The 72,089-nt window shown below is 38.0% G+C and overlaps 3 protein-coding genes and 1 long non-coding RNA gene across 6 annotated transcripts; 2 read left to right on the plus strand and 2 right to left on the minus strand.

Annotated features, from left to right (window-relative positions):
- Window positions 1-7,777: 7,777 nt before the first annotated feature.
- On the minus strand, window positions 7,778-8,215 carry LOC126410367 (uncharacterized). Its single transcript, XR_007574224.1, has 2 exons — window positions 8,143-8,215; window positions 7,778-8,066 (listed from the first exon to the last, which is right to left on the minus strand). It is a non-coding gene; the product is annotated as an uncharacterized LOC126410367 (long non-coding RNA).
- On the plus strand, window positions 8,060-13,971 carry LOC116259831 (myb-related protein 2). The gene is made up of 7 exons (XM_031637772.2): window positions 8,060-11,427; window positions 11,508-11,709; window positions 11,949-12,025; window positions 12,114-12,168; window positions 12,252-12,348; window positions 12,432-12,501; window positions 13,200-13,971. Exons 2-7 carry the CDS (start codon window positions 11,511-11,513, stop codon window positions 13,941-13,943), a joined length of 1,242 nt encoding a protein of 413 aa, XP_031493632.1. The 5' UTR covers window positions 8,060-11,427; window positions 11,508-11,510; the 3' UTR covers window positions 13,944-13,971.
- A 4,193-nt stretch (window positions 13,972-18,164) lies between these two features.
- Window positions 18,165-20,212, minus strand: LOC116259832 (uncharacterized protein At5g19025-like). 3 transcript variants are annotated; one of them, XM_031637774.2, is made up of 2 exons: window positions 19,992-20,212; window positions 18,165-19,410 (listed from the first exon to the last, which is right to left on the minus strand). In XM_031637774.2, exon 2 carries the CDS (start codon window positions 19,213-19,215, stop codon window positions 18,538-18,540), a length of 678 nt encoding a protein of 225 aa, XP_031493634.1. In that variant the 5' UTR covers window positions 19,216-19,410; window positions 19,992-20,212; the 3' UTR covers window positions 18,165-18,537. The 3 variants fall into 3 exon arrangements, with proteins under 3 accessions (XP_031493634.1, XP_031493635.1, XP_049935444.1); XM_031637775.2 differs by having other exon boundaries at window positions 18,165-19,678; XM_050079487.1 differs by having other exon boundaries at window positions 18,165-19,715.
- On the plus strand, window positions 19,386-24,925 carry LOC116260569 (uncharacterized). The gene is made up of 4 exons (XM_050079490.1): window positions 19,386-19,515; window positions 20,420-20,858; window positions 20,986-21,073; window positions 24,671-24,925. Exons 1-4 carry the CDS (start codon window positions 19,386-19,388, stop codon window positions 24,707-24,709), a joined length of 696 nt encoding a protein of 231 aa, XP_049935447.1. The 3' UTR covers window positions 24,710-24,925.
- Window positions 24,926-72,089: the final 47,164 nt, after the last annotated feature.

The raw sequence follows: 72,089 nt of genomic DNA on the forward strand, positions 1-72,089 counted from the left end.
CATTCTGCGATGGCATCCAGCACCGTAGGGAGATGAAGAGATGACAGAAAGAGCCCTCCGAGAGAGACAGAAAGAGAGAGAGAGAGAAGTCGACTTTCAATGAGCTACTGTAGATTCATCGTATTTTAGCTAGGCACGATTATGCAAATTGTCGTGTACTGATCAATATTACTTTCACAAGGTACTTAGCTTATGGTTGTCAAAAATTCAAAATTTTTGTGCAAGAAAGATGATGCCCAACAATGCATTGGTAGTTACATGTAACCCAGCTTCATGTAAGCTCTTGGTTTCTGTCGTTTGCAGTACAAACAAGGGTCGTGTGAAAAAGATATTCAGATATTCAACAATGGACATACTTTCCCTAATTGCTTTCAATTGAAATATACTTTACATTCATTAAGTAGAAAAATGCATGTAATTTGTGGGTATTTATTATGCAAACATGCAACAAAGGCTCCATTTGAGTTCTTGATTTTACCTTCATAAGCATTTTTTCTAGACATTATGAATTGTAGCCATCATGCTAAAAAATTCAAGTAGACTCAAAATTCAAGATTGTTCTACAACATGAACTTGTTCCTACACTGTTTTTGAATAATAAACAATAAGGAATATGTCGCATCTAACAACTTTAGAACAAAACTGTCGACCACATTATTTATTCTTCGTGCATGTTCTAAGGAGGAACAACCTCCCTTTAATAACCAACCATTCTTCAGGCACCACGGATATTACCCTAATTGACAAAATCTGCATATTATTTTCAAGTTTCATGTTGAGGAGTGCCAACCCTAAACGCTGGTGGTACCTCCACAAAACATACAAGTGCCTTTAATAGTATCAAGGAAAGTTTTTTTTTTACTGTTTTGAAATCTAAAATTCATTTAAGTCTCTTCATTTTTTGTCACAGAAAGTTATAAGTTTGTCCCCCTAATAGATGAACGTGTGTTTGGGGTTTCTCATGCATAATATGTGTACTGCATCGCTTCCCTCCTAAATCTGTCTTCATTTGAACCAGTGCACCCATTAGTACCAAGATGCAGATGCCCTTCATTAATAAAATATTCATATCATTAGTAAAATATTCATATCATCCCTCCTCATCGGAACTACAAAGACCCTTCATGAAATCCTCACAACCGGACCCCTGGAAAAAGCCTACAATAGTAGACCCCTCAAGTTTCAAGTTGAAATTAAAGGATAGTCAGCAAAGACTGTCTCAAACAATTATATACATTACCACTACAACAAATAACATAATTGGCTAGAACCAGTGCCGTAGCCAATAAGCAAGCTGTTGTTGCCAAAAAATACTTTTGGCAACAGTTCACACCTTAGCAATTGCTAAGGGTGCCATAAGCCTTGTGCCCAAAAAATAATTGGGTAAGTCCAGAGCGATCGCCAAAAAGTTTTTGGCCATGACTCACCTTCTTATTAGCCAGAATAGAAGCTGTTGCCGTAAAGCTTTTGGCACAACTCAATTTTTTTACAAGTCGTACTTCCTGTTGCACACACACATATTCAATTTTAAATAAAACTAAAAGAAATCTGTCACAAATTCAGATTTCATTACAAAAAAAAAAAAAAAAAAAAAAAAAACAAGATTGTGCCCACTTACATACAAAATTTATACATAACCATAAATTTACACACAAATTTATCTGGTGTCTAGTTTTCAAACCATTTCAAATTCAAATTTGGGGTGTTCTCAATATCTTATATCAAAATGACTAGGTATGGAAAGCAAACGAAATACATAAAAACAAATTAAGCATTGAACAATTTAGAAAATCCTTCCTGCCGAGTGAATGATGATGTGAAGTTCTCTCCCTCCCTACAAATACTTTTGGCATCTCTAATCTGTTCAGAATCCTCTCGATCTCTTTTATTTCTCTCCGACGCTCTCAAACTCAAGCAAATGTTGTGAAGATCCTGATCTCTCTCAAATGATCTTTGGGAACTCTCTCTCTCTCTCTCTCTCTCACGCACACACACACACACACACGCATAGTGGAATGCTCTATATTAACGATGCAATGAAGGCATTCTTTGCATGCAAATATAAGGTTGTGCAAAGATGAGATAAGGGAACCTAATTGCCACAACTACACTCTAAGCCAAGGTCAAAGTGAATAAGACAGATTGTGGTATTTTATATTGTTTGATGTTCGTTGTTGTATGCTATCATTGACTACCATGGCCACTTTGGGTGTGCCTCGTCCATTTCCTGAGCTTCTTTTTCACTCATCTAGTTTTCCAGTTTTAATAATTTTTATTATGGTTTTGTTTGTCATGTTTCGTTTTGCTGTAAGAGTATTTTATATTTTTTCTCTGTGAACTTGGAAGCATGACATTGTCAAGTTTGTTATGTTATCATGTGAAAAGGTAAATTAGAAAAAACCTTTTAGTGTTTCACCTATGTGATAGAGTATCAAATCCTTGAGTGCATTCCCATGTCCAATAATATAGACTTAAGCTGCCATGCATTCTTACATTATAAAACTAAATCAGTGCAACTACTCAGTTTTACTGTAGGAACTCTCTAAGGAACTTCAAGTTTAAACTTGCTTTTGATATGCATAGAAATAAATCATTAATCAATATGTAAATTTCCCACAAAAATAAATCACATGTACATTGTAGCAAGTGCATGACTATCGTTTGATGTTGTTATTGACACATACACCCAACACTTAAATCACAACATTAGATAGCACAACTCTAGTCAAGAGGTCCCGAACTGCTAAGCCCACGGTTCTAGGCTTCTAGCAGAGATGGTTTCAAGGCCGCTTGTACCTTATTGTGACATGTTAAAGAAAGAGATTTAGTGAGCTTTTCAAGAATGAAGGAATTGAGAGTACAAGCTGGGAAAAAGAGAATAATGAATAAGAAAGGTTTGCAGAAGAGAGATTGGAGAAGAAGGGTTGAAGTTGTTAAGGTTGAAGAAGTGAGGGTGGTTAACAAGTCTGTAGAGGGGCGCCTCCCAACTCAGGATCGCAGTCAAAGAAGAGGAATCTGTTTGGCCAATCAATGCTATCTGTACAAAGCAGATGAGGAAAACACAAGCCACATTTTCTTCACCTGCAAAATAGGCAAGCGGGTTTGGTCGGTGACTATGACCAAATTCAGAAGGGCTAATCTCCCAAATGGGAACATGGTGGAAGAAAGTGGTTTGCTAATAGATTTTTAAGCGAGGGTGGTTAACAAGATGGTGGAGAATCTTTTTGGAACCATCATTTGGGGTTTATTGACCGCAAGGAATAGACATATGATGGGCACTGCAGATGGAAGTGTTGAGACTTGAGAGGGAGGTGCAGAAGGGTCGTTAAAATATTTAAGGACGCCTGCGTTGCTGCCAGTAGGAATAAGAAAGAAATCACGCCCATCAAAATTTGGATGCTCACCGGATGCACAGCAGATGAATGGCCACCTCTTCAGCCGGGCCATGTCTGTCTCCCGATTTTCTCCACTATCAGGGGAGGGAGAAAATTTATCTCCTACGGCGCTAGATGTCAGGACGATGAGGTCTGGTGCACAGGTACTTAGGAGACTCTATTTTTCCTGAAACCAACATCCTACTAAATCTGATGATCTATGTCTATGCTGAAAAATGGTCTGGTTGTTTCCAACCAAAAACTGTGGTTAAGGTGGTGGATTAAAAGCTGTTGTGAATGGAGAAGGAATTTCGCTCGGGGGGCGTACCAAGATTGCTGAATCGGCTCGGAGACTGTTTTGCTGCAAAAATGAGCCCATGGTGGGGATTATCTCTTTACTGCTTGGTGCTTGCTTGGAACTAAGTGGCTTTCTTTTGTCCTGACACGGGTTTCTTTCCCCGTCTCAACAGAGTCGCATGGATGTAATTTTGGGGTTCTGCAGAGCTTGTGTCTAATCTCTTTGGATGTACTACTCCATTTTTTTATTTAATTTACTCAGGAAGAAGAACCTCCAGCAGGGTCATTTCGGCAATGTACATGACAGCCTACGTACGTTTTGCAGTTCTACTCTTTCCCCTGTGAGATCTTTTGCCACCCAAGGTTCTCAAAATGCACCACCAACTATGATCAAACTGGTGCATTATGTATATTCATCTTACCGCACGCTAAGAATTACGATGTTTTCGTCCTCCGGTGAAAATTAAACATCTTGAATGTTCCTCCTTGCTTATCAAGCATGTCTTCCTACTAATTCACCTGTTGTAGGGAATGACCGTTTGGCAATTGTAGTAGTTGTTATTCGATATATAATCCCCTCGCTACTCCTTTATTATTGTTGACAAAGAAAGTGTTTGTCGTTGCTAAACCTAAGCGTCGGGTCTGTCTGGGTATCTGATAGGCTCGGACTAGGAAGTTGGATTTTTAGGTGTCGGACCAATCCGAGCCCAACTCTCTAGTTGCCATACGAAGGCTCATTGCCTTGCTCTTATGTCTAAGCATAGGGGTTCGGCCCGACCCGACACTAGAATTTTAGGCTTGGGCCAGCCCGACACTTAAAACTGGAACTTGAGCTTGGCCAAATTAAATTAAAAAACATATATTTTTAATATATAATTAATTATAATAAAATATTATAATTATATATAAAATATATATTAAAAGATTTTTTTCATCTTGTCGAATCGAGCCCACTCAAACCCGCTCGATAACTTATTGGGTTAACCCAATTCTTTTTTTTGGGACTCCAAGGCCTCCCTCAATCAGACCTGGGTACTCCCAAGTACTCATCCTGTACCGGACCCTTACTTACTTATGTTGAAAAGAGCGGCCAACCTTTAAGAGGAGGCTTGAGGCAACTGACCTGCAATCATTGCTCGAGGGATAAAAGATGCCCTGCGTGTTTATGTTTTTTCAAAGGAAGAGGAAATCTCTTTCCTGCAATTTTCAATGAAATGATCGACTTTGGCAAAATAAAAAAAAGAAAAAGAAAAGCTGTTGTTCACTTTTAAGAGGGAGGCAAGTGTGGACGACCTGTCGGCAATTACTACCACACGGAGAGTAATAAAAAATAATAATAATTATTTTATATTTAATATTTTAAGGTAATTATTTTTATTTACATGTTGCCTCTTAAAAATTTAAATTTTATCACTGGTGCTCCTGTTTGCAACAGTGAATTCTACAGAGATAAATTAACACTTGTCACTAGGATACTGGGACAAATTTACCAACAGCTGCCCGCCCCAGAAAGTAGATGAAAAAGAAAGAGCAGTCAGTCCCCAGCGGAGCTCCTGAGAAAGAAGCCATAGATATCAATCATTGGTTAATGTACTTGCTCTGTTGTACTTGCTTCACAGGAACAAAAAAGGGTTTCACGTACAAAAACTATTAGACAATGGGGCCCGTGTATTTCAGAGATGCAATGGTTTCTGTTTATTTTGCCAATAATGTGGTCTTTCGTCCTTGATGCCTTCAGTTTTTTCTGAGCAATCTTTTACAAGTTCAGTCGCTGCAACATTATAGGATGGAGAATAATTTATATCTAGCTAAAGGGTAGCTGGAAGAACCCCGCAGTCCAACGAGCTGGTTTTCAATTGACACAGTACCACATTCCAACCATATGTAAAGAGAAAAGTAGATGGGAATATGACACTTTCCCTCTCCCCACTTTGTAAAAGGATTCTTATCAAATTCAATCCCAACTTATAAGGCAATTGACGCACAAAAATCATGCCTTTCTGTAAATGACAAATATATCTTTTTCTTTAGCATTTTTAAGACGAATCGATCAGTTCATTGCTTTAATTATAACTGGCATCTTTCTATATTCGTACTAAATAGCAAAATACGTGAACATCATTTCCTAGAAAATAACTGTACGTTATTCTACTCGGTGTTGTTATAGGAGCATGTGTTTGGTTGCAGGAAGTGTATGGTTCGAAGAATCAGACTTTTACTTGATGCTATCAAGCCGCGCCTCGTGTGTAAGTGCCTCATGAATCGCTGCCAAATGATTTTTTATATTTTCATGTAAACTGTAATAGTTGAAAATAAAAAAACTACTGTGTCTCGTGAACTAGCCTAGAAGGATGCCTCCCTGCCCTGTGTCGACCCAAATGAACATGGGCGCTCATGGGAGACACAGCAAAATGATTTTTTATATTTTCATAGTCTTTTTTAATACTTTCTGTTTATTAATTCAAAATTTTATAAGTGCATACAATGAATATATGTTGTTTGTTCAAAATCTAAAACTGGTTATATATATATATATATATATATATATATATATAGAGAGAGAGAGAGAGAGAGAGAGAGAGAGAGAGAGAGAGAGAGAATAATGATTCAATCGCGCCAAGATGTTAGGCAGATTGCTAACATTGTCACTAAAAAACAGTCATTACATTAACATTAGCAAACAAGATATTTCGGTGGCTTTAGCAATGAAGCATGGTCCTTTTACATTCAGCAGCACTATGTCATTTATTTGACAAAATGACAGTTGATGTGAATCGTGCCATCTTTAAATTGGATGGCTCAATACGACCTATCGAGTTATTATTTTATTATTTTTCTCCACTTTCTCTTTCCCCGACCTTTTCTCTTTCCCAATTTCTCAAGTCCCTCACCCTCCCTTCCTCCCTCATCAACCAGCACCAGTGGCTGACGGCACGGGCCTCTGACAGGATGGGGGAAACGCACAGGCAGCCGCCTCTCTCTCCTCCCAAAATCTCTTTTTCCTTTTTTGTTTTAGGGAGAAGATGGGTGGATTGGATTGTTCCACCCATCTTCTCCATCCCTCCCACCTGTGGTAGACGAGGGACGCTGCCGGTGAGGCGCCGGGCAGTGGCGGCGGAGATGGGTGAATTACCATCTCCTCCCTCCCTCCCTTCCTCTTCCTCCATCCCACCTGTGGTAAACCAGGGACGCCGCCGGGGGACGCTGCCGGTGAGGCGCCGGGCAGTGGCGGCGGAGATGGGTGAATTACCATCTCCTCCCTCCCTCCCTTCCTCTTCCTCCATCCCACCTGTGGTAAACCAGGGACGCCGCCGGGGGACGCTGCCGGTGAGGCGCCGGGCAGTGGCGGCGGAGATGGGTGAATTACCATGGGATGGAGGAAGAGGGAGGGAGGGAGTCGATGGACCGTGGGAAGCCAAAATCAGGGAGAGAGGCCATTCCGCATTCAGTTCTAGCCATTTTTGCCCCTTTTGAAGTAAACAGCTTTTTATCCCAAGTCACCACATTCTGCGGTTTTTCAAGATAAATAAATTAATTTGAAAAATTATTAATCGTTTAAAAATTAAATCAAAGGACATCGAAGTCAAATATGAAAAATGTGACGGGACTTTAAGAAGATGGACAAATGAGTGAAGGCTCACTAGTTTTAGCATATTTGTTTGTTTGATTAGCCTGTCATTCTTCTCATTTTTTGAGTAAATTAATTCACTTTTATTTTTCTGCCACCACCAATGTCCTTTAACTTTTCGATGGTCTTTTTTGCTTGTTATTTTTCTTAGAAACCAATTTAGAAGCTTTTGAACTGATTAAGGTACAAACTTTTGAAGATTTTAGTCTTTAATTTTTCAATGGCATTTTTTGGTTCTCATTTTTCCTAGCAACCAATTAAGACGCTTTTGAACTAATCAAGCTACAAACTGTCGAACATTTTTAGATATTCTTTTCCAACATTAGCATGAGCCCACTTAATTGCTTTACATCAACGCCTCTAACAATATCGACTCTGCTAAACATTTATTTCTTTTCTAAGGCCACTTGTGTTAATTCATTGAGAGGAGGACAATTCTATTTCACACGTTCAACCTTAATAATTAAATGACAACAAATCAGGCAAATATGAAATTTTCAATTGCCATAAGGCAGGAATGGACTTGTCAATTGTTTACAAATCGAATAAAGTATGTAAAAAGGAACAAGAAACCTTTTGAAAATATATGCATTTCATCGATGCAATTCTTGTTGATTTGCGACGCTCGTGCATGAGCACATTCGCTGCAGCAACAGCTTCAGCACTACCAATAAAGTAGAAGATTCTTGCATAGTTACTCCAAGATATGATTGGCCTCGTTTTTCTGTTCATACAATACCTCGATGCCTCCAACTAACGCACATGAACTGTGGTAGAAAAAGTGGGAAGCTACTTTATGCTGGGACGAAGGAACAACTACATTGTTGACTCGAGAATAAGTACCATTTTAGAGCTTCAAGATTTATTCCCCCGAGTCTTATCCAGCACCACAGGAATCATCTTGCTTTCACAATACATAAACTGCACAGCATGGCAGACAGCAGCCTGTGGAAGATGAATAGTACACAATAACAAGAGCAACGAAAAAAATCACAGTTCCTTTGAAACTGTTTTACTTCTTTTGGAATTATAGGTGGACGGTTATATGACAGTAATACACCAAGGGACTTGATTTCCACACCAACTTTGTTTCATAGCCAACAAGCATTTGAACCATTTGAATGCAGCATCTAGTATAATGTTTTACAATTACCTCCTTCCTGCTTTTCTTTGTTCCCGTAGAAAGATTTGTCATCTTCTTTCAATTTGACAATAACAAACCAAATCAGAGACCTCAGCACGAACCTACTAATTATTGAAAGGCCAGATAACTCCCCCATCCCCACCCAACACACACACAGATTAATTATCGTCGACAATGCTACAAAACAGTGAACGAACAGTCTTCATTTTCATGTGAATATACCAAAAGCAAATAGAGATGGACAAAAGCTGTCAACTTGATGAACAAGAAGAATATATGATTGGATACATGAAACATGAACTTTTCCAACAAAAGCCATAGTTCCCACTTCTATAAAAAAGTACCATGATATTTCACCACCCCAATAGTACTTTTGGCCATCCTCATTATGTATGCAGATATTTAAAGGGACAAAGTTGAAGGTAGATTTTGAGATGTAGTAACCAGCCTACAAGCACACCAAGTCTCTTGGTCTCGTTCCAGTATTCTCTGGAGGAGTGAGGGTGGCCCTGCTTGTGGCCTAACCATGGCAAGACTAGAATAAGTATCCAACTGAACTTCATCGTACCATATAGAGATTGTTTGGCGTCTAAACATTGAGCTGGAGTAATGTAGATGCAACAAAAAGTTGACGAAGGATATCAACAATTTTGATCCTGAAAGATTGACTAAAGACAACAGTCTAGATAATAGATTTCAGTCACCAGCCAAAAAACAAAAATCTAGGCATGTGAAAAAAGCTGAATCAAATGGAACAACTAATTCTCCTAGCCAATCTTTAGTCACCTCTTAAAAAAGAAATTGTGTGCATGTGTGTTAATATATACAGTACTATGTCATCCATGCGTATTTCTATGTCACATGGGTATGGGGTGCGGGTGCCGGTGTGAGATGTGGCAAGTTCCAAAAAGATTGGATGCGGGTGCAGCGAGAGCATATAAATATATATATATATGTTATTTGTTATATAAGTAATTTTATTTGTCCATATTTTTAAACCTTTTCTCATCGAGGTTTCCTTAATCTCATACAAAATTCAAAGTTTTATTAAATAAAATAAGGGGGAGAGAGAGAAGAGGGAGAAAAGAAGAGGGAAAGATTGAAGGAAAAAAAAAAGAGAAAAGAAGAATGGGTGCGTCAGCAGCACCCGATTTGGTTAGACTGAGTCGGGTGCTGTGTCGGGCCGCACCTGCACCTACACCTGCACCCACACCGCATCGGTGTGGGTGCACCACCATAGTTGGCACACCCGTGTGACTTAGGCGCACATAGTATCAGTACATTTATTTTCATATATCAGGTGTCTGTATATTTTTTAATTTTATATTGTTCTTTCATTTGGGTATTTTGTTTTCCGTCCTGTATTTTATTTTCTGTTCTTTTTTTGTGGTCAAGAGTGGGCTTTGACCAGCTGGAGTGGCAAGTAACTAGCCCAACAGTTGGTTTTCTAGCCATTCCTGTTGGTCCATCGGCTGGCCCAGCCTTGGCGTTCTTTTTTTGTGGTCAAGAGTGGGCATTGAGCAGCTGGACTGGCAACTAACTAGCCCAACAGTTGGTTTTCTAGCCATTCTTGTTGGTCCATCGGCTGGCCCAGCCTTGGCTTGTTGTATGTAAGGAGGATTACTCCCACTTTGAGTTGAATGCTTTTTCATGATAAATCCTTCACATGTTTAAAGTCTTTGTACACTTGTTTGTCTGTGCCCTTTGTTTTGTATGGCTTCTTCATTCATTAAAGTTCATTATCAAGCCTTGTTCTATGACTTGATCAAGTATCTGTTGAGGAGATATTTACATGGTGATTACTAATACAAGTAGACCGGGATGCATAAAGGCAGTGATTTTTTCAGAAGTGTGGAAAAAGCTTGCACCTTCATGTCCTCTGTATGATTGAACAAGTAATGACCATAGTAATAGCATATAAAACAGCACAACAAACAAGTATATGCTTATTCCTTTCCCTTTCTGAAAAAGTGTGTGGGCATCTTTCTTTCTAATGAATTAATCCCATTTTTCTTCTTCTCATGTCCAGTCAACCAAATTCTCTCTTTCCTTCCCCTTGTTAGCTATAAAAAGTAATTGTATTCTTCAAGCTCTCGGTTGCAACCAAATCCAGCCGAATTCTGGAGATCTTCAACTTTTGAACTTGAATTTGTGCCTTTCATCACTTTTTAGACATCTATAAAGAACCTAATAGAGAACAATGCTATTCCAAATTTCCAACCATCAAAACCATACCTTGCATTAGTTCATTATTAGTCATTAGATGGTGGGGCAGAGGAATCATCGTAGTGATCAGTTTGACATCTCCAGATGTGTCGAACTCAAGAATTCTGATGCTAAGAAGTTAAGCTGCTTTTCTGAGATGCCCCATGATCTGCTTCCTATGAAAAGTAAGCACACGAGTTCATGTAGTTGAGAAGATTCTAGCCAACAAATTGATGCATTCTCTGTGTCTAAAAATTCCTGCTTTAGTATTGGATTCCTGCTTTATGCCCTGGGACCAAGCAAAACTTTGCTACTTTTCTTCTAGATCAATTAGTGTACCTATTATGGGTATAAGTTGTCATGATGTTATGGTGATCATATTTCAAAAAATATATAGAAAGGTAGGAGCACAAAGACTTCATCTGATAATCATTCAAGGATGTTAAGAGGTGCTCTGTAGATACTAGAAGGCGTGCTCACTTTTTGCAACACTCTGAAGATCGTATTCGGTCTGGGCATTTTGTTTCTTCAGCATGAGATTCTATTCTCTGGGTTTTCCTTAAAATGAAAGTCACGGCCACAATTCAGCACCAAGAAACACAGGAGGGTTCAGAAACAATATGAAGGTTTACCAGAGGAGATTGGAAGACTGAGCTTTCAGAAGCAACAGTTCTGAATTTGAAGGAAGAAATCCACATACTCAAGATAGAAATTGATCTACTTAAGGTAAACCGGTAGCACCTCATAAGTTGTACCGGCCAAAGAAACAAAGAACACAGGTACATGTTTCTGAAGCTTTTTGTTTCCTATTAAAAGCCCTTCTTGCAGCAAGTAAACTCAATATATTCATGACTGACAGGAAATGTACCAACAAAGCAAGAATAGCCTCACTTCCTTCAGAATGTCTGTTCCCCAAGAAGCGCCACTGTTTGTTCAAGGTACCAAATTTCAAGGTGACTCGGGACTCGTCCTTTCAACTGATGCAAAACCAAGATTGAAATGGTCACCAGAACTACATGAGCGTTTTGTTGAGGCAGTAACTCAACTTGGAGGAGCAGACAGTAAGTATACCAGTTCTAACAACAAATAAAACAAGATTGAGGTTGAGCAGGTTTCAGGAAGAAATAGAAAAACTTGCAAGTTGCATCCCACTAGTCAAACTCATGCAACCATTAATTGAAAATGCTGAACGCATATAAATGAAAAAGGCATGTCTTCATCAACACAAGTTAGTGTAGTAACCAAAAAGGAGTACCTTAATAGTTGATTGTTTATTTGACAGTATGAGGGTTTATTGCAGAGGCTACTCCAAAAGCCATAATGAGAGTTATGGGCATCCCAGGCCTTACCTTGTATCACCTCAAGAGCCATCTGCAAGTAAGAACAAAACACCCTGCACTTTGGTGTAATACCACAAATTTTAACCCTCGTAGCACTGGTCAACAACAGTTTCTTTTTGTTGCAGAAATACAGGCTCAGTAAGCATTTACCAGCACCTGCTAACATTATCAACAAGAATGGTAACCAAAAGCCCTGTGAAATCTGAGCAGCAGGACCAAATAACCCAAGTTTATTTCTCATTGTGCAGACACTTTCTGTGCAGGTGTATCAACAACTTATACCATGCCATTGGACAAGACACCTGAGGCTCTTGTGCCATATACCACCAACTTCTGTCCTGGAGTATCACATACAAACAAGTAGGAAACTATGAAGATGAACTGCTTTACTTATAGAAAATTGGGATCAAGGTAAGCAATTGACCAAAGTTTTTGGGTCTCAGGAACATGCACATTGGTGAGGCACTTCAGATGCAAATTGAGGTGCAGCAAAGGCTACATGAGCAATTGGAGGTAAATAGACAAACAACTTTCTATGCAGTCCATTTTTCATTTATTTTAATATATGAAAACCATGAACTCTCAAATACTAAAACAGCAGAAAACAAGCTAGACTAGGTTACATAGGCACACCAAAACAGTCCACCGCACGAGTCAACATGACTCAGGCAGGTGCAGGCGTTTGTGTGGTTCTGATGAGATTAGTCAACTTTTTTTTTTTTTGGTTAAACCATGGTAATTGGTAATCGTTAAATTTGTCGTTGTTGACAATTTATATATACCACTGCAGCTGCACTTGGCATCTATGCGACATAAGCTAGAATATTTACAAGGAGAAGGATGAAAGCATGAAGACTTAGAATTGTATCCATGCACAGGAAAAACTGGGACATGTGACTCATCAAGCTAACCAAGTAAACAAGGGATATAACTTGATGATGATGGCCTCTGAGAGCCTTTTCAAATAAAACTTGTTGAAGCAACCAAAATGTACAACTTATATTTTTAGGTTTGTGAAAGTTGAAGAGGAGCTTCTACAAAGGAAATGTGTTCATTTCCCCTTACTCAAATACAAGTTTAAATTTCTCTCCATGACACTTTTAAGATTAGAAATGTTTTATATGATATGATGATATGAAATGATCCAGAAAATTCGTTGGCGTAGCTAGAGAATGTTTATAGTTTGTCTTATTTTCTTTTATATGAATCAGGTTCAAAGACACCTGCAACTAAGGATAGAAGCCCAAGGAAAATACTTGCAAACTGTCCTTCAGAAAGCTCAAGAAACTCTAGCACAACAGAATCTAGGATCTGCCGGATTGGAAGCAGCCAGGGCCCAACTCTCAGAGTTGGTTTTCCAAGTGTCCAATGAATGTCTGAACCCTGAATTCTCTGGGTCAAAAGAAGCAGCAATTTTTAACATGGAACACATTCAAGTAAACCAGTTAACAGATGGCTCAGTAGATAGCTGCTTAACGTCATGTGAAGGATCACAGAAGGAACATGAGATGCAAACAGTTAGTGTGAATATAAAAGGCTTAAGTAGAAACATACCATCTGAACAAGCAGAAAATAAAGAGGACTTACGTCTCCAACAGGGTGACAGTTTGGGGGGCAAGTGCCTCAACAAGAAAAGGTCTTTAACAGATCAGGTGGCTAGATGCATGTTATTCCCAATACAGAGAAACCCAAGTGAATTATCCATGAATCTGAGAGTCAAAGGAGCAAAAGAAAGTGGAAGCACCTATATCGAGGCAAGGAGTGAAGGGGAAGATATAACCTTCAGCAGAAACCCACTCTGTAAAAAACAGGCTCTTCAAGAGGAGAAAGAAGGACAAAGCTGTGGTTTTGCAGCCTTGCAGAAGGCTTCTCAATTGGATCTAAATGCCAGTGTTGAGACATCTGCTGCATCAAGCTGCAGAAAGTTTGATCTGAATGGTTTCACATGGAACTAACAGAATGTGAAGAGATGTTATTATCCAAGATAGATTTTGTTATCATTCTTAGTCAGATTTTGTTAACTATATCATTTCTCAGTATTCTCTAGGTCACTCCTGTCCTTGAAGTTGTCCTCACTAATCACCGCCTTCACCGCAAGTAAAAATTAAATAGAAAAAAGAAAGAAAGACTTCATAATCACATTCATCTAAACAGATAAAAGCAGGGCTCTGTAAAATGGAAAATGAGAAGAAAAAAGAACAGCTTCACGAACTTTACAAACAGCATCAATTATATGAACACCAGATTTTTGCCTGCAAGTTAAAGTCCTTTTATCTGGTCAAGAAGCCTTCACCTTCATAACATTGCATTATCAGTTGTGGACATAAATAATGAAAGTTGAGGAATAAAGGCCAACAAAATGAAGGAACTCTTCAATAACAATTAGCCGTGGAATGTGCACAGGTTAAACGAACTTGTAATTTATTTGGTCACTATATTATTGCCGACACTATTTTTTCCAAAAGAGAAACCCAGTCCAGAACCATCTAGGACCCTTGCATGAACCTCATCTACCCGGGTTGTACATCTATATCATAAGCTTGGTAAAAAAAAATGACAGTCATGGGATTGGGGATTTGAATTACGATTTCCCACAGGGACATAAATGGATCAAATATAACCAACAATCAGTCCAATTTCAATTCCATCTAGTTGGATTTGTAAAGATATTCAGATCCAATTACTAATTGCATTTGAATGTGCAATACAGTTCCACAACCAAACCTGGATACATGTGCAATAAACAACTCTGATCCAATAAAGATCCCATACCGTTATGTGTAAAATTGGATCTTAAGTTAGTCACAGCCAGTTAGACTTTGAAAAATTAAGGTCTGAACCCGTGTCTGTATCTAATATGATTACATAAAATCCAATTAATTTGAACTCTCTAAGGGCTGGATCCAATCCCATCCCAAATCATTTACATCCTCAACTGCCCTCAAGACAAATAAGGCCAAAACTAGTATGCCAACTGCTCTGGATCTTGATGTGGATATAATAAGGTAGTAATGGAGACAAAGCTTATCAAACACGCTCAAATTTTTTAATCACAACTGTAAGAAGTGAAATAATAAAAGCACTGATTAATAGTCAACGATAGTGCAGAATGAGGAAAGACAAACATAGGATACTGAGGACTCATGTCAATTAAATGGAAATGCCCTTTACCTGGCTGAGTTTACTTTGGTCAGGTGAAAATTACTGTATTGAACTTGGCAGTTAATAAAGTAAAGTGTACATGGCATGGGCAAGATCCATCATGCCGTCGTGACCCAACACAACAGTTAGCTGGCGAGGCTTGTGACCAAGGCCAGTGACTCGTGAGGAAAGTAACACATGCCCTGCTTCTGTCAAACTAGCCATGATATTGACTTGCAGGGTCCTAATAACATTGACAAACAACATAATCAGATTACATTTTTAGTGAAATATATATATATATATATATATATATATATATTTAATTATGTGCATCTCAAAGGATCCGAATATTTGAAGCTACATATGAAGACAATTTAGCCAGTACCTAGCTCATAATGCCTCTCAATTAGTTAGTAGCTTTGCACTTTTATACACTAAGAATAAAAAAATCCTTTGATCAAAAATTGTGTATATGAAAAATATATTCGATCCAAGAACTCCCTTGATCATGTTGTTGCAAAATTGTATATATGAACAATATATTCGATCCATTGGGAACCATTCAACTGTTAGTTCATGTTATCCATCATATACATATGCGAGGATCAGTCTTTTTGGCTGGACAACAACCTGACATATTTATCTATATTTGCACCAACATTCAAGATAATACGTGTAACTTTCATCAAAACTATGGAAAGGATGGAAACACAAAGTTTGCATAAATTATGACACCTAAATTCCTAATGGATACCACATACATGTTGCCTACACGCAGGGGAATGCATAAGAAGTTAAGAACAGATTGAACTAGTAATTTCTCAGCAGAGTTGTGTTTCATAAAAACAAACTTATAGTTACTAGAAAAGAGATACCAAATTAAAAGGTTTTACTACATATGTTGTTGGAAAAAGTAAGAAACAGGTAGACATTTAAAAAACAAAATAATCAATAGAAAAGAAGAGATACTTAACAAAGTAGAGAAAATTTAGGGATTAAATCAGGACAATTTTGCAATAATTGAGTTGTAGAAAACCTAATAATATTTTCTAATATTGGAGAAACTGTTGATTATATACATATTTGTCTGTATGCATGAATGTGTTGATATGTTATGCATGTCTTTAATTAGATATGTTATGCATGTCTTTAATTTCTTTAAAAGCATTGACGGATCTCACAAATGATTGATTTCTTTACAAGCATTGAAGGATCTTGCACATGACCTGCATAAGTTTGAATTGTTATAGAAAGGAAACTGAACCACAAATTCAATAATGTATTATCTCTCAGCCTTTGACATTTTGTGACAGCTGCTGAATGCAAACAAGATAAGCTCTGACTGCCATGGAAAAACTAGGTTGAGTGACATCACAGACTCATACTGGTCTCGTGGTTTGAACTGGTTTCCATAAAACAGTGGTTTATGCTGGGGCAAGGGGGTGGGCACATAGTGGGAGGTTTCCAAGATTTTAATGCTGAGAGACTTGAGAATCAACTCGGAGTGAATTGACTACGTGACCTGATCAGGTCAACTAGGTGACTCGGCCTGGATTTGACAATTTCAATTTTGGCAAAAAATATGTTTACATATGCATAAGTTTTTTCTTTCACTATAAATTTATAATACTGATGTATTACCCGAAACATAATAATGTATATGTATATATAAAGCACCAATTTTAGCAATACATTGACTACAATTACACAATTAACTACATAATTAGTGTGTATTGTGTGTACACACACACACACACACACACACACACACACACACACACACACATATATATATATATATCACACTGAAATTTTTTATAGAATATTTGTATGTGTGTCTATACAGGTTTTTGTACACCCACCTTTGACTCAGTTGACTCGGCCTGGTCATCCAATAACTTGGTTAAGTCTTGACAATTCCTGGTTTTTTTTGCTTTTTGACCAGGATGAGGACATTCGGAAATACTGGAGAGCTCATTCGAGAGAGTCAAACAGGATTCAATCCTGAGAAGTAAGATTGATTTGAGAAATATTTCATATTGGTGGTGAAATTGACAAACAGAAGAATACTTAGAAAAGAAAAAGAAAGTGAACTAATATGTATATAAGAAAAAGACAGTAGAAACCATTCATTCTGTGACTATGAGATGTCAGCCAGTCCTCTCTCTTTCATATACATAAACATATATATGTATGTGTGTATTAATATAGCAATAGGAGATAGAACTTTTAATGACCTCACAAACTTGGGTATCAAGGCCATGCACGTCAAATCACAAGCTAATGTGTTTTGAAGTATGTTGACAACACAACCTAATTATGTTTTTTTAACAAGATAAAACGATATTCATTGTCTAACTTATAGAGATTTCTAATATTCAAACACGATAAAAACACCAAAATATCATTTTGCTGACCTGCCTGAACTATTATGTGCAGAAACCCGATGCTGAATAATCACACACAATATCATGAAAGGAATATATGAAAAGCTGAAGGAGAACACCAGCAGATCTTCTGGTTAATAAAGTGGTGCTAATGATTGTGGATGTCATGCTAAGTATTCAAAGAGAAAATCAAATTTATACTCAACTTATGCAGCAAGTTTGGGTTCTGCAAAGTCATCCAGTACAAGCATACAACAGATTGAAACACCAACCAATGAAGTCTTACTAAAGATTTTTGATCCACGATGACCACAAAAGAACAGCTTTTCCTAGTACAGATATAAAAAAAAAGAAAAAATTTAGTACTTTTATTAATGCTGATTGAACATAACGGAAGTTACCGCCTCGGCATGAAGAAGCTATTGCAGTCAAGAGTGGCTCCGATGCCAGAACTTACAATCTAGAAATGGGACAGTACCTTAGGTAGAAGCTATATACTTTCCTTTCAAGTGAGAAAAAAAATCAAGAAAAGAATAATTAACATGTAAATGTAGGATAAAAAGTTGCCAACGGTTATTGAAACTAAAACAATTCAAACGTACAGATTTTCAGTTTTTTAGTTTGGCAATACTAACAGCACAGAAGTAGAGGACAGAACAAGCACTTGTTGTGATATCATTGTTACTAACGTACGATATACAGTAATGAGCTTCATGCTTCCCCCGCAACAGTCCCTAGGCAACACTATGGTTGCTTATTTACTCAGAAAAGGGGTCCTTCACATAGCACTGAAGTACAGCAGTATAGAACTGAAAGCAAGAAGAAAGAAAGAGAAAATGCAGCTCGGGCCTCAACAGCATCCACTGAAAGAAGACCTGGATGTTACTACCATCCACAAAAAACTGCTCAGAAGAACCAGCAAGAATCTTATGGCCTCTGTAAGATTGTTTTGCAGAGTCTTCAGACAAAACCCAACCCAAGGATGCCTCCTCTTTCACCTCTGCGTCAATTATACCACTCACCTTTTAACTTTACGAAGTTTTTTGGGACCCCAAACCTCCATCCTACCAGCAGGGCACCCACAAGGCGCTCGGAAAATAAGAACAGCTCTACCATTAAGAGGCGCCATCCTCTTTAGTTCTGCTTCTAGCTCCTTATGATCCCGTCCCAACTCTAAGGGTCCAGCTTCCATGGCATCCATAAGCACTGAAGGAAGACTCTTAACACATTCCTCTGACTCAAGCTGGATATCAAACTCAACTGCCTTGCGAAGACCTTTGCAGTAAGGCTTTCCGCATTTTCTGGCCTTGTGGTGGAGAAACTCCCAAGCAACAACCACGATTACGAAAGCTGCAATTGCCCCGGTGACATAAGCAACCGGAACGTGATACATGACCTCGCCCATCACCAAGATGGCTGCTGGAAAAATCTCGGCTGCTTCATGGCAGATGAACCTGAAATAAGGCAGAACAAGCACCCCAAGAGCGCCAAGCACAATAAGCAATATGATGATGTCCAAAGCAGCAAATGGTGACTGATCGCACAGAGGAAGAGCTAGGGGGTTCAAAGACCCGCTCGGCCTCCTACTCCTGCCGTTTCGGTGATGATCACTCATGGCTAAAGAATTCTTGTGCTGCTCAAAAGCCCTGCAGAACTCAATTAATCCGCGGCAGTCTACCATAGATAACTCCGGCATCTGGATGAACAGATTCAAGCCCCTATGCTGTTATCACCGTGAGCTTAACCCGCTTCAAACAATCAAAGCCCTCTGGGGAGAAGGATCCGGAACCTGGATGATACGGTGAGCAGATCTTGCTGAAACCACAATTGCCGGTCGATTCAAACGATTCAAATTCCAGGGCGACTATGGGTTCACTGTCCTTGCCAGGCTCTGCATCAATCGTCACAAAAGTCAAAGGGCCAAAAAGAAAAGCCAGAAATACCAGCATCTCCAAAGAGCAGTTCGATCCATTCGATGGTCCAAAATCTAAGAAAGGTCTCCGGGATAAATCTTCTCCTATTTTCCTTCTCAAACTCAAACGATAAATCCTTTGCACTTGGGCATACAAGTTTCCCTATCGATCGGGCAAGGATACTCGATTTTCTTACGAGTCCACGCGATCGAACGGCTTTTTATCACACTCCAGAACAATCGAAGCCTGATTCCGTTCGTAAAATTCGTGTAAGAGAGCTGAACTGGAACTCAAAGGGGAAAAAATGGTTATGCATAAAGGGAAAGCGTTGATGAGACGGCGAACTCCAGACAAGTGGGCATCACTTCATCGCCTGGAAAGCAGCGTAAGAATCGGTACACACCGAAACATCCACGCGATCTAAATATCGCAATCAAATTTGCAATTTTTTATAACCTATGCAATTTAAGGATATCGATCGACGATAATCCAGCCGCCGCACAGAAGAGAGAGAGAGAGAGAGAGAGAGAGAGAGAGAGAGAGAGATGGGATGGCGCACCTGAGCGAATCGAATGTATGGGAAAGGGGAGAGCTCCAGTGACTTTTCGCCCACGCTTGTCCTCCCACCTCCAGATCGGATCTCTACCTGTTTCTCTCTCTCTCTATATATATCTAATCAGAGAGCAAAGCGCAGAATTGAGGAACCTTAAATTGGCCCAATGCTTCCTTCCTCCCTGCTTTCCTTCCTCATTTTCTCTTCAAATGAGGACGGGGAGAGGAAAAAGGGACACCCGTCGATGAAGTCAATGACTCGGACCAATAAATAAATAAATAAATAAATAAATAAATAAAAATAATATATGTATATATATATCTATATATATATATATATATATATATATATATAAAAGGAAACGTTTCTGCGAGAAATCGTACCATGTACGGTGCATTTGGGCCATCCGATCACTCTTTAATCGAACGACCCAGATTTTTTTAGAAAACAAACGGGAAAAGGGCAAACGTCGACCCCATTCCCCGCCTTCTCCCCATTCCCCGCCTTCTCCTTTCCTCTCTTTGCCTGTGATTCCCCTCTCCCCCTGCCTTTCCCTTCCGCCGCTGCCCTGGTCACTGGGACGCCCAGCACCTCATCTGGAGCAGACGCCATCGACTCCCTTTCTCATCTTCCCCTTTTCTCACTCTCTCTCATTGTGTTTCCTCTCCCCCTCGGCCCTCCCTTCTCCCCCACCTTCTCCCTTTGTCGGTGCCCCAGTCGCCGGAACGCCCAATACATTATCTGGAGCAGATGCCAAGTTGTCACCGGAACCCCCTCTCTCGACCTCGGCAGAAGCAGACGACTGAAGCCTCCCGCTGTCAACTGCTGGAAGAAGCCGTCGGGGTTCACCACCCGACGTTCCCCTGATTTTTGGTACGCTACTGTATTCCTGCTATTTTGCTTCATTTAGCGTTTTGTCTCCTTTATAGTAGGTGCTGCTTGGATTGGCTTGTCAAATTTGTTAAAAACCTAAACATAACTTGTATCTATCGTGTACAAGGCATCTGCTCCTACATTATTTGGCGGACCTTCCCCACTGTCATAAACAAGCCGCCGGAGTTCACCATCCAATGTTCCCCCAATTTCTCGTACGCTACTGTATTCCTGCTATTTTGCTTCATCATTTTCTGCTGCTTCATGTATGAATAGTTGAGTCGCCAATAATGTTTTCAGTTTGCGTCAATCCTAAAGCAAATCTAAGTCAGAAGATATTTATTTAGTTTGTTTTTCGTTGTCTCTCATTTACTAGTATGGCTGCTTAGATTGGCTTGTCAAATTTGTTAAAAACCTAGAAACCAGCTGTTTCTATCGTGTATATATAAGGCATCTGCTTCTTCATTATTTGGCCGACCTTTCCCCAAATAGTTATTTATACTTTAATGTGATGCCTTTCTTCCTTTTGATAATCTGTCATGCATAATTCTATTTAGTATAAGAAATAACTTGATGCAACCAAACAATGGTTAGAATGCGTACTTCTCTTAAAAGGTGATGTAGAATCTTTACTGCCCCTTCGGTTTCAGACCAATGATGTGAGCATACCTATAGTAGCAAGTGGCTAGGGTTGAACATGAATGTGATCATGTCTAACGGTTTTGATAGCAAGTAGGTAGGGTGTGAACATGAATGTGATCATGCGTAAAGGTTTCTTTGCCCACAAAACCTTTTATATAATATATAATTTACCATATAATTTTCACAAAGTTTTCACATACTACTCAGACCTACGTTCTTGTTTGCTATTGGGGGACCCTTGTATGCACCCCTCACACTAAAGGGGAATATAGGTTATGCATATTATGAATTTTTTATCTGATAAATTTATGTGCATGGATTATTTGGTTAATTGATTTTTGATTCAGTATGTACTTATATTGTTTATACTTTGATGCGTGAAGGTTGTAAAAAATGTTCCACAGTTATAGTTCAACTGCTTCTGTCGCTGCAATGAAGTTAGAAATGTCTACAAGTGCAAGTAAATATGCGGCTTTGAAGAATGCTATTGAAGAAATGAATATGGATGGAGAGATGAATATGGACTGTGAAATGAATGTGGATGAAGAAACTAACATGGAAGATAAAACATATATTGATGGAGAGATTTATGTGGATGATGTCTTTAATGCGAACGATGAGATTAATGTGGATGAAGAGTTTAATGTTAATGATAACATCAATGTAAATGACCGGGATGAAGAGAATGATGATGCTAACGTGAATTGTGAGATTCATGTGAACGGGGAGATTAATGTAGATGAAGAGAATGCCAAAGATACCAACACTGAACATTGTTGTGAGGAAACAAATTTAACTCTGAATGTTGATGCTAAGTTTATGCCCTATGTTGGAATGGCATTTGATAGGAATAGGGAAGCATCCAATTTTTATACAGGTGGTTTTGATAGATGTATACATGACTCTAAGAAGAGGTGTGGAGTTTTGTCGTAGAAACAAGCCAACATTCATGAAACGAAGAGGAGATGAGACAAAGGAACATGCAAACTTAGGTGTGGTTGCAAGGCATGCATGACAATTGAACTTGACTGTCGTACGAAAAAGTGGCGTGTGCGTAATATTCAATATGCAGACAATCACTACTTGCATTTTCCATCAAACTTATTGTTTCATATGACATCGAAAAAAATTTTCACTCATCAGGAAATATAGTCAATATTATGTTTGAGTTTGGAGTAAGACCTTCTAAAGTCATGGATGTTTTCACACATGAAGCTGGTGGAATGGAGCATGTGTCATTTACACAGCAGCAGTTGTATAGTTATTTAAAAAGTTATTAATAGTTTCTATGGGAGTGATGCCCAGAAGAAAAGATGATAAATTACTTGAAGAAAAGAGAGATGAAAACCCAAAATTTTATTACACTATTATTCAGATTGATGAGATGGAGCAAATGTTTTTGGGTGGATGCAACAGCTCATAAAGATTACTATTATTTTGGAGATGTAGTATCATTTAATACGATATATAAGAAAAATAATTACCACTTGCCATTTGTTCCATTCACAAGTGTAAATCATCATGGTAATAGTATCATTTTTTGTTATGGATTGTTTCGTTGATGAAACAAAAGAACCATTTAAGTGGTTGGTCAGAGTGGTTACGTTGTATCGGTGGCTATGCTCCAACATCATTTTAACTGATCGAAACCTTGCAATGAGAGTAGCAGTAAAGGAAGTCTTTCCATCTACAATACACAGGTGCTGCAATTGGCACATATTTATAACAATGCCAATATATGTTGGTAAGTTACACAAACAGAATAATCAATTTGAGCCTTTGTGGGATGTGTGGTTTTTTAAATCAGAGACAGTTGAAGAATTTGAGAGTAGATGGGAAGAAATGGTAAAAGAAGATCCTCAACTACAAACCATTGAATAAGCAACAAATTTATGGAAAGAAAGGAAGACGTGGGCAAGACTATATTCAAAGTTTCCAACAATACTTTTATGGCAGAAATGTCTATGTGTCAATGAAGTGAAAATATGAATAAGTATTTTATAAACTGGGTCAATTCACGTATGTTTTTGAGTGATTTTGTAAAAGATATGAAGAGGCAATTGGAAGGCAGCTTCACATCGAGAAAGGTTTGGACTTCGAGATGAACAATGGAGTTGAACCTACTAATACATGTCTTCCATTGTAGTTACATTTACAAGATATATTTACTCCTAAAATATATAGAGAATACTTTAAATGAGAATTTTTGGCATGTTTAAGTTGCACAACAACTTTGCTTGGAGAACAATCAAATGGGTACCGATAATATAAAATTAAGTAGGAATTAGATTATGGATGATATAAAGAGTGCACAATTTCGTTTGCTCCTACCAATCAACATTTGTCAAGTTGTCGATACAATTTATGCGAGTCTATGGGTGTCGTTTGCTGTCATATGCTCACAATAATGGAAGCAGAATGAGTAAAGAAACTTCCTACAATTTATATACTTAAGAGATGGACGGAATAGGCCAAGAGTGTGTACGAAAAAGGATTTTGTTTCAGCAATGATGCCAGAAGATGAGTTGCCTTCCATAGTAAAAAAAGGTACTTTTCAAATGAGGGCAAACATGTGTATAAATGAAGTGTTTTTTGACCAATGCATGTTACAAGCATCCATCAGGAGTGTGTGCTCAACTGTTACAGGATCTGTATAAAGGCTAAGTAGATGAAAACTGGTAAACAATCTTGCAATGCAGGTTCGCGAAATATGCACATCAGTAATATTGGTGAAACAAATGATGTCGCCTATGTAATAGACCGTTCACCAGTTCGTACTATGGGAACTGCAAAACGAATCCCATATAGAATCAAGCAATCAAACATTCAAAGGTTGTGTGCAACTTATTGTAGACATGGACATGATTCTTCCACGTGCAACCTAAGAATGAAATCAAGGTAATTTTGACGTTTTTTTTTAGACATATTTATTAGATACACTATGATTTGTTTGCTAATTACACAATTATGCAAGACTAGTTCAATTGATGAGACTGATACAGTGAAACAAAGAATCTGCCATTAATGTCAATGAACGGGCTATGGCGAGAAACTGTCCAAAGTTGAAACATTTAACCTAGGTGTCATTAATTTTTGTTGTTTATAAATTCAACCGTTTTTGTTTATTTCATCTACCAGTTAATGTGCCAGTGCTGATTTGTTTTTTTTAGGTGGCTATGTTGGTGGAAACACGAAGTTGTATATGTTAAATTTTGACATACTTGTTGATATCTTTTTATGTGGTCTTTGCCTTGTACGGGAGATTAGTGGTGGAAGTTAAACATTTGTGGCATGTATGGGTTCACAGTTTTTTTTGTGTTTTATGCTTACACTAACAATTACACTAGTTGATATCTTTTTTTGTGGTCTTTGCCTTGAGATTGTCCATACACAGTGAGTATGTGATATATCTACGTAGTTTGATAGATTGGGCTATAGCATGTTTTACGGCACCCTATTGCTCTCTATCTCGATATTGATTTCCTTGAGTAGTTCGCCATGACACTTTAATTTTGTAAACGCCATTTAAAACAGGAATGGCTGGCCCTAAGGCTGTTGTTGGCAACGTAGCTGCAATTGAAATAATTTGGTATTATCCTCGGCAACTGATGCACAATTTTTTTTTTTGCCTAGTTTAATTTACACGATTTGACATTTGTACCCAAGTATGAAATAGAATGCTTTGGTATTGTCCACGGCAACTGATGCTCAAAATAGCAATCAAACTAAAGATATGACTTAAAGGAAAAAACCAGTTACTATTTTGATCTTTTGTGCATGCATGGGGTTCTTCTTCTGGCTGCTTTGGGTTAAGTGCGGCTGCATGGGGTTCTTCTTCTGTACCGGCACTGTGGACATGGAAAATGAGATGAAGGCGATTAAAATTTGAGGTTATTTCATCAGTTCATGTAATTGTATTTGTTAGTGGGTTAAAATAATGCTCTTTTCTTCAGGTGTCAATCCTCGGATTACTCAGAAGTACTAATAGGAGTTAGTGCTCTGTTCTACTGGTTTCATAGGAATCAAACAAACAAAAAAAAAACCGTAGTGATAATTTAAGTGTGAGGAACTGAGGATCCAAAAGTATCAACTTTAGCGAATTCCAGTAATTGTTTGTCATCAAACAAGGGAATGAAGTGTTGATTTGAGTGGTTCATAAGTGCCAACGTAGCCGATCATCTTAAGAAGTTTTTATATGAAAAGGTTAGCCAGACGGCAGACGCCCTACTGAGCTGTCCAGATCTTTGTCCAATGTGTCGGTTGCCAAATGAAATCACGTCACTACGTAGGTACTTAAATTTATTACACCATGTGAGTAGCTCTGTATCGATGTGCATATACACGAGTAAAAAGAAGGCATCAATACAAGGGGGCAGAATTCAAATATTCAAAATCTAAATTCAAAGTACTTTGTCAACTTTGCCTCTATGGTTGTACGGTACCGAAGATCCCTATACATAAATATCGATAGTTTATATTAATATTAATAGTGTTAATGCGTAGGCGATTGATAGCATCAACCAATTCTTGATTTTTTCTCCATGGTACTGTAGCTTCACGCAATGCCTTAATAGTTTCGTTCAAGTGTTCGATTTCTTTCAACACATGGTTTAATTCATTTACCAAAAAAAGATAAATTATGTTCTTGTATGGGCTGATCGTTTTCTATGTTGCACCACTGAAAGAAGCGGCGACATTTGTTGCTTCCCTGCATTGAAAAATATAAATGGTCATACTATTTCATCAAAACAGCAAATTACAATGAAATATATTTAACCATCATACCCAGTTTTTGCATCCATGAAAGAGTTTGACCACGTTTGGTTTATATCGTACCATTCGAACTAGTGTTACTTGTCCATATCAGGACCTCAAGACTTAAAAAGAGCAATACCAATATAACAAATAGAACAAAGAGAGCAATATCAATGTGGAGTTTCATGATTCATTGTATCAAAAAATCCAATATTTAAAATTGGAGATCCAAAAGATAAGATCCATAATCTGAGATATATAATCCATGTTCCATAATCCAATACTTGAGATTTAAAATCATGTGTAATTGAATTGATTTTAATAACGCTTATGGTTTTAATCCAATGCCTTGAATTGAGATCCAAAATCTAAATAGGTTTTTGATGGGTCAGTCAAGAAAACTTGGTTAAGTCTTGCTTACACTAGGTTGGCTAGGTTTGACTAGGGTAAATGTGTTTGATCTTAGTCAAACCATATGAGATTAATTTCATTCATTTCATATGAATGAATGTTAAAAGAAATTTTGCTAGACATAGGCTGTGGGACTAGGTTTATAAGTAGAAGTCCCTAAGACCACTTCGAGCTAGGTTTGGATTCCATGCCTACATGACCTAGGGTTTTTAAAATCATTTAAATAAGTTTGACTTTAGAAATATTTTAGAAAACTATGATTTTGAAATAGTTCTTCAATGAGAGCCAATATAGATTCAGGTTTTCACATACCTAGGCTAATGCCACAAGGTATGCTACTAGGTTGACCCATTCTCATTTCAGACAAGGGTGCATGTGGGTGCAAGGTCATCTAGTGCATATTAAAATAAATGCACAATGCATGACTAAAGAAAGCATAAAAAAAAAACTATATTCTATACGCATGCTTTAAATAAAGCTAAGTAAAGAATTTAAAAGCAAGACACAAGGAAGAGAAGGACATACCTTAGCCCTATGACTATACTAAAGGTATTAAAATAAATCTAATATATAAAATAAACATGCTAAACTACAACATTATTAAAACAACTAAGAAAAATAAACTAAACTAGACACACTAAAAGCAAAAGGAAAACTAAACTAAACATGCATGAAGAAAAACACTAAATTGCAAATGAAAAAAACAAAAAGAGGAAAAATAATTAAAGCTCTTGCTCCCACAACCTCTACCATGAGCCTAGTTGGGTCTAGGTTGAGTGCTAAATACAGTCCAAACCAAGACTAGAAAATTTATCTTATTTTGAGCCAAAATCCTTATGAGTACTCGGTTGAAAGTTTACCAACTATAATGGCCTTCTTTAGGAAAGCTCAAGTGTGAAAGTTGGGGGGGGGGGGGGGGGGGTGGGGTGTGTTGGAGAGCTCTATTTATAGGAGAGAAAGCATGGCACCCCCCTTCTCTCCATCGATATATGACTCTTCCCCTCTCTCTCTTCTCTCTCAACTCAAAACCATAGGTTGAAGGCATATTTCGATCGAATTTTGCTCGTTGTGATGTTGTCCGAACTGCAAATTTGAATATGCAAATAGCCACACATGCAAGGAGAAGCGCTGATCAATTTTTTATAAAGTATTTCAATTGGTATTGAGCGTGGAGGACAAACGACGCAAGAATATGAAGAAAAAAAAACACACTTTTCAAACCTTATTCTAAAATTAGAAAAATATTTGTTCCGACCACATAAGGATACCAATTTTTATTCTATCCATGTCAAAGCACTCAGCAATGAATTCCACATGTTTCAAGTGCTTATATGCATGGAGTGTGAAAATCACGATGCATTTGCGAGATATAATGTGCATTAAGCTCACATGTAGATCTTAGATCTGGGTTGGGTACTAAGACAGATCTTGGTCTATATCCAAGAAAAATTCTAGAAGATGGATAGGGATATGATATGAAAACTTAAACCATGACTTGATATATTAAATTTGATATGGGAAAAATGGATACGGAGATACGAACATGGAAATAAAACTTGGATATATGATCTGCATCAAAAATATTAAATGGAGATTTAAAAATAGCATGGATTTGGACCTAGCTTGAACTGAGCTAGGTGGGTTCAAGCTACATGACATGGATTGATCTTGGGTTAGGTTTAGCTTTGAAAAACTAAGTTCTAACCTTGGTGGGGTGCAAGTTCAAAGGGATTAGCCTAGGTGCTGTTTTTGGAAATTCAACTTTAAGAACAAACTGGGATAGGCTGAGCTTGGGCTTAGCCCTACCAGATCCATGAAATGCATATGGAAAACTAACTTAGGTTCATATGTCTCTTAAGTTAAATTTCATGAAATACACATGCATGATGACAAATGGCCAAAATATCCTTGTATGTGATTTTGGGCTGAAATGAGTTCAAATAAGGGGATTGGCTTAAACTAAGCTTCTATAATAAAAAATCATAAACCAAGGTATATGTGACATATACCCAGTGTTTATGTAGAAAAATATGGCCCAAAAAGAAATGATCGTTTTGCCCATGTGTGTATTTCTAAAGTTTTGGATGAGTTTTCTCGATCTGATTGAACCAGTATGTGGCCAAACCCTTAAATAGGGTTTGGTTAAAATCTTGCTGAAACTTCCTCCTGAATTGCTTTAAAAATCAAAAACAAATTTTTATTAAACCTTATGTAAAACATTTTTAAAAGGAAATCAAGGAAGGTCACAAAAATCTGATTTTTATTGGAATTTTCATTGATGGAGATAGGGATACTTGAAAAAGCAACTTAATTGTAAGGACATGTAGAAAGATTGGATTTTTTTTTTGTAAAATTGAGCTCGGTAGCAGTTTACAGAGTTTACTAGCTACTATGAATGAACTCCATATCATTCAAAACTGAATTTAATTCAAGCCAAAAGAAATGAACAAACATAATCTAAAATTGGTTTCAACTCATTCTATTGGGCTGAGCTCAAACCCTTGAAAACAGGATGGAGAAAATGCTTAGAATTGAATTTAACTCAAACTTAGATGAACGAAATCAAACTGAACTAAAAGAAGCTTGATTTATGCATTCTAAACATAATAATAGCTCAGCTATAGATCACACTTTCAGGTTGAGCTCAAATTCAACTCCAACTCCTGAAAATAAGAGAGAGAAAGTGCTCAGAACTGAATTGGACACAAATTGGTATGGATGAACTCAAACCAAAATAAATGAAACTTGGTTTATAATGATAAACGTAATCCTAGATCCATTCTAGCTCACTTTTAGCTCAAACCCTGAAAACAAGAGAGAAAACGACCCCATGGCAATCTGCAACTTATATGTGACTAAAACTTGGGTTAGGTGACCAAAGTAGGTGAAATAAAACTTTCTCTTCATTGAGCTGGAGTTGTTTTGACTTGGTTGAGTTAAATATCACAATTTTGAGTTCTAGGATCTGATTTGAAATATAAGGGAATTGGATGTAGATTGGATACCCTAGTGAACTGACTCTGCTGACTCCTAGGGCCATGTAAAGTGGAAAAATGGCCTAATTTATCAAATGTTAGGCAATTCTTAGAAATTTGGTGAAAATTCTTACTTCCAAGTCAAAATGCTAGGATGTAGGGATGAAACAGTAATTTTAAACTTAGATAATGATGAAGGGCAAAATGGTCATTTTGATGTAAAATTTTGGGTGTTTATAAATGCCTCTCTTTGCCACTTAGTAGGAAAGCCACGCTTAGTGGTGTAGACATAACACCCATCCAGAAACAGAGAAGTTCTTTAAATTGGACTTTCAAAAATCCATTTTGCAATATATAGAAAAATAGTCCATTCTGAATACTGGTAGGTGCTTATGAAAATGCTTGAAAATTCTTGTGAAAATCTATACATTGCATGTGCTTGAAATCTCACATCTTGTAACATGCTTGTGAACTTGTAAAATGTTTGTGAAATGCTTGTAAAATTCATGCATTGGTTTGCATACACTTGTATAATTATGTGGGATAATGTGAAAACTAACATAAATATGAGTGCTTGTAAAGTGTGCATGCCAAAATATGAAAATCTCACATAAAACGTGAATGTTTGCGAAAAGCTTATGTGCACCGAAGTGTAGAAATCTCACATCAAACTATAAGTGCTTGTAAAATGCTTGTAAAATTTGATAAAATCCCTTTTGCTTATATCTCATGTATCTTGTAAGGACTTGCATGATTTTATTCTTGCAAGGACAAAAACTTTTCAGCCAATATTGTGAAATTCATCCAGGTTGTTGTCCATGTCATGGGTTTTCTTAGTACAGGATTTGTCACTATCATGACTCCTTTGGTAATCACAATAGATTTATATTTTGTCATAACAGAAACTTTGACTTGATTGACCCTAGCTTTTTGGGTAGACATCATGTTTTGTTCTTAAATTTGGCCATTTTTTGCTATTGTTGTTCTTGTTCTTGCTTTCTTAATATTTTGAGCAAACTTTCACCAGTAAAGGAATACTTCACCACCCCACAAGCCACTATGAGGCTCCATCACTTTGATGATTATGTAGCTTTGTCATGTCTATCAAACTTTCTACTGAACTCTTGTAACAAGTTTTGGGTTGGTAGCTCCCAAACCAGTTGGCCTTAGGGTAGCAAGTGTAGAACACCACTGTGACTTACTTGCTCGAGCTCAAAAGACTTTGGAAGACATAGCTAGATAAATGTTCATACATTATACAATTTCTCAAAATAGATGCAAAAAAACTTTACGTCTGCTTGACACTTTTGACTATTGATCTAGCGGAATGACTACGTTTGCCACAAGCCCATCTCTTAGTGCTATTTTTTGTTATATTTTGACTGTTTTTTCTCAGGCTGACTTTGGTTTTTTGATATTTGATATGCTCTTATTTTTTATGGGGGGTCAAAACCAGTGACATTTCTTAGATTTTTTATTCCCTCTATTTCATTGGGCTCTTTTCATGGCTTATAGCATGGTCTTTTCAAAACTTTCATCTTTTGAACTTTTTTTTATCTTTTTAGAGAAACTGAAATCATTAAGTGCTTGCAAGATACAATATAATAACTTGTAAGGAATGTTTATCAGACTTGAAATGCTTGTGTGAAAATTACAACTAAGTGCCAAAATGTGCACGAAGGTACAAAAGTATGACCCAAGTGTAAAATCTTATATTAAAATTCGAGTGCTTGTATGCTTGTGTGTCGCATATGGACACAAGTGCTTGTGGGTCTTGTACAAATATGAATGCTTGTATGTTTATGCCTATGGATGCTTGTAAAAATTTGAAACTTATATGTGTTGAGGAATGAAAATGTATACTGAAGTGCAAAATCAAGTGCATAAGCACTAAAAGTTCCATAAAATCATTTTGAAAACTTAAGAAATTTAATTGTGCAAAATTAGTCCTTCCTATTGTGGCCGACTTCTATGGAACTTGCAAATTAGTGCTTGTTTTTTCTCTTTATCATTGGAGGTCGGATACCTTAAGGAGCTTGCAAATCCTTGTCTACATCCCCAAAATTTTTGGTATTTGGAGTGCTCCAGAAAAATGAGATTTTTATATGAAAATGAGAGAGAAAGGGACTCACCCATCAGTACGAGGATCAACCGTTCCCGGTGCCACTACCGAGGGTAATCTATCTAAGGGCTATGTTTATTATTGATGCATTTCATTATAGCTTAAACATCTTTTCACTCTATATGCGGTGTAGTGTTTGAGAAAATGTTAAAGATTTCATGTTTCACAATTTTGAGAAAGTTTTAAAGAATCTTTTGAGAGTGTAATACATTTTGATCTTGAGAAATTCCTTATAAATATTTGGAAAACTTTGGAGATCTTTTTTTGAAGTTACTTTAGTGTTCTCTTAAGACTTTAAGTAGGTTTAAGATTTTGCTCTAATTCGGTTACCACCTAGTTAGAGCCCCATCTCCTCTTGCTTAGGTTCTTTGGAGTAGTGCTTGTGATTATAAGTGATGTTAAGCAAGTGGAATGCATGAATGCATTGATCCTATATAATTAGAACATTCTTACCACAACATTCATCTAAAAACATTTTTACCATAACATATATATAAGATTTTTATTTTTATTGTTATCATAAATATTTTTATAAAAAAAGAAAATTTTCGAAATTGGATTGGGGTTGTAGACCATCAAACATGATTCTAATATTAGGTCACTACTTGAACTTTGGTCTTGGTGAAGTCGGTAAATGAAAATGATCTTGTAAGAAAAATATGTTCAAAGGAATGGAAAAATAAAGACCTAATCAAAAGATAAATACGGAGAAAGAGAAAGAGATTTTGAGGAACACTAAATGGGAGATTTTAAAAGAGAAGGAGATACATATCTTTGATTATATTTTATATGTACATACATACATGAATATATAAATATGTGTATATATGTGTACACGTATGTATGTGAAAACTTTAGAAAATGAAGTGTTAACTTAAATAGAGAGGAAAGAGAAGTTCTTGAAAGAAAGAGAGAGAGACAGAGAGAGATGCACATATACATGTACATATTATCACACATATACATATATAAAAGTTTATAAAAGAGGGTATTGATTAGAAGAGAAAGAGAAATTTGAGAGGGAAGGAAATAGAGGAATATATATATATATATATATATATATATATATATATATATATATATATATATATATATATATATATATATATATATATATATATATATATATATATATATAAGAAGTTTGTAGGAGAAGACATTTAACTTGTACTAGAAAGAAAAAATAGAATACATGTATACATGCATTCATAAAGATATGAAAATTTGTAAAAAATAAAATACGAAAGCATAAAGTGAGGAGAATGAAGACAATCACCATGTGGACGTATATGTATATAACATGTATATACATATGTGCCTTCATGAGATTAGAAATCAAGAAATAAAAAATAACGGACTTCAAGTTTGATGTAGGCCGGAAGGGAGCTTGGACTCATGCAAGAGCCTAAGCTAAGTTTCCAAGGCCACATCAGAGAAGGTTCTTTCAAAATGTTTTGGAAAGCATGATTTCAAATATTTTTTATATATGAACATAAGACATAGTTATTTTGTTTGTTACAATGGAATATGTTTCTTCCACTGTTGGGTGTGAAAGAAAACCAAACCACATGATAAGGTGCTCATTAGGGTTTTTAATCAGGTGATTAAAAAGAAATTAACACGAAATGACATGAAAATGCATATTAATATGTACACATTCATGAGGGTTTTCCACAGGTTGTACAAGCCCCAACATCAAAAATTTAGATAATAATAAAGAGTCCCAAACCACACTCTCATTCTCGCCATGCATTCACATATATGTATAGAAAAATCAAGCAACTATGCATGAACAATATCCAAAATAAAGCAACATTCAAGTAATATAGAGAACCTGTTAAATCATATAATGCAGTATTATCTCATCTTGTCATGTTTCCGGTGCACTCAAGAATAGCTTCTTGACTCTAAAATAGAGATTTGAGAGCTATATTATATGGCCATGAGGAGATGAAGAAGTGATGAGACAACAATACTATATTATAGAAAAGAGAGCATGATTTAATTATAAAATGAAATATCACTTCACCTTGCCATGCTCTTGGTGCACCCAAGAATAGCTTATTGATTCTAAAATAGATATTTGAAGGCTATCTTATATGGGCATGGGAAGATGAAGAAAGGAAGAAATAAGAGAACAACAATAAGTCTATATTCAAGAAAAGAAAGAACATCATTCAATCATAAAATGAAAGATAATATCATCTTCTCATGCTCCCAATGCACTCAAGAACAGCTTCTTGATTCTAAAATAAAGATTTAAAGACTATCTTATATGGCCTTGGAGAGATGAAGAATAGAGAAAATAAGGAAACCACAACAAGGCTACATTCAAGAAAAGAAAGAATGATTCAATTATAAAATGAAATATTATTTCACCTTCTCATGCTCTCGGTGCACTCAAGAATAGCTTCTTAACTCTAAAATAGAGATTTTAAAGTAATCTTATATGACCATGACGATATGAAGAAAGGAAGAAACAATGGAAAGAAAGGAGAGAGATGATGATTACAAGGAGAATGATTTTTGAAAAAATGAACAACCTTACTTAGATGATCCTAGATCTCCTTGAGTGAAGCTCCAAGATGATGAATATGATGCCACCAAGAGAGTTGTAGCTTGATGAAGCATGCTCCCAAGGTTGGAGAAGGAGAAGTGAAAAGGAAAGAGGAAGAGGGAAATAGAGGAAGAGAGTTAAGGTAAAAACTCTAAGTTTTCAAGTGAGAATGCACTAGAGTTTCTCCAAGGGCTAGTTCATATCCAATAGAGAATATTGTGGGGGTATTTATAGAGAGTTTTGGAGCCAAAACTCAAAATTTGAATTTTTTTGAATTTCACAATATTTTCATCCGAATTTCAAAGAATTTTGAATTATTTTCAATTTTTTTCCAAAAAAAAAGGTTTTGACTAAATGAGATTGACCATTAGCCCTACAAACACCATTTTGAGGTGTGGGCAGAGCTATTGCCCACCCAAAGAAAACAAAACCACCTCCAAGGGGCAGTTTTTGCAAGAAAAGGGGGGCCTGCATCGTTGCAGGCCCTGCCTAGGCACTATTGCGCGCCAGGCGCAACAGCACCTGGAACCTCGGCAAAACGCCCGTTGTAGTGCGCGATGCGTTGTCGTGCGTAGGGGCGATAGCATAATGCAATCGCTTAAACAATCGCGTAATGCGATTGCGTTCAGAGTTTGCTGAAAAATGATGCAAGCGTTATACATCTTTTCATGCCAATCTCTTCCAGTTTCCACTATTTGTTCTAGATGCAGATCAAGATTTTACTGGTGGCTTCGCTTGTCTATTACCTTGGGGTAGTAAGGAGCTGAAAAATGATGCATGATGCGGTATTTACTGACAACTACCTCATTTTTTCGTTTTTGAAATGGGTCCTGCTATCAGATACTATATCATGAGGTACTCCAAATCTGCAAAGAAGATTTTTGTGAATGAAGGACACTATGTGGTGCCCTTCCACCGTTCGAAGTGTGACGACTTCTACCCATTTGGTAAAATAGTCCGTTGCAGCTAGAAAATACTTATGGCCAATTGAAGCTATAGGGGATATTGGTTCGGCTACGTCAAATGCCCACATTAAAAACAGCCAAGGAGATGTTACAGATGCAAGTGAGATGCTGGTGCAAGAATCTTCAGAGCATGTAGTTAACATTCTTTACATCTTTTGACGAACTGGTAACAATCTTTTTGCATAGTAGGCCAATAATACCCTATTCGAATGATATGTTTGGTGAGGGTTTGGTAACCAACATGGCCCCCATAGTCTTTTTGATGTGACTCTTCGATGACTTCCTTTGCCTCATCTTCATCAAGGCCCCGAGAGTATTCAATACTAAACCCACGTCTATATAGCACCCCTCTAAGAATGAAATACCTCGCTGACATACGTTGAATTGCTTTTTGTTCATTTTTAAGCATTTTAGTTGGGAATTCTTCGCTTTCGTTGTATCATTTAATGTCATGATACCAAGGCATATTCTCCTCTTGGATTTGATGAACATGCTTCACCGCTTCAAAAGTAGGGTGTTCTAGTCTTCCAATCTCAAATGAGCAGATTGCTTCTTTGGTTCGAAAGGAGATGGTTGACCCTAGACTCGCGAGACCATTCGTAATAAGATTACTTTCCCTTTTTATGTGAGTCAGTTGTACTTCTTCAAACTAACAGATTAAGGAGGTAGCGATCTCTTGATATGACACCAACTTTTTATCTTTGATTTGCCATACTCCGTTCACTTGATTGATAATAATCTGAGAGTCATCGAAGGCATGCACCATTTTTACTTGAATACTTAATAAAGAACGAAGTCCTTGTATGAGGGCTTCATATTTAGCCATATTATGAGTACATGAAAAGTCAAAGTTTTAAAGATTACAAGATCATTTCATCCTCCGGAATGATGAGTAAAATGCCTATACCAGCTCCCATCATGTTTCTGGATCCATCAAAGTACATTTTCCATATTGAAACCATTTCCAATCTTAGTACTTGTTCATCCAAAAACTCATCGGTAGTTTTGATTTTCTCGTACTGGGGAAAGTCTGCTAACTGATCCGCAATTGCTTGTCATTTGATTGACTTTTGGGACAGATATTCAAGATCATATTGCATCAACAGAACTTGCCATTTGGCAATGCGTCCACTAAGGAAGGGCTGTTCCAAGGTGTACTTAAGAGGATTTAGCTTGGAGAGTATCTTGACCTCACAAGCTAATAAATAATGTCTCAGCTTCTGACATATTGAAACCAATGCGAGACAAGTTTTTTCTATTGGAGAGTACTTCTTTTCGTATTGGACAAAATTTTGCTAATGTAATAAATTGTATGCTCGATGCGACTTCCTTCCTCATATTGTGCCAAAAAGCAACCACATGCTAACTCATTTACTGTAATGTAAAGCAGCAATGGTCTACCCAGCACCGAGAGTTTTAAGATTGGTGGATTTAGATATCTCTTGATCTTTTCAAATGATTGTTGACATTCAAAACCCATTCAAACTTCGCACATTTTCTCAGCAGCTGGTTGAATGGTTCGCATCTCATGGCCAGATTGAAAATGAATCGTTTGATGGACTGGATCTGTCCTTGCAAACTTTATAGTTCCTGGATATTGGTAGGTAGTGGCATATCGATGATAACTTTAGTTTTGGTAAGATCCATCTTGATCCTGCTTTTACTGACTATGAAACCCAAAAGTTTGCCCGATTCAACCCCAAACACGCATTTTTGAGGATTCAAATGAAGCTTGTACTGTAAGAGTCCCTCAAACACTTGGGCGAGGGTCTCAATGTGGTCTTCTCTTACTTTAGGCTTAATCAATATGTCATTGATATATGCATCCATGATTTTGTGCATTTGGTCATAGAAGATAGCAGCCATGGCTCTTTGATAAGTTGCTCCAATATTTTTCAACCCAAACAGCATTACTGTATAACAAAAAGTGCCACAGGGTGTAGTAAAAGTGGTCATATGTTGATCCTTGACTATTAATTTGATTTGGTTATGTCCCGAATATCCATCCATAAAAGAGAACATGACATTACCTGCTGTACTGTCCACCAACAAATCAATGTTTGGAAGTGGATAATCATCTATTGGTGTGACTTTGTTTGAAGTCTCGAAAGTCCATGCATAATCTGACTTTGCCATTTTTCTTGGGGACCACCATGATATTAGCCAACCACTCTTGGTAATTGATGGCATGAATGAATTTTTCCCTTAGTAGGTCTTCTAATCATTCTTTTACAGTCCCTTCTAGTTGAGGATTAAGCTTACTAATTTTTGTTTAACTGGCTTGCAACTAGGATCTAAGGGCAAATGATGTTCAACCAACTAGGGGTCTAAGCCTGACATATCTTCATAAGTCTAAGCAAAAGCTTCTTGGTTACTCATAAGAAAGTCCACCAATTTTTTTTCTCGTCTACTGACAAATTGGTACCAATTTGAAGGATTTTAGGATTTTCACTGGTTCCAATATTAATCTCTTCAATTTGGATCATTGACTAAGGGCGAGAGATGTTCCTGTTCCTGAATCTGAGCGAATTCTGGTAATTCCGATTCGAGTATTGTCGTAGGTTCAACTTCACTGACTGTTTGTTTGACAAATACTTTCTGGAGAGACTTTCGAGGAAAAAGAAGAAATTGAGACATGTTGAATTCTGACATCTTGTAAAGAGGAGGATAAAGGAAAAATTGAACAAAATTAAAACTGATAATAAAAGATTACTTGCATTGCATATCAAAAGTTCTTAGTTCATAGAGGAGGTACTCTTATGAGACCAGACAAAAAAAAGTTTAAGATTACAAAATTCATGTGAGGATTAAAAACAAAAGTGAATACTATCAACCAACACGTTCTTCTTCAAATTTTTTCATAATATCCCAGTCCTCTGGTGTTCATCTGAAAAGGAATGCTAATCGACTGTAAGATGTCATTTTTGTTCTTCCCGAGACCAGTGAATGGACGATAGCCACCTTTCAGAAGCAACAGAAATCCCTTGAGGTTTTCATGAAATGAACATACAAGGGGTGTTTTTAATAACTCATATGACTACTTGAAACAATATAAGCGTTCTTGGATGATTCACCTATCTCCATGTTTTGCATCCATTCCTCCAAAGGTCTGTCCTTCGTTATTCTTATGCTGGGTACATCTACCGAATCAATTGGCCTGGGGAGCATTGGTTGCACCAACCTTTCGACTGGATCCTCAGCTCATACAGTGATGGCTGATGGACTAAAATTCTATTTGAGACATTGATGAAGAGTGGATGAGATCCCTCGTACTTGGTGGATCTAAGGTCGACCGAAAAGTAAGTTATATGATGGTGGTACATCCACCACTTGGAATACAATGCAATGACTGGTGTTTTCGATGATCACGTTCATGTCGAGGGTACCTTTGCTGTTCAAGCTTCGGCCATCATATCCGTAGATCTTGATATCATCAGAGCGATATCTGCCTTCACGAAATTCCAAAGCTTTGGTCATGAGATTAGGACAAATATTTAAGCCACTTCCCCTATCGATCAATACATGTGACACAGTCATCCCATTGACCTGGATGACAGTGTAAAGAGTCTCTTTATGGTAATATCCTCATTTTGAGAGGTCCCTTTCTGAAAGGGTAATTGACTGGTCCTTAGAGGGTCGAATCCAATCTCCCTTAACCATACGCTCCTCCAAGGAGAGGGCCTCACCCAAGTAGCATGGAACTTCGTCCAAAGAGTCATATGATGATTTATCATGGCCGCCTTGTAGGATAAAAGCCTTTGGGATTATGGAAAGTTTTTTGGATGAACTTTCTGTCTTGCCATTCATCATAGCAATGAAATCCAGAGGTCTCTTACCTCGATTTGTCATCATGACTTTGTGTGAACTGCTTTCATCACAACGTTGGATGTGCTCCTGCAGATGATATGGGAATGGAGTGCCTATGCTGATAGTGGCTACTGTTGCCTTCTTGTGATCAGTAAATGGTTTCCTTAATACCTCAGGGATGTTATCATCACCAATCTAGAGATCTTTGTTGATGAAGTCTTGGATAATGTTTCTGAGGACAAAACAATCATCAGTGTCATGACCAGAGGTGTGATGAAACTTACACAGTTTTTCTTTATTTTCTCACATTATTTTTGGAGGTTCTGATACTTTTGGCAAGACGATAGTTCCTTTTACAAGGAGGTATTCCACGATCTTCTCACGGGACTGATTGAGTGAAGTGAATTTTCGGTTATAACTCTAGTCTGAGTGTTTGTTTTTCTTTATCATGCTTATAACTATTGCCATTGTCCTTTCGAATGCCAGCATTAGCTATGAAGTGTGAAGACAACTGTGTCCTCCCTCCTTTCTTTCAATCCTCCTTGTACTTAGGAGCAATGATTTCATCAAAATCGCCTTCCTTAATTCCTTCATCTATTGAATTTGTTTGTTCAATCAACTCGACAAAGGTCTTGATTGGGGCATTGCAGATAAGTCTTTTCAAGGGCTGAGCAAGATTTTTCCTGATGAGTGACAAAACTTGCGTTTCAGAAATGGGCTCCTTCATCTTGTTACATTGAATTCTCCATTTTTGGATGAATTCTCAAGCCTTTTCTCTTTGTTTCTGACGTAGTCTGCAAATGGTACTGAGGGTTGGAGCCATAGGAGCATTTTGCTCAAATCTTTTAACAAATGTATTAATCAATTTGTCAATTTCCTTTAGTTCAACCGGGTTGATATTTTTTTTGTACCATTGTGCGGCGATGCCTTCAAGACTTCTTGAAAAATAGCGAAACAAAGCTTTGTTATTTTTCAGAATATTGAAGCAATCATTGAAGAAGGTTGAAAGATGAACATGTGGGCAGGTGGTTCCATCATATCTGACAAACTCCTTGGGTAAGCCTTTTACATCCTCGTTCGCTTCAATACCGAGGTAATAATCCTCGCATGAGTATGAACGTTTTTCTTTTCCCCTAAGTTCAAGATTGTTCATCCCTTTTTTCATTTCATAGAACCTGCGCCTAGTTGGACTTTCATCATCACTTGATTTGACTAATTCTGGCTTTGTCTTTTTCTTTTTTCCCTTGATCTCCTTTACTTTTTCTGCAGAACTTTCATTGTTCAAGCTACTACTAGGGATGTACTTTCTTGTCTTTTTTCCTTTTTTGGTGGACTTTCTCTTTCTTTTGGGTTTTTCTTTCGAACTTTTAGTGGTGACAGGGCTAGGTGAGCTGCTTTCCACCATAATTTCTTTTCCCTTCTTGTTTCTCTTTGTTGTCTTTTTCTTCTTGAGAGGAAGCAGTTCAGACTTTTCCTCCTTACTAGTTGCTGAATCTGAATTCAATTGGTGTTCATCCTGATCTGTAGGGGAAGATTTGTTGTTTTTCTTCTTTCTCTTCTGCTTGGTAGCTTTTTCATTTTCTGGTTCTGGAGTAATCATCAAGGCCTTTTGTTCTTATTCCTCCCTCACGAATCGCTCCATGAACATCCAAAACATATGGTAGCCTTTGGCTCAATTGCTAGGAGACCAAGTGTTTCTGGTATGAGCTTGGAAGATGAAGCTTTGTTCTAAGGAGCCTGTTTAGCTTGTGATCTAGTTTCAACCATCTTGTTGTCTTTCAAATATTAACCTTGTGAGACAAGAAAATGAGGAGTCATTAGAAGGAAATGATGACAAAATGAAGGTTCATATTACATTAAGAGTTTTTAAAAGTTACATCCAAAGAAAACACTAACAAAGATGACAACAACTGAAGACGACATAAGAAGTAGAAGGCTGACAATATAAACTTTTAAGGAAGGATAGATGGTGGTCGGTTGACATCTCACCACTCAACGTATTCCTTTTTTACCACTGGGCATGCGAACAAAGTGTATGATATTTGTGTCTTCCACTCTTGTTGAGCCACTGCGAACAATGCCGCCCATTGAGGAGAGCTGAGGTCAAATTCAAGAATTGTTCCAATTGGTGCATGCATAGAAACCATCTTTTGCCTCTGAGAGAATTGTCTCATACGTCTATTATTATAATATTCAACAATGTAATAAGGGCCCAAAAGTGTGGTATGCCCATGATGATGGTGAGTGTATCGAGGCGGACCCTGACAACAATCACAATAGTCCCAAATGATTTCATCTTCATCTAACTGCTCATATGGTGGCATTGTTCTAATACTGTCAATACTCCATCAGTGTTTCTGAATAGACTGGTTTGGGGTCCTACGTGCTTGAGAAACCACCATTACAAAGCATATGTGCATCCTTCTATAAAGTCGGTATCTCCAATGGTGAAACAGGTGAGTCCTTAGTAAAGAAAATCCAAGGCTGTCATTGCTGTTGACAGGTGTTAGGTCCCACCATGTCGCCATATTAAAAAAAGTTGGGCAATGCACACGTCTAGGAGGTCACTTCCATCGGTGAAAAGGGTCACTTCTATTGTCCAGAGCATCATACAATGTTTAATTCTTCCTATGGCTTTTCAAGGTAAAGTGGAAGGTTCAATATAAGCTTTAAATTATTCATACAAGTTTTTCATGTTGATGCTTTGGCTCTTGTAGTTTCTACTATAGGCCAAGTTTTTCGTCCAGTAAAATGAGGTATAATGTCATTTGGGTTAACATTAGTTGGGTTCATGAGGAACTGTTTCTCTAATGGTTCATTTGGGTCACAGGTTGGGGTGAGAAGGTCTAGTATTTCAGCAAATTCATCTAATAACACTGTCATTTCTTCCCTTGAAAACAAAAAAGAAGAGGTCCTTGGGTTCCATCGCTTGGTAATTGCGTACACCAAATTTCCTTCCACTATTTGCATTCATGTAGCTACCACTGTCTCTAGCTCACATTCATCAAAGTAGGAAGGAACATTTGAGAGAAGGTGGAATGCAAAGACTAATACCATTCAGGAGTCAAAGGTTTAGACTGAAGAGAGATGTAGGTGGACCATTCGGGACCTTCCCCAAAGAGGATGTGATCATAAGAAAAGGTGACACCATGTTGGAAAGAATATATTTTGAATGATGACTCTCTAAAGGATAAAGATCGAATTAGCGATAAAGGATTGACTTAGTTGAAAAAGAGAACATGAAGTAGAGGTATATAATGAGGTAATAAATCATCACACAAGGTTTTATGCACATCCATATGTCATTTGAAATAATTTTGGATAAAAAAAGATATAGGGACCTAATTGAGATAATTTTGTGTCACGATAATCCAATGTCGAGTTATGCTTATATACTTTAGCCAAATGGTTTAGTACTAGCATAGATTTTTCCTTAGGCAACCAAGGGTAGGGTAGGATATACCACAAATTACCACTCATGGTACCAACGTATGGGCTTTCCCGCCCAAGGTGTGGTCTAGTTGTAAGGCTTAGTCTTATGCTACCACCTAAGACCAAGCCTGACAACATGATGACCGAGACAAATAGGTTTTGGGAAATTTTGAAATATAAGAAATCATGCAAAATCAGTTGTCTCTAATGCAATGTTGCCTAAGATGATGATTAAAATAAATAGAAGAACAAACATTGTTTTCAAACAACTCTTAAATTGAGGAGAGTTGTATTTGATACTATATTTAAGTGAACATGATTGATCCTCCTCAATTAGTCTTATGTGCATGAAAGCAAACACAATCACAAAGCAATGTAATGAAATGCCGATGGGGTCAATGCCAAAGTAGGGAACATGTTTTACCATCGGCAGTACATAAGATGTTCAAGTTAGAGGAAATGCATCAATTATAATCATAGACAAGCGATGATGGGTCCCATCATGGTCGCCATCTTTTTGCATCCCCAAAATTTTTGGTATTTGGAGTGCTTTAGAAAAATGAGATTTTATTTGAAAATGAGATTTTTATTTAAAAATGAGAGAGAAAGAGACTCGCCCATCGGTATGAGGATCAACTGTTCTTGCTGCCTTTACCAGAGGTAATCAATCCAAGGGCTATGTTTATTATTGATGCATTTCATTTTAGTTTAAACATCTTTTCACTCTATATGAAGTGTAGTGTTTGAGAAAATATTGAAGATTTCATGTTTCAAGATTTTGAGAAAGTTTTGAAAAATCTTTTGAGAGTGTAAAATATTTTGATCTTGAGAAATTCCTTATAAATATTTGGAAAACTTTGGAGATCACTTTTTGAAGTCACTTTAGTGTTCTCTTAAGACTTTAAGTAGGTTTAAAATTTTGCTCTAATTCGGTTAACACCTACTTAGAGCTCCATCTCCTCTTGCTTAAGTTCTTTGGAGTAGTGCTTGTCATCATAAGTGATGTTAAGTGAGTCGAATGCATGAATGCATTGATCCTATATGATTAGAACATTCCTAGCACAACATTCATTTAAAAACAATCCTACCATAATATACATCTAAGATTTTTATTTTTATAATAATCATAAATATTTTTATAAAGAAAGAAAAGTTTTTGAAATTCGATTGGGGTTGTAGACCATCAAGCATGATTCCAATATTGGGTCACTACTTGAACTTTGGTCTTGGTGAAGTCGGTAAATGAAAATGATCTTGTAAGAAAAATATGTTCAAAGGAATGAAAAAATAAAGACCTAATAAAAAAAGAAATATGAAGAAAGAGAACGAAATTTTGAAGATCATTAAATGAGAGATTTTAAAAGAGGAGGAGATACATATTTTGTTTGTATTTTATATGTACATACATACATGAATATATGAATATGTGTACACATATGTATGTGAAAACTTTGGAAAATGAAGTGTTAACTTAAATAGAGAGGAAAGAGAAGTTCTTGAGAGAGAGAGAGAGAGAGAGAGAGAGAGAGACATATACATGCACATATTATCACACATACACGTATATGAAAGTTTGTAAAAGATGGTATTGATTAGAAGAGAAAGAGAGATTTTAGAGGGAAGAAAATAGAGGAATATATATATATATATATATATATATATATATATATATATATATATATAGAGAGAGAGAGATGACATTTAACTTGAAGAGATAAATAAAAGATAGAGAGAAAATAGAACACATGTATATATGCATTGATATAGATACGAAAATTTGTAAAATTAAAATATGGAAGCATAAAAGGAGAAGAATGAAGGGAATCACCATGTGGACATATATGTATATAACATGTATATACATATGTGCCTTCATGAGATTAGAAATTTAGAAATGAAAAATAACCGAGTTCAAAGTTTGATGTAGGTTGGAAGGGAGCTTGGACTCATGCAAGAGCTTAAGCTAGGTTTCCAAGACCACATTAGAGAGGGTTCTTTCGAAAATGTTTTGGAAAGCATGATTTTAAATATTTTTTATATATGAACATAAGACATAGTTATTTTGTTTGTTACAATGGAATATGTTTTTTCCACCATTGGGTATGGAAGAAAACCAGACCACACGATAAGTCGTTCATTAGGGTTACTAATCGGGTGATTAAAAGGAAACTAATGTGAAATGACATGAAAATGTATATTAACGTGCATACATTCGTGAGGGTTTTCCGCGGGTTGGACACACCTCAACCTCAAAAATTTACATAATAATAAAGAGTCCCAAACCACACTCTCATTGTCACCATGCATTCACATATATGAATAGAAAAATCAAGCAACTTGCATGAACAATATCCAAAATAAAGCAACATTCAAGTAATAGAGAGAACTTGTTAAATCATAGAATGCAATATTGTCTCATCTTGTCATGCTCTCGGTGCACTCAAGAATAGCTTCTTGACTCTAAATAGAGATTTGAGACCTCTCTTATATGGCCATGAGGAGATGAAGAAGAGGGAAAACAACAATACTATATTCTAGAAAAGGGAGTATGATTTAATTATAAAATGAAATATCACTTCACCTTCCCATACTCCTGATGCACTCAAGAGTAGCTTCTTGACTCTAAAATAGAGATTTGAAGGCTATCTTATATGGCCATGGGGAGGTGAAGAATGGAAGAAATAGGGGAACAACAACAAGTCTATATTCAAAAAAAGAAATAACATCATTCAACCATAAAATGAAAGATAATATCATCTTCTTATGCTCCCACTGCACTCAAGAATAGTTTCTTGACTCTAAAATAGAGATTTGAAGGCTATCTTATATGGCCATGGGGAGATGAAGAATAGAGAAAATAAAGAAACCACAACAAGGCTACATTCAAGAAAAGAAAGAATGATTCAATCATAAAATGAAATATTACTTCACTTTCTCATGCTCCCGGTGCACTCAAGAATAGCTTCTTACCTCTAAAATAAAAATTTTAAAGCAATGTTATATAGCCATGAGGGATGATGATTACATACCTCTAATGAGAATGATTTTTGAAAAAATGAACAACCTTGCTTAGATGATCCTAGATCCCCTTGAGTGAAGCTCTAAGATGATGAAGATGATGCCACCAAGAGAGTTGTAACTTGATGAAGCTTGCTCCCAAGGTTGGAGAAGGAGAAGAAGTGAGAAGGAAAGAGGAAGAGGGAAATGGTGGAAGAGAGCTAAGGGAAAAACTCTAAGTTTTCAAGTGAAAATACACTAGAGTTTCTCGAAGGGCTAGCTCATATCCAAGAGAGAAGATTGTGGGGGTATTATAGAGAGTTTTGAAGCCAAAACTCAAAATTTGAATTTTTTTGAATTTCACAATATTTTCATCCGAATTTCAAAGAATTTTGAATTATTTTTGATTTTTTTTCAAAAAAATATGTTTTGACTAAATGGGATTAGTCATTAGCCCTACAAACACCCTTTTGAGGTGTCGGCAGAGGTATTGCCCACCCAAAGATACCAAAACTGACCCCAAGGTGCGGTTTTTGCAAGAAAGGGGGGGGGGGGGGGAGGGGGCTTGCATCGTCGCAGGCCCCTTCCTGGGCTCTGTTGCGCACCAAGTGCAACATCGCCCGGTGCCTCGTGTCAAAGCGATTGCATCACATGATCGTTAAAATGATCACGCGCATGTGACCGAGCGATGCTCGATCTCGCGTCGCTTGACGTGCGGTCGCACGACTGTGTGTCACGATGGATGATGGATTTTTTTTTAACTTTTTATGAAATATGGGTCTTTCACATAAAAGCATAAAAATTCATTTTTTTTGTTTAATTTTTAAAAAATGTATAAAACTATTTTTTTTATCAAAAGAGTGGTCGGCTTTGTTTTAAGTTAAAAAAACATATTTTGGTACCAGGACGAAGCGTAAAACAAGGGGGTGGTCTGTGCATGCGCGCACGATGCTTATAGCACCCGACTTTGTTGTTTTGAACTTTATTTTGGATTTTGAGTTTCAAATGCTCGATTCGGATTTAAATTTGAGTTTTGGATCTAATTTGGATATGAAAGATGGATCTTAGATTTGAATCTTGTGTCTAAATTTGGGTTTCGTGCTTGGATAAAATAACTGTCTTTTGGAAAAATTTAGGGTGATTACAACCCCTTATGCAAGAAGATATTCCAAATTTTTCTCCCTCTTTTGCTCAAGTGGGGTGAACTCTATGTTGTTCATTCAACCTAGATATTTCTTGTCCTCATCTTTGGATAAAGTTACTTTAGATTGCTTGCTTGCATTCTTGTCCATTACTGACTACCTTTTCACAATGCTGTCTTGTGGGTTCTTGACCGCAAAAACAATGTGTGCTTGTAATTTGTCCATTTTCTTGCTGTTTGCACAATTTCTGATTTGAGATAGCCATTCCTAATGGCTGTCTTGATCCTCTCTACTTTCTTTGAGAAATCACAAAAAGTACTCATACTCAAGCTCTACGAGATGGTGATGGATATGCTCTTAAAACCTTCTTGAGAATCATAGTAAGTGCATGGACCTCAGGCATCAGGGTTTTTATTTTGAGGCTTGTTGTTTGCCACTTCTAGATTCTTTGGGATCTTGGCCAAGGTAGATTAGAGTGTCAATGGTGAGTGCTATAGAAAGATAAAGCTCAAACTTTTCAATGAATACACTGCTACTTCATTGAAGTCCCTCATTTGTGTGGGGTCAATGGTTTCCAGATACCACTGATATGCTTCCCCTTCAAGACTTCGCAAAAAACAAATGAATAAGGCATTGTTATTTCTGAATTTTTTGCTTTGGCGAAGAAATGGACAGGTGGGTATGTGGGTTTTCTGCATCCTTGAATTTATTGTACTTGTGTGGAAATGCATCAAGTTATTCATCATCTAACTCTTCATAAAATACTTTTTGAATGGACCCCTTTTTCCCCTATTCTGAATTTTCCTAACGGTTTTTTCCATTACCTTGATCTTGGATTGCAAAAGGTCCATCTTACACCCTGTGGAGGTTTCTGGTTCCTTAGCCTTGGTTGAGCCATTTGTATTCTTGTTGGTCGTCGGTCTAGCCACTGCTCCATCGTTGACAATCTGGTGGATTATCTTTTGAATCATTAGTTTAAGAGTGGGATCGACTTGAGGAGGATTGTCCATTTCTTCCTGAATTTCTGGTTCCCTCTCTTCTTTGACTTGTGATCTTGTACATGGGGCTATAATGAATGCTTGTGATGCCTGATGTTTGATGAATGACAGGTGAGTCCCAAAAAAATATTACGATGAGAAATAAAACGTGGACAAAAATACTGGCATGACTGAACAAAATGTGGAGAGACAAACATACAAGAAATAAAAAATGAAGTAGGAAAATGGCTAGACTTCATGAAGAAATAGTATTTGCAAGGATCTACCCAATAACAGGTTTAGACTTCATGGGTGGTATTTTGACCTCAATAGAATGAAAGAAAAATCTAAAGACTGAAAATTTTAGATGGTTTTGATAAGCAAGACAAAGATTCTTCTAGTTTTTTTATGAAAATCATGTGTATGCAAAAAAGTTAAACGTATAATTAGACAAGAAACACAAAAATACTTCAAACAACACTCCCAAAAGAGACAATTCTATCATACAAATCTTTGAAAATGTTTTTGTCTCTTAAAGCTGGATATTTAAGTTTTGAGATCATTGATTGTTCCATATATCAGATATACCTATATCCTTGGACAAAAGTCCAGAATATGTGGCATAGACTCCTCCAAATAGGGTTCTGAAGGATAAGGATTTTTGTTCTCCTTGATAACTCACTAATATACTGGGGTAATACCTTGGTACAGATGAGGGGGCAATACCCATGTCTAATAGGTTGGCCCAGCTATTGAGCTACCTTGAGCTAATGCAAATAGGGAGTATTCTTCAACATGCTGATCAGGACATATAGGTGAAAGAAAATTTTGAAATATGCAATCACATGCACAAATGGTTGGCTCTAATGCAATGGGAGCTGAGATGGAGGCTAAAATCAAGAAGAGAAGTGAACATTGTTTTCAAACAACTCCCAAATTGAGAGGGGTAATATGTCATCCTATACATGAGTGAACATGGAAAACCCTTTCAATTCCATGTCCTATTGTACATAAAAAATATACATGTACATCAAATGAGGGTACCTAAGTCGCTGTCAAGGTGGGACAACATTTAAAACATTGGAAAGTGGAACATTCTTGTCTAGTCAAATAGTGAGAGGTCCCATTAGAGTCGCCACTTATGTTTACATGTAAAATTTTTCAATCTTACATGCAAACAATAATACGTGAGACTTCTTTACTTGCACTTGCTTCCATTCCTTGTGTGAAATTTCAAAATAAAGGACCCAACCTATTGGTATGAGGTCTAACCATTACTGACATCTTTAACAAGGGTAATTAAACCAAAGACTAGACTAAAATCTTCCGTTTTCTAAGTCTAAATCTCATCCAAAACCTAAGAAAGCAAACATATTATAATTTTAAAATTATGCATGTTTTAAAGTCTAAATAAATCTCAGAAATGGACTTATGAACAAGAAGAAATTATTCTTGAATTTTGTTCATGTCCAGATCATCATGGATCAATGGAAATCGATGTCCTAAAACTAATATGATGCATTAAAAACTATGTCATATAGATATTGAATTCCATCTCTACTAGCATTTGGGTATAGGACATGGGCCTATTAAAGGAAAACTGTATAAGAGTCCAAAATTTGTAATGATGATTTGAGAAATTTTAGATCACTTTTTTTCTAAATTTGAAATAGGAGATGTTACAGAAGTCAAAATATCATATCATGTGATTGAGATTCATGATTTAAAACCCAAGCTCAAAATCCAGTAAATTTGATTTTCTGAAATCTAAATTATGAGGGAATATATTTAAATACCCTAAACCTCGTTGGGTCTTGGTTGAGTGCTATTGCAGCTTGAACTAAGATGTAGACGAAGCTCTAAAAACTTTTAACATTTTTTGAGCCAAAATCCTTATAAGCATCCGGTTGAAATTTTACCAATTATAATAGGCTCCTCTAGGAAAGATCAAGTGTGAAAAAGTGGGAGGGGGAGGAATGCTATTTATAGGAGAGTGAGGGGGTGTCCCCCTTTCTCTCAATCGATATAGGACTAAACTTCTTCCACTCTCTCTCTTCTCATCCAAAATATTTTCAAAAATATTTTAAAAAACTATGATTGTGACATAGTTCTTGGGTGAAAGCCAAACTAGATTCAGATTTTCACATACTAGGCTAATGGTACAAGGTATGGTACTAAGTTGGCGTGGTTTGGTTTCAGACAAGGGTGCATGTGGGTGCAAGGTGATCTAGTGCATATTAAAACATATTGCAATGCATGACCAAAAAAATCATAAAGGAAAGTATATTCTAGATGCATTCTTTAATTAAAACTAAGCAAAGAATTAAAAAGAAAGACACAAGGAAGTGAGAGGCATACTTTACCCCTATGCCTACCCTAAATGTATTAAAATAAATCTAATCTAGAAAATAAACATGTTAAACTGCAACATTATTAAAACAATTAAGAAAAATAAACTAAGCTAGACATGATAAAAGCAAAAAGAAAACTAAACTCGGTATGCTAAATGCAAAAGGAAAACTAAAATAAACATGCATAAAGAAAAGCTCTAAATTGCAAATAAAAAAAAGGAAGAGGAAAAGAAATTACCTGAAGCATGCACCCTAATTGAGCATGCTCCCATGGCCTCTACCCTCAACCTCGTTGGGTCTTGCAGCTTGAACTTAGATGTAGACCAATCTCTAAAAACTTTTAACATTTTTTGAGCCAAAATCCTTATAGGTACCCGGTTGAAATTTTACCAACCATAATGGGCTCCTCTAGGAAAGATCAAGTGTGAAAAAGTGAGAGGGGGAGGAACGCTATTTATGGGAGAGTGAGGGCGTCACCCTTTCTCTCAATCGATATAGGACTAAACTTCTTCCACTCTCTCTCTCCGAACTCAAAATCATAGGTTAAAGCATATTTTTATTCAAATTTTGCTCACTACAATCTCATCCGAACTCCGAATTCGATTCCATAATTAGAAACCTCACTTTTAAAACCTTATTTTAAAATAAAAAAAATGTTCATCCCTGCCACTTGTGGATACTAATTTCGACTTCATCTGCACCGGAGTCTAGAGCAAAGAATTCCACACTTTTCAAGTGCATTTGTGAAAATTGAAATTAAGTATGGAGTGAGAAAATCACGACGCATTATTGACATATAATGTGAATTAAGTTCACATGTGGATCCTTGATCTGAGTTTGATACTGATACCTAGATCTAAATCCAGATCCAAAAAAAATTCTAGAAGACGGATCATGATTTGATAACCAAGATTTGAAATGGGAATAATGGATATGGATGAACAAAGATAGATTTTAGATCAAAACTTGGATATGAGATCCAGACTTGAAAATAAGACTTAAATATATATGATCAGAATAAAAAATGTCAAATGATGGACCTAGACCTGGATCCAGATGGGCTAGGTGGGTTCAAGCTGCATGACATGGACTGTACCTGGGTTAGGTTCAGTTTTGAAAAATTAGGTTCAGACCTAGGTGGAACACAAGTTCACCAGGTTCAGTTTAGGTGCTATTTTTGGAAAATCCAGCTTTAGTGAGAAATTGGGGTAGGCTGAGCCTGGGATCAAGCCTACCACATCCAAGAAATATGTATGAAAAGCTATCTTAGGTTCATGCGGCTCCTAAGTTAGGTTTTAGGAAATGTATGTGCACGATGACAAATAGTCAAAATTCCCTTGTGCGTGATTTTGGGCTGAAATGAGTTCAAATAACAGGATTGGCTTGAACTAATGTTCTAGATTCAAAGAAAATCATAAATCAAGGTGTATGTGACATCTATGTAGGCTATGGTTATGTCCCTTTGTGTATTTCTAGAGTTTTGAATGAGTTTTCTCAGTCTGACTGAACCAGCCTCTGGTCAGACTTCTATTTAGGCTATGGTTAAAATCTTGCTAAAAATTCCTCTCAGATTGTTCCAAAAATCAAAAACAATTTTTTATCAAGCCATATGCGACACATTTATAAAGGGAAGTTGAGGAAGGCCATAAAAATCTAAATTTTTATTGAAATTTTCACCGGTGGAATTGGGGGTGCTTGGGAAAGCTACTTGTAAGGACATGCTGAAGGATTAAAAATTTTGTTTTAGTTTTGCAAAATTGAGCTCAACAGTAGTTTATAAAGTTTAGCAAGTACTAATAATGAGTTCCATGGCCTTCATAACTAAATTGAGCTCAAATATAAAGAAATGAACTCAAACTGAACTAAGAGAGTATTGACTTATGTATGATTAACATAATCGCAATCGGTTTCAGTTCACTCTATCAGATTTAGCTCAAATTCAGCTCAAACTCTTGAAAACAGGAGAGAGAAAACACTTGAAATGAATTGAAATCAAACCATGATGAATGAACTCAGATAGAACTAAAAATAGCTTGATTTATACATGATGAACATAATCCTAGCTCGGTTCTCGCTCATTCTCTTAGGTTGAGCTCAAAACTAGTTGCAATCTACAAGCTAGTATACGACTGAAAATAGAAGAGATTAAGACTTAGTGGCAATTCACAAATTAGTATATGATTGAAACTTGGGCTGGGTGACTCAAAGTGGGTGAATAAAACTTTCTCTCCATTGAACATGTTTTGACTTGGTTGAGGTAAATATCACAACTTTGAGTTCTATAAGCTAATTTGAAATTCAATGGAGCTCGCTTCATACTAGGATTGCCCTAGTGAGCTGACTCTAGTGATTCCTGGGATCATGAGAAGTTGAGAAATGCCCTAGTTTCTCAAATGTTAGGCAATTCTTAGAAATTTAGTGAAAAATTATTATTTTTCATTTCAAAATGCCAAGATATAGGGGCAAAATGGTAATTTTCAGCTTAGGACCTATGTAATCTCAATCTAGGTGCTCAATGGTGGTGTAAAAAGCACTTGTTTGACTAAAAAATGACTCTTTGTTCTTGAGATTTGGTCTTTGAAAATCTCAAGGTGAAGAGTAAGACGGTCATTTTCACTGTGAGAGGTCTTCCTTGTTGGTGAGCATTGTATTGAGGGTGGAAAATTGTATTAGGGATTATCTTGCTCCAGTGCCCTGTCTGAACGGGAACATTGTACTTGTAGACTAGCGATAGGCTAAACACATCCAAGAGATCCTCAGCTAGCGAGGACTCACATCACTAGGTCAATGAAGAACATGTCCTCAAGAAATTAGCCCTGCCGTTTCCCTTCTGTTCCTCTTTCCTAAATTATAACCTTTTGCTTATTCAACCATGTCAATAAGATTTCTTTGGGTTGATTGCCTAGCTTTGTATTAATGTTTCAAGTAATTTCCACCTAAAAACTCTTTTTCTTGCATGAGGCTAGAGTAGTGCAAATCCACCCTTTCTTTTTATTATGGTTTCCATCTTTGCACAATTGTAGCATGTCATTACCTGCCATCAGGATTTACCCAATTGTTTGCCATGTGGGGTATGATTCTGGAGCTAAATCTTTAGACAGCCAATGAACCTCAGCATTTGTGTTAGTTTCTTTAACCCATAGATGGTTCATTGTTATCCAAACACAATAGTTATGATCTGAACTAATGCATGAACCCATGCATTCTCCCTGTGCTTGAACATTGGAAAAGTTAAGAAAGAATAAATGTGAAAAATAATTTTAGTTATTATGTTTTACTATGAGTTAAACCCAGTCAATGGCCCTGTAAAATACAATATTGCTGGAGACTGGATAATGTTTGCATATTTCATATAGATCCATTTTTTTTAAATGGTTCTCAAGGTTTACAAATGGATGTCAATAGACAAGAGGAATGCTTCTACTTGGCTTTGAGGATTTATTATTCAAGTTTCAATACACTTTTCAATGAGTAGTGATAAGGTGAACCTCATTTTTGTCATCATCTCTAGGTTTTCATATTGAAAAATGAACCCGATGGAACTCCAACTACAATTAAATGTGTAGATAGGAACATGAGCTAGAGATAGCCAGAATGTCATATGGTAGATTAGGGCAACTTGGTTAATAGTTTGAAAAGTTTCGTGTTTTAAATTACTTTTTGGAAAATATGGTTCTCACCATTTTGAATGACAAAGAAACTTGCACATCATTAAAACAATCAATAAAGTTGATCAGATGACATGAATTCAGTCATAATCATTATGTATATACATACTACAACCCACTGTCGTCAAGATCGGTTTCTGAATTGAATCAAACTGCTTAATCAATGAGCAAATTTATGAATCCGAATTGGAATCAGAATCATTTGTGAATTGGATGGAATAAAAATGTATTTTAATTTAAAAAATAAAATAAACAATGTTTTTAAAAAATAAATATATAATTTAAAACATAAACACTTTAGGGAAAAGAAGATGTCTAAAAATAAAAAATAATAGAAGATTGATATACAAAATATGATAAATTCTCTAGTGTGATTCTTTTGTTGAGGTCAGCTAACTTCTAACAATGTTACCAAATAAAGGCTGAAGAAACGCATTTAGGCTCAATAAATGATGGGCAAACACGATTTAACCTAAATAGTAAAAAAACAAAATTGCATTTTGTATCATTACCCTTTTTAAATATACAAAATGAACTATTACAATCCACCAGTTACATTGAAGCCGACTTTGCTACTAACTCTTAGATTTGGTAAAAAATGTAACATGTTGTTCCAAGGAAACCCTACCCTTGGGAAGGGGTACTCGTCAATTGCTTTACAAAAATCGTGAAGAATAAAATGTTCTCGTATTTTAAAAGAATACAAAAAGAGGCATTGTTATTTGTAAATCCTACTCTTGAAATGCTTTTTTGGAACTTCCACTTGAAGCCTCGATTGAAACCGTCAATTGCTCAAGGGCCACTCTCTCCTTCTAGTCTTTCTTAGATGTTGGTGCTAGTGACATAGGTGACCATCTCTCTCTCTTTCTCTCTCTCCCAATATTGGCTACTCAATCTACTGCACTGCGGAGTCAGATTCAGAGGGGAGCATAAGCAGTGCCCTCTGGTGACTCACGCTAGGCCTTGATTCCACCATGGGGAGTTAAAAACAGACATAATCAGATTTTTTCATTTTTTTCTTCTTCATTCTTCTTGTTATTGCTTTTTTATTTATCTCTCTTTTTTTTTGCCAACAAGGGTTGCTACTCCTGACAGAATAAAATCATTGTATAGTGGTGTGTCTAAATCGAGCATGATTCATGTCATTGATGAAGGTTAAACCTATACCAGTGAAAAAATATCCACTGTAGATACTTATCACATCTATAGACCACCCTTTAAATCCCACGTTTCCTCGTTGCTGCTTTCATTGCCTAACCGATTATTGTGTGGGTGCATTTCTCCCCATCAAAGGTCAATAGAGATAGTAATACAAAATTTTATCAGGCCATTGATGGAGGTAAAAGCTAGAAAAACAACATTGATCTTAAGGAGATTAGAGGCTGCTTCATGACTAAACTGGAGGAGATTCTAAATGCAGTGACCATTAGAATAAGGGTCTTGCAGAAGGGAGAATCCTGGAGGCTATGGAGGAAGATAGTAAACTGAGTGAGGAGGGAAACTAGGTGCTTTTGAGAGGTCAGTGAAGTGGTGATGAAAATGGACAACGAAAGTGCTCTGGGACCTGATTGGTTCCCAAACTATTTCTTTTAGCAATGTGGGAGGTTATAGGGTTTGATATTTGGAACGTAGTTGAGGGTTTTTTCAAGTCAGGCAAGATAGTTAATAACGTCAATCTCACCAACATCATGTTAATTCCCCAGATGCAGGGAGCAGAGTAGGTGGAACACTATCGCCCCATTGCGCTTTATTAGTGTGCATAAAATTATCTCTAAAATTATGGTGCTGAAAATGCAGAATGTCTTGGAATGAATCATTGGGGTGGATTAGGGCTCTTTCGTGAAGAAGCAGTTGATCCTTGACCAGGTCCTCCTAGCACATAAGATGGTGGCTTCGTAGAGGCAAGCAAGGGGTAGTGTGCCTCAAACTAGATATTGAAAGCCTATCATCGCCTATCCTATGGCTTCTTGCATGATAGTTTGTTATGGCTCTGCTTCCACCTTAAATGGGTTCAACTGATTATGAAGTCTGTTTCCTCAAGTCCCTTACACAGTTGAAATAAATAGTAAAGAAGAAAGGAGATTTAGCTGCAATTGCAAATCTTTTGAAAGATCATATGACCAGCACCTAGAGGTTTTTGCCAAGGGACCCACTGTACCCTTAACTCTTTATCCTGGCTATGGAGGTGGTCTCAAGGGGCATAGGCACAAAGTGAATGATGGCAGCATATCCATCCCAAGGTAACCTTGTAACTCCCTAAACCTTCACTCCATTGTTTATGCGGATAATGTGGTCCTTTTTAGCAAGGCCACCATGAAATCAATCAAAGGGATCAACATACTTCTTTACAGCATGGAAAAGCACTAGGGTTTAAAAATTAAATTTCTCAGATCTGTGATGATCCATTCAATTTATCAGTAGGGAAAAATGATATGTTGGCTATAATCCTTTGCTTGAAGACTGATAATCTTCCAATCAATTACTTGGGAGTTCCCTTGATAATGCACAAAAGGAGGATGCTAACGCACGAAATCAGCAACCGATGCAAGCTCTTTCCATTTCTCATGCACCAGCTCATCAGCAACCGATGTCCTCCTCTAACGCACCAGCTCATCAGCAACCGATGTCCTCCACTAACGCACCAACTCATCAACAACCGACGCCCCCTCCAACAGCTCTCACTCTTTCCATTGATAAGGCACCAACTCATGCACAAGAGAAATTGATGCCCTCCACCTTTCACGCACAAGAGAAACCTTCCGTCTCTCTAGCTCATAACGTTCCCACATCATTAGGTGCAAGAGATAAAGTTGATGACAATGGAAAGAAGATACGTCGGTTTCAACAAGAGAGATTTATGGAATCAAAATTGTAGATGGAAAGGAGCACAAAAAATGGCGTGTGATTTGAATTCAAATTCATTTGTTAAAACTATATAAATCCCATATGAAAGGAAACTAGTCCACTGAAAATTTCTAGGACTGAGATTGTGGAGTAGGATTATTCTGAACCACGTTAAAATTATTTTCTCATCCTCTTTCTTTCTCATGGTATCAGTTCTGAAAAAGCTTTCATCGACAGATAGGTTCTGGTTGCTACAGCTCATCTTCAACATGTCGACATCTGCAACAAATTCGACAGCTAAGTATCCCTATCCCTCCACCATGAATGTGGCTAATTTTGTTCCTATCAAGCTGTCACACAAGAATTTCTTGTTGTGGAAAACACAAATTGTTGGACTCATAGAGAGTCAAGATTTGTTTGGATACATTGATGGGTCGATTCCCACACCAACTTCTACCATAGAAACTACCGAAAATGGTGAAGTCATGAGACGACCAAATCCTGATTTTTTTGCTTGGCAAAAATCAGATTGCCTTTTAAGGGGATACATAACTGGTTCCCTCACAGAGGAAGTCCTAGGGCTAGTTGTGGGACATGATACCACTGCACAGGTATGGAAAACACTGATAGGAGCCTTTGCTCGAGATTCAAAAGATAAAGAAATTATGTTGACAAGGAAATTACAACTCTTTCGCAAATAAGAAAAATATGTCATTGAATATGTGACAGGGTTCAAGGTCATATGTGATGAACTTGCAGCAATAGGAAAGCCTTTGACACATGACGACAAGGTTTTCTGGCTAGTCAATGGATTTAGACCAAGATATGCGTCATTTATGACATCCATCCTCAAGCCGCCGGTACCATCTTACCTCGATGTTGTATCCTTACTTCAAGGACATGAAACAATCAAAGACCTACATGCAGGAGAGACTCGACTAAATAGTCAAATGGTCTTTCTCACATGGCAGTCTAACAGTCAAAACAACAGAAAACGCTACAACAACAACTGGCGGAACAACAATACCAATATTCGTTCAATTCTATGGGATGTGGGTTCAATCCGACGACTTAGACTCGAAATATGCAAGGGCCAACTAATGGAGAGTCCACCAAATCAAAGGTACCATGTCAGATTTGTGGATTAAATAATCATAGTGCCTTCAAATGTTGTCACAAATTTGATCATGCATATCAGCCTCATGATACACCCCGAGCCTTTGCTACTATGAAAGTTTATGATCCAACTGATCAAGACTGGTTTCCCGATACCAGAACAAGTTCTCATGTGACTGATGATCAAGGTAAACTCAAGAGTTGCATTCCCTATAATAGAACTGAAAAAATTATGGTAGGAAATGGTCAACATCTTGATACTACACATATTGGTACTACTGATATTCATGTGGGCAATCACATGATACCTTTAGACAATGTTCTCGTTATGCCTGATATTAAGAAGAATCTTATTTCTGTTAGCCAACTTACTTCTTCTATGCCCTATGTGTTTGAATTCTCTTCCAATTGCTTCTCTATTAAGGACAAGGAGACCAAGGAGGTGATTGAAACGGGATCTAGAGAAGGCGACTTATATGCATTCAAGACAAAACCAAAGACCGTGTTCTTCTCAACAAGGTCCCGATCAGCTCCCTTTGAAGTTTGGCATGGACGACTTGGCCATTCACATCATAAATATTAGATTTTATGGCTACGAAGAAGTTGATTACTATGACAAGTAATTCGTCTGAATCTTTTATTTGTGCTAGTTGTCAGATGGGGAAGGCATGCAGACTTCCATTTATTTCTATTGATGATGATTGTGACTCTTTATTTGCTAGGGTTCATTGTGATTTATAGGGACCTGCTTCTATTCCTTTGTGTCAGAATATCAAATTTTATGCCTTATTTGTGGATCAATTTTCTAGATACTCTTGGATATATCATCTAAAACGAATATCTGAATCTTTTGCCAAATTCCTTGAGTTTCACAAAATGATCCAAACTCAGTTTGATGCCAAGCTAAAAAATTTTTAAAGTGATGAAGGAGGAGAATTTACTAGTATGGCCCTTTTAGACTACTTAAAAGAAAATGGCATCAAACATAAAAAATCCTGCCCTAAGACGCTTGACCAAAATGGAGTGGTGGAGCGCAAGCATAGATCTGTCACAGAATTGGGTCTTACTATGTTATTTCAAAGCAACCTTCCAGCTCAGTTTTGGGTCGAAGCATTTTCTACTATTGTATGGCTCATCAATCGGCTTCCTTCACAGGTTTTACATATGCAAAGTCCATACGAGATTTTATTTAAAAAATGCTCGGATTATTCGTGTCTTCGTGCTTTTGGATCTAGATGTTATCCTTATCTTTGGCGTTATGTAGATCATAAGTTTCAACCCAAGTCTCTACCATGAGTGTTTGTTGGATATGGCCACCATCATAAGAGGTATAGATGTCTTTATCCTCCCACTGGATGGGTATACATATCTTGACATGTTGTCTTTGATGAAGCAGTTTTTTCCCTACCAAACTCCCATGTCAACCCCTAGGGCCATCACTACTAATGCCATTTTTTTCTCATTTTCAGACTCGTCCAAGGACCATCATCTAGAGTCCCAATGCCTAGCACAGATGCATAATAGTGAAGATCCATCTACTATAGAAAACCCAATACCCATAGTCATACTAAACACTCCCTTACTTGACCAACCGAGCTCATCGCCATCACCATCCTCTTTGCCATCCACTCATCCTATGATCACTTATTCCAAAGCCGACGTTATCAAACCAAATCCCAAGTATGCCCTCACTACCACATCCATTCCTAAAGAACCATCCCGCTATTCCCTTGCTCTCAAACAGCCGGGTTGGCATCAAGCTATGAAAGATGAAATAACTGCTTTACAGGCTAATAACACTAGGGATCTTGTGCCTCGTACTTCAGACATGCATGTGATCGGTTGCCGTTGGGTCTTCAAAACTAAACTCAAAGGAGATGGGCAGCTTGAAAGACTCAAGGCAAGTCTTGTAGGGCAAACATACACTCAAATCCAAGGTCTGGATTTCTTGGAAACTTTCTCACCAGTGGTAAAGTTTGCTACTATATGGTTAGTACTCAGTCTAGCGCTTGCATTTGATTGGCCTCTCAAGCAATTAGACGTAAAAAAATGCCTTTCTTAATGGTTATCAACGAGAGCTAGTATATATTGAGCAACCTCCCGGGTTTAAAGATCCTTCCAAGCCACATCATGTATGTCGCCTAAATCAAGCTCTCTATGGATTGAAACAAGCTCTCAGGGCATGGTATGACAGATTTGCTCAATTCTTATCCTCTATGGAATTTGTTGCTAGCATCACTGATCCATCTCTCTTTGTTCGACGGTAAGGCAAAACAGTCACCATTTTACTACTGTATGTTGATGACATCATTCTTATAGGAAATTCTTCCTCATTTATGACATCCTTTCTTGCAACCGTCAGCCAACAGTTTGCTATGACAGATCTTGGGGATCTGAAATACTTCTTGGGGATTCAAGTTGATCGGACTTCATAGGGCTTATTTATGCATCAATCCAAGTATGCTCTCGACATTCTCTCTCGAGCACAGATGCAAATGTGTAACACTACGAGCATGCCCATTTCAGCTCATCCTAAGTATGACGATGCTCAAGATCAATCCTACTCAGATCCGAAAGAGTACCGCAGTCTTGCAGGAGCTCTTCAGTATCTCACCCTCACTAGGCCGGATCTCACTTATGTTGTCAATTACGCATGTCAATTCATGCATGCACCAACAATGAAACACTTTCAGCTTTGAAAGCGCATTCTTTGATATATTAGAGGCACTTCGACATATGGAATTCAATTTTTGAAATCCAAAGATTTGACCTTGAGAGCCTTTTCTGGCGCTGACTGGGCTGTCTGTCCTACTACCATACGCTCCATGTCTGGATACTATACATTCCTTGGTCCAAATCGTATCTCTTGGAGTTCTAAGAAGCAACCAATGGTGGCTTGCTCATCGTGTGAGGCAGAATATCGTGCACTTGATGGAGCTACTGCAGAGATTAAATGGATTACATTTATTCTTCAAGACATTGGTGTATATCTCTCCAAAGCTCCAATTCTTCTTTGTGATAATATCTCTGTTCTATATACTACCATCAAACCTGCCTTTCATTCTTGCATGAAACATTTAGAGCTTGATTATCATTTTGTTTGTGAGCAAGTAGCATTGGGTAACATGGAAACTGAATTTGTTACAACTGAAGGTCAGCTCGCTGTTCTCTTCACTAAGCCACTGCCACAACACCGTCACCACTTTCTCATTCGACATGTAGGAGTTCGTCAGCCACCTTACCTTCAGTTGAGGGGGAATGATAATACACAAAAGGAGGATGCTAACACATGAAATCAGCAACCGACGCCAGCTCTTTCCATTTCTCATGCATCAGCTCATCAGCAACCGATGTCCTCCTCTAACACACCAGCTCATCACCAACCGACGCCCCCTCCAACAGCTCTCACTCTTTCCATTGATAAGGCACCAGCTCACGCACAAGAGAAACTGATGCCCTCCACCTTTCATGCACAAGAAAAACCATCCATCTCTCCAGCTCATAACGTTCCAACATCATTAGGTGCAAGAGATAAAGATGATGACAATGGAAAGAAGATCCATCTGTTTAAACAAGAGTGAGATTTAAGGAAGCAAAATTATAGATGGAAAAGAGCACAGAAAATGGCGTGTGACTTGAATTGAAATTCATTTGTAAAAACTATGTAAATCCCATATGAAATGGAACCAGTCCACTGAAAATTTCTAGGACTGAGATCGTGGAGTAGGATTATTCCGAACCACGTTGAAATTATTTTCTCATCCTCTTTCTTTCTCATTCCCCTTCTTGTGGGAAATATGATGGAAGGGCTGTGCAGGGAGCTAGTGGCCAACTTTGAGAAGAAACTCTGACGCTAGAAAGCACAACTCCTCCCACATAGTGGTAGACTTTTTTTTTGGGATAAAATTCAACCTATTGTGAATGGTGCTATATTGGATGATGCCATTCAATTTTGAAAGTCAACCTTGAGGCAGCTTGCAAAATGCATGAGATTCCAGTTCAATGGGTGGGTTAGGCATGAAATGCTTAGAGGATTGGAACACAGCATACTTGGCCAGTAGCTTGTGTACTATTTCGATAACAATGGAGTCTTGTGGGACTGGTTCGACCTCAAATATCTTAGGAACAAAAAGAGTATATGGGTGATGGGTAAACCATGGATAGAGCTATGGGGAGAGAGTCCTCTCCACAATGTAATTAGGGGAATGGATTATACGAGGCTCTATCCATATCCGACCGCCACTATAGCAAATGCTAACAATTGTACAAACCTTGTCAAACAACTTGCCCCTCGTGCTGCTAAAGCTTTGAGAAGAATCACCCTAGTAGAGAAGGACGAATAAGATCCATTGGCAGAGAGGCACCCATCAAAGCATGAAGGCAGGAGATATATGGCAGGTTATTAGGCCTCAAGGCTGACCAGACCAATGAAGAAAGGAGATATGGACAAGCTTGGCTCTAAGCAGGGCAGGATGGTTCATATATATAACCCGTGAAGAGTGTTTTCCAACTTGTGATAGGTTGCAAAAAATGGGGCTTCAATTGGCTAATAGATGTAGCCTATGAAAAAAAGGATCAAGAGAGAAATATTCATGTGCTTATCAAATGCAATGATGCAAGGAAGACTTGGGAGAGAGTGATGAGAAATTTCAAGAAAAAACAAATTCTATGGCCAAGAGTGTCTGCAGATTCCAGATGGGAGTGGGGCTGTCAATGGATCGAATTCAGATCGGATATATCCTTAATCATATCCACTTTTTTGGATATTCACATATTTGGATTCGAATTCGAATAAAAGAAGTCATATCCGAATCTGAAATCCGATTTTACAGTCCCAAACCTATCAGAATCCAAATTTTAAACCAGATTTTGGCAATTTTCAAAATTTAATAGCATTAGATACATGATATTTGTCTAAAAATGAATCTGATCCGAACCTGTATCCAAATCTGATTGGGTATTTATGTATATCCGAATCCGAATTCAATCGGATGCCATTTATTAAATCTGATATGATTTCTTAATCGGATATTGATTTTTTTTCCATATCTGATTTTTTCGAATTGGATCGGTCAGATATCCTATTCAAATTGGATATATTGACATCCCTAGATTGGAGACAAGCTCGTTCCAAGGAAAAGTGGCTTTCAAAATGCTGGCTCATCTCCTTCCATGTAGTTTGCTGGTGCTTGTGGTGGGGGAGAAACAAGGCAGGGCATGAGGAAAGTGGGTCGATGACAAGCCATACCATGGCAAGAAGTGTGTGGAAATATTGCTAAGAAGCTTAGAAAGCCATAGACTGGTCAGATCAAGAAAAGGGGCTGGTTAATATTTGGAGTACCGTAGAATTATAGGTAAGGCTGATAGGATGGAATATAATGATCTCAATGATATATAGATTGCTGATTTTTTCAATGGCAGAAGGATCATTGTTGGTTTTGTGAACTCTGCCAAAAATCATGGTAACTCCTGTAAAGACTTTGACATGAGAGAAGGAGGAGATGAGGCAGATTGGTGTGTGCTCTTGAGTGGGGTAAAATCATGCTACTAACCCAGATGGGCCCCATCCAAGTGAGATCAACTTCCATTGGATGTTAAAGAAGACTAAAGAATATGCTTGCTGGCAGGCAGGGATGGCCAAGAAGAAGAAGTCACTTCAGATGCACTAGTGGTAGACTAGTGGTTTCATATGGTCTTCTGTGTCACTAGCAGAAAAGTGATGACATGTAGGGAGCAGGTAAGTTTGACATCGGGTAATTTTGGCTGCTAAGTGCATCCTTCATTTGAGGATTTGTGAACCACGTTTCTATGGACTGTCCTTTTGTGTTCTGAATAGGAGTAACAAGTATTGTTAGTAGCATCTCTTCATAATTTTCCAGTAAAAATTTTCTTTTGATGTATATATATTTTTGGCAATAAAAGGGAGTCAACTTCAGCAATTTCCATTGGAAGGTCCTCTTTCACTTCACCATCAATGAATTCACCCCGGTTCGAAGGCCATGTCAGGATCTCAATCACTGAGAGAGAGACACTCGCATATCGACCATGGCATGTTAGTTCCTAACCTTCTATTGGAACTATAATCTCTCTCTCTCTCTCTCTCTCTCTTTGTGTAAGCACACCAGTGATGCATTCTAAGGTCTATGCTTTCTTGTCGTGTCTCAATATTTTTTTTAGGTTTTACATCTCTATCTCCAAGTATAATATCTCATCCATGATTGCTTTGAGATCAAGGTTTCTTATTGTGCCCCAATCTTTTTTTAAGGTTTTAGATTTCATATTTTTCTATTTTTACTCCATAAATAATAACATGAAAAGTTGTAGTTCTTTCAGCAACATCCTTAGTGACATTTTAGAGACCAAGTTCCATCCACCTATTTAACACTTCAGATGCCTATAGAAAAGAAAACTGTCTCAAAGACGCAATTCATCATATAGCATCTTTAGTACTCTTTCAGCCATTTTTAGTTTATTTTTGGATGATAAGATCTGAGCATTCAATTTACTTTTTACTTGCATTGGAAACTCAAATGATCATAATTCATTGGCTCAAATTCTTTGCATCATCATGATATATATAATATGAAAACATTGATTAGCTAAAATTTAGTTTATTGAATTATGTGATAGTTTGTGATTGTTCCCTTGTGTCGTGTTTGTATAGTCATCCTTTGCTTTTTATTGTATTTGCTTTGTTTATGTTGAGTCTTGGTGTAAGCTCGAATGTTCACCTGTGTCGGAGCACCATCCCAAAACCGGCCCTAAGTGTAAGATTGAGATTCCTTGTTTTGGTTGGTCGGCATGGGAATTCTGTAAGCGGCTTCGGCCATCCTTTGTAACTAAAGTGGAAAAGCTTACTTGCTTTCACTCGTGATGTATTCAACTGTTTAAGTGAATATATTGCGAGTTTTCTTTCCACACTCTTTTTGTACTTTGTGTCTTGAGTTTTCCAACAAAGCATTCAAGTAATCTATGCCCACTTGAACAAGGCGAAGGCTTGCGGCTTACTGGCGAGAGTTTGCCATGCCGCATGATTCGAAAGAGTCGGCCTGTGACAGCTGGTATCAGAGCCCAGATTCTGCTCAATCTGGGGATGCGATCGGAGAGTCGGTGTAGAACTTCACGCCAACTTGCTGTTGTGGAGGAGGACACCATGGCATTACAATACAATCTGCGAGGTGCCAAAGGCAAGGAACCGACCCATCCAGAGGAGACAAGCCCGGCCCATGACCAGGGAAACCTGGAGGAGACAGTGAATCAGTTGGTCGCAGATGTGGCCACCCAAGAGTAAGCCCTCGGCTTTGCTGCCGAAACCTTTAAGGGATTCAAGGAAGAGATGAAGTTGATGCGGGAACAAATGGCCGAGTCAGTGGCTATGAACCGATCACTCTCTGACTTGGTGAAGACCCTACAGGACGAAGTCACCGGACTTCGGGCTTCAAACCAGAGACTGCAATGTACTAATTCAGAAAGTAGTAGTCAAGATAGGACCAGTAGGGTCGACGTTCAACGTCTGGCGAAGTACAGTGGTAGCCGGGATGCCAGGGCGATCGACAACTTTCTGTTCCAAGTTGACTACTACCTGGACTTGCAGAACATAGTAGAAGAGGACTTGAAGATCAAGACCACATCGATGTTGTTATAGGGAGATGCTATGGTTTGGTGGAGGCAGAAAATGCTTGACATTAATGATGGGGACTGCATGATTCGTACTTTCGATGACTTTCGTAAGCAGTTGAAGGGATACTTCATGCCCGTGGATGCTGAAAGACATACTTATTAGTAGGTTGCAAACCTAAAGCAGATAGGTGCCTTGAAAGATTACATCAGGGCCTGCCAAAAGGTTATGTTGGACGTACCTATGATGCTAGAAAAAGATAAACTTCACTGGTTCATCATACGGCTCCAATCTTGGGCCCAAGCCGACATGGAGAGATCGAATCCAGAGACTTTGGAACAAGCGTATGTGGCAGCTGAGCGCTTGGCCGACACCCAACGCAAAAGCTACACTGATACCTTCAAGTCTACGAAGAAGTCCGACCACGGCGGTAAGAGAGAGGAACGGCGAGACAACAAGAATGAATCGTCGACCCAGAAGCCAACCGAGAGAAAGCCCTTCTTTTGCAAGGACTACATTGTGCCACCAAGAGAAGTGACTTGTTGGGTCTGCGGAGGAAAGCACCAGGTGCGCGTCTGCCCAAAACGTGTGAGACCTACCGAGCAGGCCAATGCTGCAAGGGCCACCGAAGGCGAGACCGAAGAGGGGCAAACATGGATGGGTGCCGCCCAAACGATCAATGCTGTCCAAAGTCACACAGTGTCTAGCAGTTTGGTGAACAAGGAGCTGATGTACCTAGACGTCACTCTGAATGGAATGTCTACTGTTGCAATGGTAGACTCCAGGGCAACTCATAACTTCGTCTCAAGAGAGGAGGCAGAGCGAGTGAGATTGAAGCTTGTGCTGTAGCACAGGACCCTTAAAATGGTGAACTCTAAAGCCAAGCCCATCCTAGGAGAAGTGAAGGGTGTAACAGTTCAGATTGAAGGCTGGACGGGAGTCACCAACTTCTCCATAGTACCCTTGGACGATTTCAAGGTGATTCTTGGGATGGAGTTCCTTAGAGGCCAGAATGCAATGATGTTGCTGAAGTTCAACACATTGACGTTGTCGGCAATGCAACTGAAGAAGGGCATGCATCATGGGGAACAAACATTCCTTGTGGCTGTGCCTCTACAAGAAGATGACCCTCAGCCGAGAGTCATTCCCCCAGGGCTAGCCCCTGTCCTGAAGTAGTTCGAGGGAGTGATGCCCCCCAAGCTGCCCAAACGCCTACCTCCCAGGCGTGAAATTAATCACAAGATTGACTTGGTTCTCGGAGCCAAGCCACCAGCTATGGTCCCCTACAGAATGGGACTGGCCGAACTGAAGGAGCTGTAGAAGCAACTTAACAACATGCTTGAGTCAGGGATCATCCGTCCCTCTAATGCACCCTTCCGAGCCCCTGTATTGTTCCAAACAAAGCATGATGGCTCCAAGAGACTCTGTGTGGATTACCGCTCTTTGAATAAAGTGACAGTGAAGAACAAGTATCTATTGCCTTTGATTGCGGACTTGTTCAACCAGCTAGGCAAGGTGAGGATCTTTTCGAAGTTGGACCTTCCTTTCGGCTACTGGTAGGTCAAGATCATAGAAGGTGATGAACCGAAGACTACTTGCATCACCCACTATAGAGCGTATGAGTTCCTAGTCATGTCATTCGGGTTGACGAATGCCCCCGCGACTTTCTCGACTCTCATGAACAAGATATTCTATCCTCACATTGACAAATTTGTGGTAGTATACCTTGATGACATTGTGGTCTTTAGCAGCGACCAAGAGGAGAACGTCGGTCACTTGAGGACGGTGTTCCAAGTACTCAAAGAAAATGATCTCTATGTGAAGAAGGAGAAATGTCTCTTTGGCCAACGAGAGATCAGTTTTCTCGGCCATATTGTAGGAGATGGCCAGCTGCGAATGGACTCAGAGAAAGTGAAAGTTGTCAAAGATTGGAAGTCGCCCTCAAATGTGCCTGAATTGCGGTCCTTTCATGGGTTAACCAATTACTATGGGCGGTTCATCACAAGGTACTCCTTGATAGAGGCACACCTCAAGGACTTGCTAAAAAAGAATAGGTTATGGATTTGGACTCAGTTCGCCCAATATGCCTTTAAAGGCTTGAAGCGTGCCCTTATACAAGAGCCCATTCTCAGATTGCCAGATCACTCAAAGCCCTTTAAAGTACACACAAACGCATTGGATTTTGCCATCGGTGGTGTAATAATGCAGGACGGTCATCTGATCGCCTATGAGAGCCGGAAGCTGAAGGACCCAGAGAAGCGGTACACAATGCATGAACGAGAGATGACCGCCATTGTACATTGCTTGCGCATATGGAGGCATTACCTACTGGGGGCAGAGTTTGTCGTCAAGATAGATAATGTCGCCACCAACTACTTCAAGACTCAACAGAAGTTAACTCCGAAGCAGGCTCATTGGCAGGAATTCTTGGCGGAGTTTGATTTTGCTTTAGAGTACAAGGTTTGTAAGACCAACGTGGTAGCAGATGCATTGAGTCGAAAGGTAGAATTTGCAGCCTCTCGAGCGGGGACCTCCGAAGCCCAATTGGAGGGTGCGCTCCTTCGTGAAGGAATGTGGCAGGACTCATCAGCCCAACACTTGGTTGCCTTGGCTGAAGGGGGAAGACTAAAAGATTCTGGCTATGAGATGGATTGCTCCTCACCAAGGGCGGACGCATTTTCGTGCCGAAGTGGGGCAATCTCTGACGGGAGCTAACAAAGGAGTGCCACGTTACGCTTTGGGCTGGCCATCCAGGCCAGGAGCGGACTCTGGCCCTTCTCAAATGGGGTAATTATTGGCCCCAGATGTGCGACGATGTGGAGGTATATGTGAAGACCTGCCTCATCTGCCAGTAGGACATGGGGAGTAACCAGAAGCCTGTCGGCCTGCTCGAGCCTTTTCCTGTTTCGGAGCATCCGTGAGAGAGCATCTCCATGAATTTCATTGTGAGTCTGCCTAGAGTTGATGGCTACAGCTCTATCTTCGTTGTTGTGGACAGGTTTTTTAAGTATGCCACGTTCATCCCAACCACGAAGGAGAGCCCAGTGGAGAAGATGACGAAGATGTTTGTGAAAAACATCGTGAAGTACTGGGGTGTGCCAAAGAGTATTGTGAGCGATCGAGATGCTCACTTCACGGGTAAGTTTTGGCGTGAAGTGTTTTGGTTGTTTGGCTTAGACTTGTTGTTTTCCACAAGCTTCCACCTGCAGACTGATGGCCAAACCGAACGCATCAATGCCTTGCTGGAACAGTACCTGCAGCACTTTGTCAGCGCCAACCAGAAAAACTATTCGATGTTGCCCAATTCTATTACAACCTGTAAAAGAGTGAGTCTTCAGGCCACAGTCCCTTCGAAGCAGCCACCAGACAGCAACCATTGATGCCTCACACTCTTGCTGCCCAAGAGAAGGGAAGACCCAGCTTCGCCTACCAGTTCGTTAGAGACTTGCAAGAACAGATGGAGGTAGCTAAGGCGTTCTTGCACAATGCCGCCAAAAAGATGAAGAAATGGGCTGACAAGAATCGGAGACCTGCTGAGTTTCGAGTGGGACCAAGTTCTTGTCAAACTATACCCAAACCACTTGGGTATCTTTCGTGGATGACACCGAACACTGATCCAGAAGTATGAAGGGCCGTTTATTGTGGTCAAGAGGATTGGGAAGCTAGCATACAAGTTAGACTTGCCGCCAGACTTCAAGGTGCATTTTGTGTTTCATGTCTACAACCTCAAGCCCTTCTATGCCGATGATGAAGACCCAGAGAGAAGCCAGCCGCGGTGAGAACCGATCTTGCAACGAGCTCCTTCGACCCGAAAGGGCCACCGATAGTTGGACCAGATCGTTCGACACAAAGTTAACTACCTTGGCGAACCAAAGTGATACTTGGTCAAGTGGGTAGATGACGAACAACCAACATGGGAGTATGCCTTTTGTTTGAAGCGAAGCCATCCAGAAGAAGTCAGGATCTACCACGAAGCTGCTAGTACTGGGGATGGCGCTTGATTTAAAGGGGGGAGCCTGTTCCCTTGTGCCGTGTCTATATAGTCATCCTTTGCTTTTGCTGTATTTGCTTTGTTTATGTTGAGTCTTGGTGTAAGCTCGAATGTTCACCTGTGTCAGAGCACGCTCCCACGGCCCCAAGTGTAAGATTGTGATTCCTTGTTTTGGATGGTCGGCATGAGAATTCTGTAAGCGGTTTCGGCCATCCTTTGTAAGTAAAGTGTAAAAGTTTACTTGCTTTCCCTCGTGATGTACTCAACTGTTTAAGTGAATATATTACGAGTTTTCTTTCCACACTCTTTGTGTACTTTGTGTCTTGAGTTTTCTAACAAAGCGTTCAAGTGATCTGCGCCCACTTGAACAAGGCGAAGACTTGCGGCTTACTGGCAAGAGTTTGCCGCGCCGCACGGTCCAAAGGAGTCGGCCCGTGACAGTGATGTTCTAAGCAAAATGTTTAGATTAGCACCAATAACAATGGCTCTATATTAAAAAAAAATCTTTTTGTAGAAGCTAGCTTAATTTCCCTAAATGTTTTACATGTTTTCCATTTGTAGGATTTTTGTAGTTCCTACATTGGTTAAGCTATCAATGTTGAATGGAGATGCACAAATCTAAAAGGCATCCAAGAAATATTTGATTATGGCATGGGTGATGCATGTTTCACATATTTGGGTCTTCCTCTTTCAACCTCAAAAGTGATTGTTTTTCATTATAATAGTTGTATAATTTTACTCTACGTAATTAATTTTTTATTAAATTATCATGGTCTATTTGATGTTCAACATTGATTTTGATTGTAAAGTGAAAGAAAATGTTCTTTAGTGTAAACTTGCTAATAGTTTTTGAGTTCAACAGTTGGCAGGTCAATTGGGAAGGGGTCTATTGTATTCTATGATAATTTTAATTGTGTTTGTGTTGGCACACATAGACATGTACAAAGACATTATTTTCCTTTGCATGTGCTCAAGTGAATGTGCCATCATTGGCAGGTGAAGGGCGTGGAGCAAGAAATGGAATCTGAAGCAGATGCAAAAGTAGCTTGTTAGATGGAGTAATACAAAAGTACCTTTTTTCTAGTAAGAAATATGTAAACATTTTCTTTTGTCTCCCAAATTAGGAAATTTTTATGAGAATATTCTATGAACATATGATGGATCTGGTGGGATCATGTTACTAATTTTTAGATCAGATGTACTGATTCTCAGATAAGATGTCTGATGAAAGAAAAGAATTACAATGAAGAATGTGCTGATATAGTGACCAAATCATGTTGTGCATTCACGGTTTATTTGCTTTATTTCATTTGTTTAATGGCTTGTTGGCAGGAACCCTTTCGCCTCATTTCTACTTTAACCATACTTCCTACTTTTGTAGTGGATAATCACCAATATTGAGATTTGCAATTTAATGCTCAGCTAGGTTGTTGGACCGGATCTTTGAGTTAGGACTTAAGATAGCATGAGTTTTAAGTCATTGAGCCATCTTATTTGACCCATATAGTTTACTGTTTCATCTACCGACAACTATGACTGCAAGAAAGTTGGATAGGGGTGCTCTTCTGTCTGAACCTTCTGTCTGCTTGAGTCTTGGTAAGGCTTCCCAGTAGTAATGTAGTGCCAACTAAGATGAAAAAAAAATTGTTATTTTTTTTTTCCACCGTTCATGTTTTTCATGTTTGCCTTCCGTCTTCACTTTTGAGCTCCTAAAGATTTAACTTGTTTGGTGGATGGGTTCATGAAATAAAAGATCTTCTGATCTCTTTTTTTGTGTATTCTTCTTGTCATCTTGTTGTTTTCTAGCACCAATTTAATTATTCCCAAGAATATAATGATGTATCAGGTTGCAAGTAGTTCATATAACAGTCAGCTATCTACATTGAGAAGCAATTGAATTGAACGACATGTCTTGCTATTGTTTTAGCATAGTTAGGATAAAATCAATCTTTTCCAAGTCGGCCAAAAGATGTGTTTTCAGGCCTGTTTAATTATGAAAAATCAATTATTGGAAACCAAATATGAACTATCATGTGTTTTTGATGTTGCAATATAAATTTTCTTCCCTAAACCATGCTAATGCTTTTGATGTTGCAGTTTTTTGGAGAGAAGGATTTGGCACATGCTACTGTAAACCTTGTTATTTCTGGTGCAGGTGCAATGACATGCATAGAGATCACGACAAATGGGAAACCATCAGTTCATGTGAGACTCACTTTCTTCCTCAGAAGTTACTTTTTCCCTATTAATTCTGCCAAGCACTGATTTCAAGTAACATTCCAATACATTTTCAGTTCTCTAGATAGTATGAGTATTTTTTTTGGGATCTTCATAATTTCTCTTTCTTGGTTTGACATGATCAAGGAAGCTGTAATGGTTTAAGAAATTAAAATCCAAGAAAATTGAGAAAAGTATTTTGTTGCAACTAGGATTAGGAGGAGGATTAACAAATTAACTTCGTTATCCCTTAATCATACATTACATATGTTTATGGAAAAATAAGAGGGGGCAGCCAGAATTACAATAAAGTACACAAAAATATTAAAATGACAAAAAGAGATTAGTGGACAGAAAATAAATCTCATGATTGTCACCCTAATTACTTAAAAACCTCCTTAACCAAATATTATTTTGCAATACTCCCCCTCAAGTTGGCGCATGTGTATCCATCATGCTTTAGCTTGCTATAACAAGTAGAAAGTAATAGGCAAAGACTTAGTGAACATATCAGCTACTTGCTCTTCAAAAGACACATAAGTGGTAAAAATCATTCTTGATTGCACCATGCCCCTGATGTAGTGACAATCTACTTCTACATACTTCATCCTTTTGTGATGCACTGGATTATTGGTTATGAATGG

Source organism: Nymphaea colorata, chromosome 9, assembly GCF_008831285.2.
Source record: "Nymphaea colorata isolate Beijing-Zhang1983 chromosome 9, ASM883128v2, whole genome shotgun sequence".
Lineage (NCBI taxonomy): Eukaryota > Viridiplantae > Streptophyta > Magnoliopsida > Nymphaeales > Nymphaeaceae > Nymphaea > Nymphaea colorata.

Coding starts and splice junctions, on each gene's coding strand:
- LOC116259831 (XM_031637772.2), top strand. CDS start 11,511: ATGTACCAACAAAGCAAGAATAGCCTCACTTCCTTCAGAATGTCTGTT. Junction 12,026..12,113: donor ACCTCAAGAGCCATCTGCAA/GTAAGAACAAAA, acceptor TTTTTGTTGCAG/AAATACAGGCTCAGTAAGCA. Junction 12,502..13,199: donor GGCTACATGAGCAATTGGAG/GTAAATAGACAA, acceptor TATATGAATCAG/GTTCAAAGACACCTGCAACT.
- LOC116259832 (XM_031637774.2), bottom strand. CDS start 19,215: ATGCCGGAGTTATCTATGGTAGACTGCCGCGGATTAATTGAGTTCTGC.
- LOC116260569 (XM_050079490.1), top strand. CDS start 19,386: ATGGGTTCACTGTCCTTGCCAGGCTCTGCATCAATCGTCACAAAAGTC. Junction 19,516..20,419: donor TGGTCCAAAATCTAAGAAAG/GTCTCCGGGATA, acceptor CGAACGACCCAG/ATTTTTTTAGAAAACAAACG. Junction 20,859..20,985: donor CGACGTTCCCCTGATTTTTG/GTACGCTACTGT, acceptor ATCGTGTACAAG/GCATCTGCTCCTACATTATT.